Source organism: Passer domesticus, chromosome 17 (assembly GCF_036417665.1).
Source record: "Passer domesticus isolate bPasDom1 chromosome 17, bPasDom1.hap1, whole genome shotgun sequence".
Taxonomy (NCBI): Eukaryota; Metazoa; Chordata; class Aves; order Passeriformes; family Passeridae; genus Passer; species Passer domesticus.
Window position 1 is genome coordinate 5,378,169 of NC_087490.1, and position 60,948 is coordinate 5,439,116.

General features: G+C 52.7%; 4 protein-coding genes, 1 long non-coding RNA gene and 1 gene segment (V, D, J or C); 5 read left to right on the top strand and 1 right to left on the bottom strand.

Moving 5' to 3' along the window:
- Positions 1 to 11,761: 11,761 nt before the first annotated feature.
- LOC135282587 (uncharacterized) lies at positions 11,762 to 17,222 on the top strand. 3 transcript variants are annotated; one of them, XR_010348672.1, is made up of 3 exons: positions 11,762 to 12,333; positions 12,731 to 13,584; positions 14,503 to 17,222. It is a non-coding gene; the product is annotated as an uncharacterized LOC135282587 (long non-coding RNA). The 3 variants fall into 3 exon arrangements; XR_010348671.1 differs by having other exon boundaries at positions 12,731 to 17,222; XR_010348673.1 differs by having other exon boundaries at positions 13,337 to 17,222.
- Positions 17,223 to 26,374: 9,152 nt separating this feature from the next.
- LOC135282863 (immunoglobulin kappa light chain-like) lies at positions 26,375 to 29,336 on the top strand. Its single transcript, XM_064393052.1, has 5 exons — positions 26,375 to 26,399; positions 27,042 to 27,186; positions 28,065 to 28,178; positions 28,373 to 28,684; positions 28,990 to 29,336. The coding sequence occupies exons 1-5, from the start codon at positions 26,375 to 26,377 to the stop codon at positions 29,321 to 29,323; spliced, it is 930 nt and encodes a 309-aa protein (XP_064249122.1). The 3' UTR covers positions 29,324 to 29,336.
- Positions 29,337 to 29,696: 360 nt separating this feature from the next.
- Positions 29,697 to 31,870, top strand: LOC135282730 (Ig lambda chain V-1 region-like). The segment is given in 2 exon segments: positions 29,697 to 30,021; positions 31,607 to 31,870. Coding segments are annotated over 2 exon segments (348 nt in total).
- Positions 31,871 to 32,846: 976 nt separating this feature from the next.
- LOC135282729 (immunoglobulin lambda-1 light chain-like) lies at positions 32,847 to 43,656 on the top strand. Of its 3 annotated transcripts, XM_064392764.1 has the most exons (6): positions 32,847 to 32,922; positions 33,133 to 33,185; positions 33,879 to 34,176; positions 34,766 to 35,063; positions 41,634 to 41,671; positions 43,169 to 43,656. In XM_064392764.1, the coding sequence occupies exons 1-6, from the start codon at positions 32,862 to 32,864 to the stop codon at positions 43,489 to 43,491; spliced, it is 1,071 nt and encodes a 356-aa protein (XP_064248834.1). In that variant the 5' UTR covers positions 32,847 to 32,861; the 3' UTR covers positions 43,492 to 43,656. The 3 variants fall into 3 exon arrangements, with proteins under 3 accessions (XP_064248834.1, XP_064248835.1, XP_064248837.1); XM_064392765.1 differs by lacking the exons at positions 32,847 to 32,922; positions 33,133 to 33,185; positions 33,879 to 34,176; positions 34,766 to 35,063 and adding exons at positions 38,635 to 38,728; positions 38,863 to 39,154; XM_064392767.1 differs by lacking the exons at positions 32,847 to 32,922; positions 33,133 to 33,185; positions 33,879 to 34,176; positions 34,766 to 35,063 and adding exons at positions 38,635 to 38,728; positions 38,863 to 39,151.
- On the top strand, positions 35,092 to 37,385 carry LOC135282853 (uncharacterized). Its single transcript, XM_064393043.1, has 3 exons — positions 35,092 to 36,269; positions 36,348 to 36,375; positions 37,059 to 37,385. The coding sequence occupies exons 1-3, from the start codon at positions 35,998 to 36,000 to the stop codon at positions 37,383 to 37,385; spliced, it is 627 nt and encodes a 208-aa protein (XP_064249113.1). The 5' UTR covers positions 35,092 to 35,997.
- Positions 43,657 to 52,269: 8,613 nt separating the features above from the next.
- Positions 52,270 to 59,175, bottom strand: LOC135282699 (carbonic anhydrase 15-like). Its single transcript, XM_064392711.1, has 8 exons — positions 58,973 to 59,175; positions 57,318 to 57,353; positions 55,193 to 55,363; positions 54,829 to 54,989; positions 54,069 to 54,161; positions 53,721 to 53,787; positions 53,344 to 53,510; positions 52,270 to 52,694 (listed from the first exon to the last, which is right to left on the bottom strand). Exons 1-8 carry the CDS (start codon positions 59,037 to 59,039, stop codon positions 52,476 to 52,478), a joined length of 981 nt encoding a protein of 326 aa, XP_064248781.1. The 5' UTR covers positions 59,040 to 59,175; the 3' UTR covers positions 52,270 to 52,475.
- Between the last annotated feature and the right edge of the window lie 1,773 nt (positions 59,176 to 60,948).

Sequence of the window (60,948 nt, forward strand, 5' to 3'; positions counted from 1 at the left end):
TATTCATTAAATCTCATTCTACATTTGAGATTGGTGGTAGCTTAAAGAGTAGGGTTGTATATATCATAAGGTCAGAGTGAATCATAAAACAACGCACTAAGGCTGGCTGTGGTCATCTTCAATCACGTGTCACAGCGGGAAAGTGTCTCCCAGAAGGGGAGAGCAAACCAAGGGCAGGGATGGCAGAGCTGGAAAGACCACTGCAAAACAAGCATATTCCATTTTCCCTTCAGAGGCCTCCCATCTGGAACAGCACGGGAAGAGGAGCAGTTCCTATTGTCTGTGGCCCGTGGCTGGCAGCACTGCCATCTGCTGATCCACACAGCTGTGTTGGAGCCCTGACGGTGAGGCAGCCATCCATCTCTGCCCACAGCCTGCTCTGATTTCAGCAGTGCTGCAGGAGAGTCTGAAATGCAGGGTCTGCTCAGCTCTGCTACAGTCCAGCTGGAGCCAAAGCCAAAACCACGGGATATCAAAGCACAGCTGACCATTGCATTGGTTTCTTGGATCTCTGTCAAAAAGCTGTTCCCCAGAATTACAGCTTGAACCGTGGCAAGGAAAAAGAGACTGTCTGCCCTAAAGTAGCTTCGTGCAACCAACAGCAAGTGGTTCTTAATACAGGCCAGCAAACTGCTGCCTGAGGGCTGCCCAAGGAGCTCCCAGTCCAGCCCAGTTAACCCCTTCCTCCCGAGCAGGCAGCCCCCACGTTTGTGCTGGGCAATTGCTCACCTCCCTGTGACAGAGCCACCATTCTTCCAGGAATTCTGCCTGTGCCTGGGTACTGGGAGACCATGTGGCAGCTCCATTCACTGCGTGTGGCCAGCTGTACAATTCCATTATGCAAATGACAATACCGATAATTAAAAGTGTTTATCAAGTAACCACAGAGGAATGGGGCTCTCCTCCATGACCAAGCTGCACTCCTCATCGTGGTGGGGCTATTTAATGTGCCTATCTGTTATCTTTGCTACAATGCCTCAGGAGTTATCCAAGACACCAGCATACAGTCACTATTGGTCTAGGATATGACTGACCTTCATAGGATATTAACAAAATAAGGTGTCTGGCATTCGCAATTTGGCATTTAACACCTGAAAATTAGCTCTGCAAATTTAACCTGTTTCTCCCCCCTTTTCTAAAAAAAAAAAAAAAAAAAAAAAAAAAAAAAAAATTTAAAATATGAGAGTTTCACCTAGAAAAACAGAAGAGGTCTGGCTAGGTCATATGCAGAAGAGAAGCTTCTATGGGGCCTGCTGTAATGTTGGTGGTTTTTTCAGATCCATTTCAAGAGAAAAAAACCCCCAAAACCTCACAAATATTAGAGAGTATCCACCAGCAATGTAAAGTTTAAAAAGGTGGAAGAATTGCATGAAGTGTTAAGGACAACTATGAAATGGGTTGATTTTCACACGGGAATATATCACATCACAGATTTTTCACTCACAACCACTGCTATAAATGGACTCCAAGGGCAAAATGATGTGGAATTCATTTGAAAGTAACAACTAAAGGAAAAAGAAGTGGAAGTGAGTTGAGAAATTTTAGAGCAAAGAAACCAAAGCTGGTCACCAAGCAGAGAAGGCCTGAGAGAGAGGGACCAGCTGGGGTCACCCTGGACAACTTGCATCCTAATGAGTGTCACCATTCATTCCACCCACAGAGTGACTTAACCCTACACTGGAGTAACCCAGGCACCTTTGGAAGGAGGTGATGTTTTACTTCACATAAGTCTGAGGAACAAATTCGTTTCTCTGATTAGCCTTGAGGTTCCAGCTGGGATTCAAACAGCTGTTTCCTGAGGAGTAAAAGTGTAACCTTTGAAGTGACTGTCAAAAACACCAAAAAGCTTTAAGAGTGTACAACTTGTTTGTGACTTGGACTGCCAAAATTATTTCCACAAAAATGTTAAAACCAATTAACAATTTGACAAAACCAAAACAAATGTAATATTTTTATGACCTTGATAGGACTTTTCAAGCAATTTTCCAGATATCCTGTCTCCCAGTTGCTAGCTCTGAAAAACAACAGTATTCTATAAATTATTTTTATTGTAATTAAATAATTTTATTCCTTTCTTGCTACAAATATGATCCACTATTTCCTACATTCATTCTGAATTTTTAGGGGGTAAGAACAATGACATCAGCATAACAACAAAGTTCTGCAGTTCTGAAGACAAAATGGCACAACTGTTTGTTAAAAGTAAGTACATTTACTGAGGACACTGTATGACCTTTGTACCTGGTGTCTAAACTTGACAACACGGAATCATTTGGCTAGATAAAAACACCTGATGATTATTCTTAACAGACACACCATAAGTCTGAAATTTGAACCCAGCCAACTCTGAACTTTTGTATGGTTCCATGGAGATCTTGGAGAGATCATTAGATTATACTACATTAGATTATACTACAAGTGCTGGGATTCCTCAAGTGTAAACAACATGGGAGAAAATCCAATTTTCATACCCGTATAAAGATACTTCACTAGGGCTGACAGTTGTTAATTGCCACCTCTGTTATTTTTTCTCTCCCATTGGAAAACATGGTCATCAACAGGATTAAGTCAGAATGTATTGTATGAAATTTTGAAGAGAGAAAGAGAAAAGGTGACAGAAAATATTGCAGTCACTTGCAACTGTTAAAATGTGTCTTGTTGGCAGCTTCATTTGAAGAAAAAATACAATCTCCAGTAAAAGGTGATTTATCACAATGGCATCTCAACACCAGTCTCAGCAAGATCCACTTAATACACACACAAAAATAATAATGAGAGGCAGAACACAGAAGAGAATAAAACCCTTGCATTTCTGATACCTTCAGAAATGAGAGTCCTCTTCTCCTTTGCTCCCCACATAAAAGAAGCTTTCTCACCAGGCTCCCAGTCCAACACTCTGGCACATTATCCACTAATCTGAGTTGCTTTCATTGAAAGGGACCTATTTTTATGCTTGTTTTTTTATTAAGTTAAAAAAACTTGTATCACACATTAATTTTAAAAAGAATATATGTATTTTCAAGGTTTAGGTTTTTCATTGAAACCAGTTGAATTGGTGACCCTGAGATTAGCTCTGTTGGTTACAGCAAGGTTCTAATGACACCAGGGACAGGGGTTTGGTGCCTGTATGGGCCATTCACTTAAGAGTTGGGCTTGGTGATCCTTGTGGGTCTCTTCCAACTCAGAATATTCTGTGACTCTGTCAAACATCTGGCTACCATTTTTCTCCCCTAAGTACTCTTAAATCAAATGTTACTTTTTCATTTTATCAAAAAGCAAATTTTCTGGGGGAAAAGGATAGAAGTCCTTTGGCAAGATATTTTTATATAAACCAAATGAATTAGTAAGTCCTTACAAACTTAGGGGCTGGTTAATACTGCATTTGTCACGAGAGCAGTAACAGAATTTTGGTCTGTTTTGAGAACACAAGCTTTGCTCTCCTGCACAATAGCCAATTTTCCTATTTTCCTGAGGCGTGAGCAGAGGAAGAGCAGACCCAGCTGAAGGGGTCTGACAGGGCACAGGGCTCTGCTCTCCCTGGCCACTGTCTGCAGCTCTCACTGTCCCAGTCCAAAGGCAGTGAGTAACAACGTACAGGAATTACTGACTTTGTCCCTCCTCAGCACCTCGCACACAGACAGAGAGTACAGCCCTTCCTTATGACACTGCCTGAGCTCACAATGCTCACAAAAGGTGACATTCCTGGTTTAGAGGGCAGCACAGTGATTCTGTGACCTGCTCAGTCACAGACAGCGTTCATTAGAGTGCTAAAATGAGCTACAAGTGTGAAATGAAAACACAGTCACAGCTCCTTTCCCCTCTCTGAAAGAATTCATTGCAATATTTTTCAATGCAAGATGAAAACTAGCCAGGTGACAACTCTGATTTCAGTCATCAGGTAGTGTCAAGGCTTCTTAAGAAGGAAAAAAAGAGGAGCAAAACCATAGGTGTAGCACTTACAAGCTCAGCATCTTGCCAGCTACAGGATTCCTGAGCACCCAAATATCTGCTAAAGAACGGCTCCATTCACTCACCTGCAGCACAGAACTTACAACAAGGCCACTTATTCAGTCTTGTGTCCTCAGCAAAATCCCACAGAGGAAGGCAGTTCTATTTGGCATGGGCTGCTGTGGATATCAGTGTATCTTGCTTTTAAAGTAGTTCAGGTGTGGTTTAAACAGTAGAAATAAGGGACATTGAGGAATTTCAGAAAGACTGAAGATGCAGTTCCCTTCAGTGATCATATTTAAAGATCTTATATTCAAAAGCATTTTCTAAAAAATAATTCCTCAATAAGCACAAACTCTATTACAAGTTGCATTGGGATAAAATTACAGTAATATCAGTACTTTAAAAGTATTCTCAATTTAAATCACCAAAAAGATAAATACTTAAGCAGCTTGGTTCCAGATTTTCACTTCTGTCAAAAAAAGCTGGGGAAAAAATAAAAATAACAGCAAAGCCATGCAGTGAACACTGTCTTTGTCTACTACTGTAGTATAAAACAACAGAACCAGCAATAAGCGATCAGAGCAGTGGAGTGGGAACAAATAAAGCACTGCACCTACGAAACAAGAGAATCAGCAAAGTATTTGGAAACTATGTTTTTTTCTTTTAATACAGTAATACAAAATTGTTTCCTCAATTGAATCATAAGTGACCAATAGAAAAATAAAGATCAGTGAAGACCCTAATGGTAAGCAATTGAAAATGATTGCAGCTGTATCTTTTGCAGCCCTGTATACAAAATACCCAAAGAAATGCCCAACAGATGCAAAAATAAACAAACTAACAAATGATGAAACAGCTCCCTGGCTGGGCTTTGTCTGCCAAATCTCTGCCTGGAGAGGACTTTTATGTCCATGTAATGAACCCTCAAAATTATGGACTTACAAAGGAAACAGCTGCTTAGCCATAATGGTAATTACCGTGGTCAGACTGAGAGCACCCAGCCTGGAGGCTGCAGCTCAGGGCACCCGACTGGTGCAGCACAGGACACAGAGCTGGGACTGAGCTGATGGCACTGCCCAGAGCTCGGTGCTGACTCATCTGGGCCATTTGTCACAGGGCAGGCTGAGGACCAGGACCAGGCCAGTGCGTCTGGCTGGCTGTGACAGGTCCTCCCAGGGGGGACTAAAGGCTGGGTGTGCTTGATACAGGACATGGGGCCATGGGGCACCATCAGGAGGTGCTGGGATATCAGAAGTGACCCACTGTGACCCAACTCACACATCCTGTACAGCTTGTGGCAGCTTTTAGCTCACACTGAGAGGTAGCAGGGGGCCAAGTCCTTCTCCCACTGGCCTCTGAAGGTGACCCCAAAACCCACACTGAGACAACATCTCAGGCTCCACAAGCAGAGAGGTACTCCCCAGTGCCTGCAGTATTACAGCTGAGATTAACATTCTTGCACTTCTGTCATCCAAATGGCCTATGGACCTTAAAGCACCTCTGGGTGCGCATCTGTCCAGCTCACTGATGAGCCTCCTTGCTGTCCACAGAAGGTGGCCCTGGCCCATCTGCTTCCATAGCACCAGCTGTTTGAAGGGAGTGTGTCCTGTCCTAAGTACAGTGTGTCCTTCTCCAACAAACATTATGTTTGGAGAAAACACAGATAAAAACTAGGCAAGTGTCTTTCTCATGGTCATTTGGCAACCTGGGTATGGTCAAGCCTAGAAAGCAGGAATCTTGACTCTCAGTTTCCCATTCCAGCTGCAAGAAAAAAACCACTACTTCCCACAAGTGCTATTTCCCATATTTATTTTGATTACCTATATAAATATGAATAGTCACAAAAAAGACACTCCCTAAATTCTTCTGCCCATATTATCCAGCAGATGGAATCTGAGATTCCTATTACCATAGATGCTGCCCTGAATGGTGGAGGCACCAAACTGAAATGGACAAGTACTCTGGCTTGTACAGAACTTATAATTTTGGTACATATTTACCTGAGATAAAATCATCTAGTATTTATTCAGCAGCTGACAAAGGGGACCACTTGCTAACAACATCTGCCCTGTAATTCCATACTGGCACACCAATTTTTTGGCTCAGAATCTGCAGTGCTAAATGCACAGTACCACCTTGGAAGTGCAGAAATGTTCACACATAAACTGCTCCTTCCAGCTAAAAGAGCACTCAGGCTGTAAAAGTTACTCCAGTACTGCCATGCACGATAGGGTGCTTTTAAACATATCACCTGCCAAATACATTTTCTGACAGAAAGTGATCCCTGGGATGATACTGGATCATATCTGTATGAATGGAGTTAAGCATGGTTTGTAAGGGACCAGGACAGCAATATTTCAAGAAGCAGACAACAGATTACAGACAAGTGACAAGGCTGATCTCAGCAGCTGCAATTAACTGTCTTTCCTTCAGTCTCTCCTGCACAGTTGTAAGAAGGGCCGCGTTTTCCTCCTGCTGATGAAGGTTGATTAGCAGTCAGGTGGGGAGAGGCTCTGGGGAAGGCATGATGCATTAATTAAATCACTTCTACCAGCTAAGTGATGACACTTTGATTTATAGCAGAGCTCATTCAACCAGACACTGGCATTTCCTGGGCACCAAGATGAGGAAAAGCCAAGCTGGGAAGCAGGTGGGAGAAGAGGGGGTGTGCACATGAAGGAAAAAGACCAAATTGTGAAGTAAATACCTGCAACTGATGGACTATTTTTGAAAAAGAATGCTGCAAGAGCAGTGGGAATGACCATGAAACATGAGCTGAAAATTAGTAATTCATGTTGCTCTTTCATTTAATCTGCAAGAAAGGTGCTTTAGGATAGTCTTGTCAAATTCTCCCAAACTAAACATAGTATATCCTATTATTCCATAAGACACATTTCAACCTGACACACTCAGTTTGTGGCTCCAGACATGAGTCAGTGCTATTGTGCTCCAGGCACAACAGCAGCAAGCTCAGAAAGAGAAGGCAGAAATCTCCAGAAGGCAGAGCAGGACAGTGATCCAGGGACCAGTTTCAGATGCGGTGCCCCAGCCCACTCCTGCTGCACATCTGACAAGACCAATGTCTCCTAAACACTGTGTTACAATTTCTCTCTCTGCCAAAGGGCAATAATGTTATTTCATCAACCTTTGTAGAGGGTTACCTTTATCCAACTTAATCTATTTTGTTTAGGATTTTGACATTTGAAAAGGCTAACTTAAACAGCCTTCCTCTTAGAAAGCTTTTCTTCTGGTGACAAGTCTAGATATTCTTCCTTATAGACTTCATAGTCAGAATCATAAGCCTTCACAAGAGAGAAAATACTTCTACAGCCCAGAATCCAAAATAGGTCAAAGTGTGATTATCAGTAGAGTCATATTTCACTCCCTTTTCTGAGTCAATCATGCTTTGGTAATTCTTGAATTACTTTTTTCATTGAAAGCCTAAGGAAGCATTTTAGAACATCTAGTACTTAAAATATTACACTTACTGTACTGGCCAGTGGTATTTTCTAGTAAAATATAACTTTGTATTTTTGAACACAAAGGTTTGTTTGCTCACAATATTGTATAGAGTGAACATCCCTCTTTTATCTTATCCTAAATATATCCAAATGTTTAGCAAGAATAATATTGGACCTCTTCCACCACACAAGGCCCAGCCTAGTTTCATACATGAACAGGTAAAATTTAAGGAAAACATCAAGCAAGTAGATTGATTCTAAAGCTGCATTCCTTTCAGTCTATATTATTATTCTTCTAAGTAACCTGTGTTGCTGGAGCAGGCAGTGGCCTCAGACAGAACTAAAGCCACATCACACCAGCTGCTTGTAAGAAGATTTAATAAAACGTGAATTCTTATTCTCTAACCTTAACTAACAAGTAAACAAAGGAAAACACAAACTCTCTCTACTCATATGTCTTCCCTAGCAGTGACCGGTGGCAAAAGGACTGCTCTTATTTTAAATCCAAATTCTGATCAGTAAAAGATCTCTTGAGCCCCCTTGGTTGACACATGTAGCATGTACCTTTATCTCATCAACTTTGCCTATCTAAATTATATTTCTTCTTTAGGAACAAAGCCCTGCTGTGTTTCTATAGACAATTTCTACCTCTCAATGCTTTGTCTTGTTTAGAAGTGTGATTACTGTTACCCTTGATAATATCTTGAACTTTCCTAGCACACCCCTTAGAACCTCCAAGTACTTTATGGCTAATTTACAGTGAGAGTCAGATATGAGAAAACGCTTTCCTGAAGCAGCAGGAACAAAGAAATTTGGGACATAAAGGAACTCTGTAGCAGACCAGTACATAAATCAGTGTTCAACCAATCACATTTTTCCCTGTTAATGTTGTATAATGTATTTGGCTTCTTTGCATCATCAGCTCTTAACAACAAAAGACTTTATTTAACACTGAATTTGGTAGGTATCTAGGTGGGGGTGGGGAAAAAAGCTGGCTTGCTTTCAAATAGATCCACATGCATCTTCTTTTCATCATTAGAATAAATTTCCGGAGAGGTGAGCAGAGGTTTAGCTGCATGACTCTCATTAATGTTAACTTTATTTCAGTAATGAGGTGAAAGTACAATCACTGGAGCTAATATAATCAGAGTGATGAGACAAAAGTCTGCTGCTGTAAATACTGCTGAGGAATATGACATTGACAATGCTGATAGGCAAGGAAAAATAGGTGTCAGGAGCAAAATGATGCAGTGAGGGTAAAGACCATGCCTTTAGGTAAAATAGTACAGCTGAAAGCTGCCAGGAGCTGTTGCAGTGATGTGAATATCCTGACACTGGTCACAGGTCCGTCTGCAAGGGACTGAGCACAACAATCCTCAGCCTTACTGATTCCAAAAAAAACCTGAGGAAGTAGGGGGCAAAAAGTCCTGTACCCTTAAAAGTCATTTAGGAAGGATAAAGAGAATTAAGTAGTAGTAAAAAAAGGAAAGTTGAGATAAAATAAAAACAGCAGGTATGGGAAATCAAAAGCTATTGTGACAGCCTCGGAATACAATCACAGTAATATATTGCACCAGAAAGACCTCAGACAATGAAAAGTGAGAGCACCATCGTGCCACTGCACTCCATTACTTTAGCTAATAGAATGATCTGAACTGAACAAGGCTGGGAAGATTTTTATAGTAATTAGCAAACCTGTTAGTGCCCATTTTTCTTCTGCACAACACATGAACAAAAGAAAAGCAGATGCAGCTATTAGGGGAAAGTAACAGGAAAAAAAAGGTGGGAAGACAGGCAATGAGTTGGGTAACTCTGCAGAAATAAAAATAGCAATTACATATTTATATTACAAAACCAGTACACAAGGATTTTTAGCTTTGTAATAAAAAATACACTGTAATACTCTAATAAATATACAGCACATAATCATCCACATCCAAGTCCTACTAGTAGAGCAGGAGCAGAGGAAACATAATGTATACATTCACTCTATATAATTCTTGCAACATTCATTACCTCTCTAAGCAGCTCTGTATGACTTTATCCAGATACCATAAACACAGGCTTGTTTTTTCTTTAAATCATGTGGAACTTATGCACTGCAAGCTGTTTGTACTGAATCTATGAATTTAACTTATAGCTACAAATGAAGTGCATTTATAATGACGTGAACAAGATGTGCCCTTTTCACTTGATTTCAGTGTCTTACTGACCCTCTGGAGTGGAATTGCTCTGAACCTGCTGATGCCCAGCAGCAGATCTTGGTGGTAAGAACTCATGCTTTTTGGGGTAAGACAAAGCATATCTGGCTTGCTGCATTGTCCTAGTCATTGTTATTGCAGAAATCCAACCAGAGCCAAAAGAACCCTGATCAATATGTCTTTGTTGTGTAGCCCTGAATTAACTACATCTCACTTTCCTTTGACAGCGACACAGATCACAGGCAGCTGCTGCTTCCCCTATGAGAAACACAGATTCTGGAAAGCATATTCATTATCTGGCTGTTAAAAGCAATGGAGCATGCAAGCCTCACCCTGCCTGGGCTACCTGAGACATCAACAGCTCCCTTTGATTAAGTGACTGCCAGCTAGTCACCTTCTCACTCTAACCTTGATGTGGCAGCACTGTGACAAGTGCATACAGTGTAACATCACAAAATGCTCACAAATAGATAGCTTAATTTGTTTTAATAGCCCAGTCCCTCGCAGCATTTCAGCAACAAACTCTGGGTTTGAGGACAGAATATATCAGCTCTTTACATGGAACTTACCTCCAAGCCAGCTGGAAGGAAGCCAAGGAGAATCCTGAGAGGTCCAAAGCTCTCAGTCTTTACCCAGCTTACAGCACTTAATAAATTCCAAAGGAATTCCACCCACCCCAGTTGCACCATTTTTAAGTTGCAGGACTTGGGATCTGAAATACTGTCTTAAAAAAATTATAGCTTCTTAATACATCCCCTGTAGCTGAGTATTACTTGTGTACCAAAAACATCCTCAAACCTGAATGCATTTCCATTTCATAATCAGAAACAACTAAGACACCACAGGTTGAAGTTTGATTTTTATTTCACTCATCTTGCAGTCGCTGTCAGTCACCATCTCCCACAATGTTTTCATGAGTCTGAGAACACTTGTGGCTTTTTTTTTTCCAGCTGCTGGAGTAAAATAGTTATGTAGTTTTTACACAAGAAAGAAGAATTCAACCTCTGCAATTGTAAAGAGGAACCCAGAACTTTGAGACTTCATTGGTCCATTTTCAGATGATAAACAAGCACATTCTCAGTTATTTTTAAATTTAGCATGATTTTAGGAGTGGACACAATTGCTGAATACTTAATGTTAGAACTCTGAACATTTGACATTGCTGTTTGAGTTCACGTATCACCTGCAAACATTTCACTTCCAACTGCCAAGCTTTTAAAAGCAGGAATATACAAGATACAGGGAGAACCCAGCCTGAATTTTAAAAATAGCAGGACAGGATAAAAGCCTGTTGAGCACTGAGAACTAGTCTTCCCAGACATCATTAAGCAAAGCAGGAGAACATTGTTTATATATATATAGAATAATTACTCTTCAGCATAGGGCTGGGTTTCCATGCATCGAGATGAAGGTTCATGGGCACAACTTACCTGGGCTCATTTAGAGATAACAACAAAATTTTGAGTACCTACTAAAGACAAAAAAAAAGCTTAACTGATGCTGGTGCTATTTTGATATTATAAAAGGTTCTAAATATAAACTTATCACAGTAAAGATTCAGATCAGATAGCATGTACACCTTTCCATAAATAATTTATCTCCTGCAAGCAAACCTCATCTGCTGCTGGCAGCAGGCTGGGATATTGGAATGAGGACAAATGCTTTCTTTAGCAACATAGGGGTTTTCAGTAACTTTCAAGCAGGTTTACAACTCCTATGGCTGAAAAAGTAAATGCATGTTTATCAAAGCAAAATCCATATATTTGATATGCTTTTGCTCAGTGGGATCCAGGTCCAAGATCTGAGGCTTTAGGGACAAATGTAACATAAATGGGAAAAGACATACTCTGTTTCACAGCCCAGGGGACGGCACAGGTGTGAAAAAACAAGTTTTCTCTCCTGAAAGTTTGGGTGAGTGTGCCTTTAACACAGATTGCAACCATGACAGTATGAAATTATGCAAAAATATACAAAGTAAAGGTGGACTGAGACAATGGAAAGCCACAGGTAGCACCAGATCCATGTGGACGTGAAGAGAAATTGAGGAGGGGGAAAAAAAGGAGAGATGCCCTCTTTTATCAAAAGCAAGGAGGAGTGCTTTTCTTTAAAAAACAACATTATCTCTAGGAGGGAGAATTCCCACCATCCTGTTTCAGCCTTCAGTAACTACAGCTGAGACAGAGCTCAGGGAAAGCAGGGGAAGGGAGAACAGACAGAAGGGCCTGAGGAAAGTAGAAAAGAAAAAGAGGAACTAAAGCATTCGATGAACTGAGTGGAGAAAAATGAAAGCAGGTTTAGGGGTGGCAGGAGGTTTAAAAGCAAATTTACATCAATGAGGGCTGGGAAAAGTAAAGTCAAGCTGAGAGGCTGGGCCAGTCCCACAGGGCAGGGCAGGTTCTGAGCCTCACATGGAGGTTAGCACTTAAATACACGTTAAAATACAGTCTTTAAACCAAACATGAACCTGCAGCAAGCTTGTTGGGCTGCAGGCAGTGAGGGGAAGTGTAAGCAAAGCTACAGCTGGGACAGGGAGAAGGACAGGAGGCTGCTGCCTCCCTCAGCCTCACCTCGGCGCTCCTTGGTGGGCCATGAGCCGCTTCAGTCCCTGGCCACAGTCCGGGCATGGTCATGGAGCTCCGCGAGCCACAGGACACCTCTGTGAGGGTGACACACCGCATCCTGTCCGACAGCCTCATCCCACGACGAGTTCGTCACACCAGGTGGGTCATGGGGGCTGTGGGTGCGTGAGGGGAAAAAGTGGGAAATGGAGCCAGGGGTGAATGAGGGGGAAAAGGCAGGAAATGGAGCCAGGGGTGCGTGAGGGAAAAAGGCGGGAAATGGACCTGGGAATGTGTGAGGGGGAAAAGGCGGGAAACGGGAGCTGGGGTTGCATGAGGCACAAAAAGGTGGGAAATGGGACCAGCGGTGTGTGAGGGGAAGAAAGGCAGGAAGGGCCCCCAGTACCCTCAGAGTGCACTGCAGTGCCCCATCAGGTGTGAGGAGAGCTACCATCGCAGCCCAGACAGCAGCTGCTGGGCAAATCTATCCAATTCCTACCCCAACTGTGAGGGTCAGGGGTATTATAATAATAATTATTGCTATTATTATTGTTCACAGAATCACTGAATAATAGGTTGGGAAGAGATCACCCAATCCAACCCCCTGCCCAGGCAGGGTCACCTGGAGCAGGTGACACAAGAAGGCGTCCACATGGGTTTGGAATGTCTCCAGAGAGGCAGACTCCAGGCCCTCCCTGGGCAGCTGTTCCAGTGCTCTGCCACTTTCCATGGAAAAAACTCCTTCCTCATGTTGAGATGGAACCTCTTGTGTTTCATTTTACGGCCTCTCTTTCTTTTCCTATTATTGTGCACCACTGAAAAGAGCCTGGCACCATCCTCTGACATCCCTTGGAGACATTTATGCATCAATGAGATCGCCTCTCAGTCTTCAGTAGACTAAACAGGACCAGCTCCCTTAGTGTCTCCTCATAAGGAAGTTGCTTCAGACTTCTCTTTATCTTTGTGGCCTCCTCTGGTCCCTCCAGATACGGCCTCACTTGCGCCGAGATTATTATTATTATTATTATTATTATTATTATTATTATTACTACTCAGTTTTCAATGAGGCTAGCCCTCTGTCATGTCTCTTTTCCCACATTAGCACACAGGATCACCCAAGAGGTTTAAAACCCAGGCAGTCCTCACAGAGAAGTTTATTTTGTAGGTTATTTTAGGTAGCCAGGCCAACCGTGCAGGAGGAATTCCAGACACACACTCCCTGTTTTTTCCTGGAGCAATGCAATGACTCGTGTCCTGCAGTCATAGGTTCCCCTGCCTTTCACTGAAGGGAATCCAGCTCCAGGGGCCATGTGCCAGCCCAGTTCCATGGAGAGGGACCGGCCTTTCTCCAAAGGCTGTGGTAACCTCTGCTGGCAGCTCCTGGCTGCTACACCGGCTAAGATGTTACTAGAGGTGAGCTTGTAGTTAAACAGACAAAAAGACATCAGAAAAGGCATTTCACATTTGATTACTCATACTTTTTGGTATGCATTTGCTACTACAGAGGATTGGAACTTTTAATTTGAATGTGTATTTTTAAAGCATCGGTGATTTAGATAAATTAGGACCCTGTTCATCCAAGTATGAACATGTTTATTTCCTCAGACAGTGCAGTTTTTATTACCAAGCAGGTCTGTAACTGTAGTTTGCAGATAATCTACATTATTCTGTTTGAAGATGTGGATACACCATCGAGTGTCATCTGACATACCTGAGGGATGCATTTTATGCATAGGATAATGTCAATGATGCCACCTTTTTTTCAGTGTTTAAGCAAATATGTCACACTTGTGACTTATGAGCAACCCTGTCCCACTTCTTCAAATGGTGCTATTTCATATCTGTGTAAAACAGGTACTATTCACATCAATAGGTACATTAAAGGCTCCAGGTGAGGCCATGGTCATAAGTTTTTGGAATTACAGATGTTGTCTTTTTGCTCTGAGAAGTTTAAAATCCAAACAGATTTTGGGCAGAACAGGAACAAAATGCAGGCAACAGATATAGGATTCCAACTGACCTGGATTCCTATTAGTCTGCCTTACTCTGGAGGTGCATGCAGAGAGATGGAATACACACGGGATAAATGAGAGCTGGGTTTTACTGGAAGCTTCTATCACATTGGCAAGAAATCAGGTGCTAGCCTTCATTTCAACTATTACCAGTAGAAACAGATTGTCACCTCATCCATGGAAAACTTAACACTTGCCTCCCATTCTATTTGCAACTATAGTCTGTGGTCTTCGATCTCCTTAATTGAAATACTTAATAGAAAAGCTTCTATGAGGCAAGATTTCAGCCAGAATTAATTTCATTTTCTCTACTCTGCAGGTTTCTGGTTTTTTACCATAGCTGAAACAGCAGCCCACAGCAACAAACATGCTTCAATCTAAAGGCATCTTGAGAATTCCTGCTTAAGATATATGCATCTACTCTACCAAAACCATGATTTCTAAGAAAAATCTGTGGCCACACAACTGCCTCAAAATGGAAAACATCGTGTAGACAATGTGCATGTTGTTACAAGTCAGACCTTAATTGACCAAAAATATTAGATAGAGCTGTCTGTTTAATTAGACACGGATCAAAAATGAAGAACTAAGTACTTTCCCATCATTCTCTGCAGGTTTTGAAGTTGGCATTTCCCCTCTCTGCATATAGTTAGTTGTTTGCCTCGGGTTGTAAAGAAATGCAGAGGGCTGTTATTAAAGCACTGATAATTTGCTGAACTCCTTCTTTTGTGGAACTTGCTGAGTTAGAAAATTCCTTTTCACCTCCTCCCCCACCCCTCCTTGACTAGAATTGAACTGAAGAACAAATATCACATTATAGTGCTAGGTAAAAGGATCAACTGTGTTTGCAGTTAAGTGACTAGCACAAGACAGAACAAATCCTACAGCTCAAACCTGTCCAGCTAAATGATGAGAGAAATAAAGAAAGCATTTGCTTTTTAAAAGAATATCAGAACAAAGACTCATGTTTAGGATTTGCTGTGCTTTAGTTCTTTATATTCAGAAATTGACTCCCACTTTAGTTTGTTAGAAAGTTTTACAACCCTGAAGATAAAGAATTGCCACTGCAATGAGAGAGATTCTGAGAATGCAGAAAACACAACTGATGAGGCCAACTCATCAACTGTTCAGTGGCGGCCTCAGCTCAGAGGTCTGCATTTCAGCACTCCAGCCCCTGACAGGAAGGATTTTTATCCAGTTCTCCATGTAGCATTCTAGTGAAGCTATAGTGGGCTCTTTCAAGGCCAGTGGCTCAAGTTAAAATTCAGCCAAGCTGGCAGTTAGAACCTTCCCTTTCTGCCACAGATAGCTGTTTCCAAATTGCTACAACTAAATTCTATATCTGTTCCTCATTACATGTCAACTGCTACCATTTTTCACTAGCATTAATATTCTTGTAAACTACAGAGATCAGGCAGTACAGAACCCATCCAATTATCCCCAGCATTGACCTCAGTGCAGATAAGCAGAGCTACTTCTCCATCAGGTGCTCTCATTAAATCTGCTGCCAAACACACATCAACCAGCCCAGTCTTTCAGCTGACAAATAAAAAGGAGATGTCAGACACCCACAGAATCACCAGGCTTTTTGCAAGAGGGATGGACATCACTTAAACCACACAGAAGTATTATCAGGAAGCACAGATTTTGACATTTCTCATTATATCTTCCCAACATGAAGCAATCATTTGCATTCTTTCCCCTGCTTGATCCACTTTTTCAAAGGGTCTGATCTTTCTGTTAATCATTGATAGAAGCATGCTCTTGTCTTATATTAAAATGAAATAGATTTTCTGTTTGCCCCTACTTGCTTGCCTTTTTTATACATATTCAAGTTCTTCTCTGCTCTGTGGCATTCTTCAAACTTACATTTTGGTACAGCTGCTTTGTAGTTCAAAGAAAGACATAAGAAGAGGCAATATTTTGGAACACTAATTTTTAAGTATTTAACATGTACAGACACTGGTTGAACAGCACAACCAAGGAAGGAGGATGTAGTTTCTGTTGCATTGAATGGACAAAGATCGCAATGCACTTCTGAACACATTCTGTTTCTCTAGCAGAGAAAAGGGCCAGGAAGTCCCACAAAGTTGTCCAAATCACATTGGTTCTTATGACTTCTTTCAATTACTATTTCACACAGTGGTATCACCTGCTAAGGAATTAATACCAAGTTGGAAAAAAAAGCAAGACCAAGCCAGCAGCATCTTGACCTCATGAGCCATGGCGCAAACGCATGAAGTGCTGGAATATGTCTCAGCGGGAATGATATGATAGACCAAGCTGATGGCCTTCCCTAGGGAAAATTATTATGAAGTGCTGAAAAGGGGTGAAGAATCTGTTTAACACTGAAAAGAGAAGCAACCTCTGCTACCCTCTGAAGACAGCATTTCACACTGCATCCTCACCCTGCTGCAGCAGTCTGCTGCAGCAAGTTGCCATAAGATGGCAGCAAAGGGGAGACAGATTTTCAGTTGGATAAACTGCTAAGGCTAAAGCTCTCAAGCTTTTGGAAAAACAAGATTTCCAAGACAATCTGCTGATGCAACCACTATTTCACTTGATGACTTCTGGGAAAGAACAACTAAAACAATGCAAGTGGATTTTATCTGATGACTGGTACTACTTATTTATATCATTTCTGATAGCAATAGCATTCTACAGATCTTTTGCAGCAGAATACTCCACCATTTATTTTTTTAGTGGTTTTTATCTTCAACACCTCTGTAGACATACTTTCATCTATATTTTTATTTAATTTTTTTATTTTATGCAGTTTAGGCAAGCATACACAAAGTCAAATCTATGGGGGAGATGAATGGGACAAAACCAAGAGAAATGAGGCTCTGCATATAGACAGGAAAAACACAGTTTAGTCTGGCACTTAGACTTTGCAGGGGGAGCAGAAATTTAGTCAGCATTTTACAAGTCCTCTTCCCACCTTTTCTGTGTTATATGGTCTTTAGAGGGAGAGCGTTGAAATTGCAGCCTTAGAGAGCTAGAAGCAACTGTGGGACAACCAAGGCTGTGGTAGTCATTCTGATCAGGCCAAAACTCCAGAGTATGTCAAGTATGACCAACAGCAAATCAAAAGCATTGTGACTTTAGCTGAGCTCAATGCAACACAGCTGACCTCAAAGGAGGGCTTGGAGCATGTTCTGATATTCTAGTTACTTCACGCACAAGGATATCATTAAACATGTGTGTGGGGCTGGCCAGGCTGGGCACCTGCCCTTGTGCTCCAGGGGCTTCAGGGTGCAGAGCCCTTCTGTTCCCTGACAGGGGAGAGTCAAGGGGGAGAGTCACTGGTGCTGGGGCAGTGCCTGCATTGAGGGAGTTGTGGCACCTCAGCCCTGGTGGGGGGCCATGGGTTTGGCTGGGGCAGCTGCAGGTGCAGAGCCCTGTGCAGAAGCTCCCACATGAGAAGAGAGTGGCTGGAAGGGCTGAGCTACCCCAGGGGATGCACAGTGGGTGGGTGACACCAGGGTCACAGGCGTGGTAAAGGTGGCAGCGGAGGATGCATTGGCAAGGCACGGTAGAAAATGTTCCTGCCATCCCTTGACATGGAACTTGGCTGAGGTTGAGGGGCCTTTGCCCACACACCTCAATCCAGCTGACATAGTCCTGTGGGTCCTGAAGCACACTGGCTTCTGGTGTCCTGGCATGCAGCAGGACCTGTTTTCCCCAGCTGAGTGCCCAGGGAAGCAGGTGGCCTGAAGTTATCTTGCTGCATTGGTGGGCAAGAAAGAGAGGAAGCAGCAGGACAGAAGCTGTCAGGAGCTGTTGGGGGACACATTTCTATGGAGGGCTGCTGTTGGGTAGGCAGGCACAGAAGAGGGTGTTGGGTGCCACAGCACAACCCCATCACTGTAAGGACACGGAGCTGATGGGATCACACTGTGGCCTGGGCCCCTCCTCTCCTCGCAGTGCTCACTACAGCTCAGGTGCCATGGCCATTCGCTGTGCCTGCACTGGGCCTTTGGGCACAGGGATCCCATCCTGCTGCCCAGGCAGGTCTGTGCTCCTGGGACACTGACTGACCCCCATCTTCTCCCCTCTCTTCTCTCCCTCTCCAGGTTCCCTGGTCCAGGCAGCGCTGACTCAGCAGCATCCTCACTGTCAGCCAAGTGAGAGAGACGGGAGACACCGTCAGGATCACCTGCTCTGGGCTTAGCAGCAGCTATCCTTATGCTGGCTGGTTCCAGCAGAAAGTCCCTGGCACTGCCCCTGTCACTGTGATCTATGCTAATGACAAGAGACCCTCAGGCATCCCTTCGTGATTCTCCGGATCCTTGTCCGGCTCCACAAACACGTTAACCATCACTGGGGTCCAAGCCGAGGACGAGGCTGTCTATTACTGTGGTGGCTATGACAGCAGCAGTGGTAGCTATGGTGTGTGGTGACCATGAGTACCAGGAAGTCAGACATATTTGAAAACCAGAGGAAAAATTATGGCCCTTCTCTGTCCTGGCTGTATGTGTAGATGAGGCATATTCCTGTCCCTTCTGCGTGGCCACAGCACGGAATGTCCTCTCTTTGGTGTTACAGAGATCAGGAAGCGACTATGCAGCTGGGGCCCATTGTCCTGTTCCCTTCAAAGATCTTGGTGTAGCTGTGTTCCCCACAGCCTCTTGATACTGATGACCATCTCCTCCTGTACTGCAAAAACTTCTTCAGTGCAACCATTCTTCAATATGCTGGGGTCTTCTCCTCAAATGTGCCTGTGATCTTGTCCCTGTCTATTCTGTCCTTGACTGTTGCATTCCCTGTAAACTTGTCCAGGAAGGTCTGTGCCCCTGGGAGACTGGCTGATCGTCCTCTGCTTTCTCCCTCTCCACATTCCCTGGTCCAGGCAGCAGTAGTGAATCATCCTTGGTGTCAGCCAATATAGGAGACACTGCCAAGATCACCACCTCTGGTGGCAGCGGCAACTATGGCTGGTTCCAGCAGAAGGTCCCTGGCACTGCCCCTGTCACTGTGATCTATTGGGATAACAGAAGACCCTCGGACATCCCTTTGCGATTCTCCGGATCCAAGTCCGGCACCACGGGCACGTTAACCATCACTGGGGTCCAAGCCGAGGACGAGGCTGTCTATTTCTGTGGTGGTGTTGACAGCAGCAGTGATGCTGCCCAGTAACACTGAACAATGGGGAAGTGATACAAAAACCTCCCACCTCAGCTGTCTCTGAAGTGTCTTATAACTGTGCCCTTCTCCTGCCATTTGGGGAAGGGATGAACTCCCTGCAGCCTTGTCCCTGCATACTGCATCAGGGCCAAGGTCTCCCTGTGCTCCTCAGCTGGTGCCAAGGGCCCTGCTGGTTACCTCGCAGCCCAGCTGAGTCCCTGAACATCACCCAAGAGAGCTCAGCCTTGTGGCCCCAGCACCAAGTGCCAGGGAGCTGGCCCAAAGCTTTGCCTTCAAAGCCTAGGAAGGGATATTTCCCACGGGTGCTGGAGCTCTGGGGTCATGCATGAGGCTGCCAGGGCAGATCAGGGCTGGTCATGCTCCGTTGTGTTCAAGAGGAGCTGCTGGGCTAAGGCTGTGTGTACTCAGTGCCGGCCCACTGGGCTCATTTTCAGCCTGTGCAGGAGCCTCCAAGCACTTCTGGCCCTCACGGGAAGCCCTGACGCTGGACAACATCCCACTGTGATCCCACAACAGCAAGGAGCCTGAACCCATCCCCATCCTGTGATGTCTCGGCACCTGGCTGACCTTGTCCCCCTCCTCGCAGTGCTATTCATCCCTGGTGCAGATATCCTGGCCAGATTCAGTGTGACCAGCTGGGGACTTGGAGCACAGCAGTGATATCCCTGTCCCATTGTCTGGAGAGATCTGTGCTCCCAGGTCACTGACTCACCCCCTCTCCTCCCCTCTCTCCTCTCCCTCTCCACGTTCCCTGGTCCAGGCTGCATCACTGAGTCAGCCTCTCAAGTGTCAGCCACTGTGGGAGAGACCATCAAAATCACCTGCTCTGGGAGCAGCTACAGCAACTATGGCTGGTTCCAGCAGAAGGTCCCTGGCAGTGGCCCCATCACTGTGATCTACCGTAATGACAAGAGACCCTCAGGCATCTCTTCCTGATTCTCTGGATCCACATCCCGAACCATGGGCACGTTAACCATCACTGGAGTCCAAGCCGAGGACGAGGCTGTCTATTTCTGTGGTGGCAGGGACAGCAGTGGTGCTGGTATAGTGACACAGATTTTCAAGTGATGTACAGAGAAAGTAGAAATTGAGATTTTCTGTCATTCTTATGACCAATCAGAATTGTGGATGCGGGACTGGGGCAGGTTTTTTCTCCTCTGCACTACCATAGCTCTTCATTTTGCCCATTTTGCATCCTAAAGAGTAGAAGGTACCTTTGTGGCTGGGGATCATTGTTCTGGTTCCTACAAAACTAATGTCTTTGTCTCCAACTCTACTAAGACTCACAATAATGACCATGTCCTTCTCTTGGTGCCTGTGTCCTGGGATACCTGGGGCTGAACTCTGCTCCCCCAGTTGTGCCATTTTCCATGTCTGTTCTCCCTTGACTGTTGAATTCCCCATAACCTTATCTGGGCAAGCCTGTGCTCCTGGAACACTGACTGACCCCCATCCTTCTCCCCTCTCACCCTGTCCCTCTCCAAGTTCCCTGGTCCAGGCAGCAACAGTGACTCAGCCATCCTCAATATCAGCCAACGTGGGAGGCACCATCGGGATCACCTGCTCTGGTGGCAGCGGCAGCTATGGCTGGTTCCAGCAGAAGGTCCCTGGCACTGCCCCTGTCACTGTGATCTACTGGAATGACAGAAGACCCTCGGACATCCCTTCGCGATTCTCCGGATCCAAATCCGGCTCCACGGGCACGTTAACCATCACTGGGGTCCAAGCTGAGAACAAGGCTGTCTATTTCTGTGGTAGCAATGACGGCAGCAATGCTGGTCAGCACGTTGGAGGCACCCTCATGCCCTGTGTTCTGTGTGTGTCTCTAGGCCACTCCAAGGTATCTTTGGGGCCTTTGGGCACAGCGACCCTGTCTTTCTGCCACACAGGTTTGTGCATCTGGGACACTGACTGATCCCTGACTTCTCCCCTCTCTTCTCTCCCTCTCCAGGTTCCCTGGTCCAGGCAGCGGTGACTCAGCCATCCGAGATATCAGCCAAAGTCGGAGACACCGTCAGGATCACCTGCACTGGTAGCAGCAACAGCTACTATGGCTGGTTCCAGCAGAAGGTTCCTGGCACTGGCCCTGTCACTGTGATCTACTACAATGACAAGAGACCCTCGGACATCCCTTCGCGATTCTCCGGCTCTGGGGGCACGTTAACCATCACTGGGGTCCAAGCCGAGGACGAGGCTGTCTATTACTGTGGTGGCACTGACAGCAGCTATGTTGGTGTAATGAAAATGACATATTTTCAAATGATGTACAGAGGAAATTAAAATGGCATTTTACTGTTCTTCTCATTGCAAAGCAGAGTGATGAACCTGAGGCTGGGGCAGGTTTTTGTCTCCTCTGCATGACCATGGCCACAAATGTCCCCCATTTTGTGTCCTAGTGCACTGGAAACAAACTTGGGGCTGGGGATCATTGTCCTGTTCTGTACAATACTCATGGTGTAGCTTTTTCCCCCATCCCACTGCCTCTTGGTACTGACGACCACATTCTCCTGCTATTGCCAGTGGTGCCTCTGTGGTGGGGTGTCTTGGGGTACATTTGGCTTGGCTCTGCTCCCCAGATTCACTAATGACTGTGGTTGCAGCCATTCTCCTTTGAGTGTGGTATTCCCCATCCCCCTGCCCAGGACATGACCATGTTCCTGGAACACTGGGTAAAACCCCTCTACTCCCCTCTCTTGTCCTTCTCCACAGTCCCTGCCCAGGCAGTATCTGTGAGTCAGCCATCCTCAGTGTCAGCCAGTCTGAGAGAAACCATCAAGACCTTCTGCTCTGGGGGTAGCAGTGGCTGTGCCTGGTCCCAGCAGAAGGCCTCTGATGGTGCCCCTGTGATCTATGACAGCTTGAAGAGAGCCTCAGAGTGCTGGAGGATATTGAAATGGCATGGCTCCTGGAAGTGAAGAGCTATGGTAGGGCTACTAGTTCCTGCCTTCAAAATGTCCCGTCCTATGGTTGGTCAGAGGAGCTGGGACAATCCCTGTCATGATCTCTGGACATTCTGGTCCCTGCCAGTCCCTGCCAGTTCAGGGCTGATGCACACTCATCTCTGGTGGCAGCAACTGTGCCAAAGGACCCTGTGTCTGTGTGACAGGCTCTCCCCTGTGAGCACAGCCTGCCGTGGGCACGGTGCCATGCAGAAACCCTGATGGTTGTGCCCAGGGCTGGAGCAATCTCTGGACCTGGTGCAAGCCGCGGCAGGGGTGAGAGGCAGCAAGGGCAGAGTCTGTGCCGGGCTCTGCTCTCAGTTCCTGCAGTGCTGTCCCTGAGGCCCTTCTTGTCCCCACACGGTGTCAGTGTGGCTCCGCTGCGCAGGCAGGAGGCTCACGGGGCAGGCGGGAGGCGGAGGGGCTGTGGCCGGCCGGGGGCCAGCGGGGTTCAGAGCAGCCCCGGCGGCTCCTTTGGCGGCTGCCGGGGCCGTGCTGTGCGCAGGGGGCACAGGGGCTGCCCCCGGCCGGACAAGAGAGCAGGTGCTACGTGCTCGTGATGGGTACAAACACCAGACTAGCTCTACCCATAGTTGCTGCAAAGCTGTTGGAGACCCTCAGTTCACTTTGAATTTGGAGGAAGTGGGAGCTTGATTTTCCTTAGCGTTGTTGAGCCTGGAAGCTCCTGATCTTGGTCTGGTTCCCATTCCCATTTAAAGCCCCATTTCTCTGTTCTGCACATCTTTTGTGGCAATTCAGAGAAACCCAGGGTGGCACCCTCAGTAGAAGCAGGATGTGGTTTTCCCAGCTGTTGATCAGCACCCAGGGACCACAGTGCCCTTTGGACCAGGAGGCACCAAGCCAGCCTTGGGTGATCCAGGGCAGGTGGATGTGTCCCCATGGCCAGGTGGTGCTGTCCCCTGCTCTGTGCACAGAACTCCCAGTGCATGGAGGCCATGGTCCTGCTGGGCAGGAACAGGCTCAGGGTGGTCCCCAGCAGATCTGAGAGTGCATCAGCCATACTGGGGAAGGAGCAGGCACCCCACAGCAATCTTTGGTGGGCCAGAGGTGCCTGCAGCATGTGGGGATAGCACTGGGACAGAACTTCCAGGGAACACTGGGTGTCACATATCCATGGAGAACCTGTGCTTAGGCAAGTAGGGGCATAAAAGTGGGTCAAGGCCCACAGCACAACCCCATCACTGTAAGGACATGGAGCTGGTGGGATTGCACCATGGCTGGGGCCCTTCTCCTCCTCGCAGTGCTCGCCCACAGCACAGGTGCCATGGCCAGACTCACTGTTCCTGAGCAGGCTTCTGGACACAAGGGGACACATGATTTTCCATTGGGAGGTCTCTGATCCTGGGACACTGACTGACCCCTGTCTTCTCCCCTCTCTTCTCTCCCTCTCCAGGTTCCCTGGTCCAGGCAGCGCTGACTCAGCAGCCATCCTCACTGTAAGCCATCATCAGAGACACTGTCAGGATCACCTGCTCTGGGAGTAGCAGCTGGAGCTATGCTGGCTGGCATCAGCAGAAGGTCCCTGGCACTGCCCCTGTCACTGTGATCTACGACAGTAACAGCAGACCCTCGGGCATCCCTTCACGATTCTCCGGATCCAGGTCCGACACCACGGCCACGTTAACCATCACTGGGGTCCAAGCCGAGGACGAGGCTGTCTATTACTGTGGTGGTGGTGACAGCAGCAGTGATGCTGCACAGTGACATGGAACAATGGGGAAGTGATACAACAGCCTCCTGCCTCAGCAGTCTCTTACAGTCCCATCCCTCTGCCCATCTCCTGTCATTTGGGGAAGGGATGAACTCCCTGCAGCCCTGTCCCTGTACACTGTGCTCCTCAGCTGGTGTCCAGGGCCCTGCTAGCTGCCTCACAGCCCAGCTGTGCCAGGAGTCTCTGAACATCACCCAAGAGAGCTCAGCCTTGTGACCCCAGCACCAAGAGATGTGGACATGCCATGGGCCAGGGAGCTGGGCCAAAGCTTTGCCTTTAAAGGTGAGGAAGAGATATTTCCCATGGGTGCTGGAGCTCTGGGGTCATGCATGAGGCTGCCAGGGCAGATCAGGGCTGATCATGCTCCATTGTGTTCAAGAGGAGCTGCTGGGCTAAGGCTGTGTGTACTCAGTGCTGGCCCACTGGGCTCATTTTCAGCCTGTGCAGGAGCCTCCAAGCACTTCTGGCCTCAGGGAAGCCCCTGACCCTGGACAACATCCCACTGTGACTCCACGACAGCAAGGATCCTGAATCCATCCCCATCCTGTGATGTCTCAGCAGCTGGCACCTGGCTGACCTTGTCCCCCTCCTCGCAGTGCTATTCATCCCTGGTGCAGATATCCTGGCCAGATTCAGTGTGACCAGCTGGGGACTTGGAGCATGGGGATCCAATCATTGTCCCACTGCCTGGAGAGATCTGTGCTCCCAGGTCACTGACTCACCCCCTCTCCTCCCCTCTCTCCTCTCCCTCTCCACGTTCCCTGGTCCAGGCTGCATCACTGAGTCAGCCTCTCAAGTGTCAGCCACTGTGGGAGAGACCATCAAAATCACCTGCTCTGGGAGCAGCTACAGTGGCTATGGCTGGTTCCAGCAGAAGGTCCCTGGCACTGGCCCTGTCACTGTGATCCACTGGAATGACAAGAGACCCTCAGGCATCTCTTCCTGATTCTCTGGATCCACATCCTGGACCACGGGCACATTAACCATCACTGGAGTCCAAGCCGAGGACGAGGCTGTCTATTTCTGTGGTGGCAGGGACAGCAGTGGTGCTGGTATAGTGACACAGATTTTCAAGTGATGTACAGATAAAGAAGAAATTGAGATTTTCTGTCATTCTCATGACCAATCAGAGTTGTGGATGTGGGACCGGGGCAAGTTTTTATCTCCTCCACATTACCCTGGCCCTGAATTTTGCCCATTTTTTGTCCTAGAGACTGGGGGGTGACTTTGTGGCTGGGGATCATTGCTCTGGTCCCTACAAAACCCATAGTGTGGCTTTGTCTCCCACTATTCTCTGACCTGCTATTAATGACCATGTCCTCCTCTTGGTGCCTGTGTGCTGGGATACCTGGGGCTGAACTCTGCTCCCCCAGTTGTGCCTGTGGCCATTTTCCATGTCTGTTCTCCCTTGACTGTTGCATTCCCCATAACCTTACCTGGGCAGGTCTGTGCTCCTGGGACACTGACTGACCCCCATCCTTCTCCCCTCTCACCCTGTCCCTCTCCAGGTTCCCTGGTCCAGGCAGCAGCAGTGACTCAGACATCCTCAATGTCAGCAAACATGTAACAGAGACTGTAAGGATCACCTGCTCTGGGGTTAGCACCAACAACTATGGCTGGTACCAGCAGAAGGTCCCTGGCAGTGGCCCTGTCACTGTGATCTACCAGAATGACAAGAGACCCTCGGGCATCCCTTCACTATTCTCCGGGTCCGGATCTGGTTCCTCGAACACGTTAACCATCACTGGGGTCCAAGCCAAGGATGAGGCTGTCTATTACTGTGGTAACTATGACGGCAGCAGTGACGCTGCTACAGTTGTACAGCGGATTGTTGATGTGATACAAAATCTACAATGGCAGAGTTCTGTGAGGATTCTCTACGTTCCAGTATCAAGCATCAGGGTAGATCTCCCTGCCTTACCGAACCTCACTTTTCCCTTTCTCCTCCTCCAGCTCCCCTGGTCCAGGCAGTATTGCAATGTCAGCCATCCTTGGTGTCAGCTAACCTCAGAGAAACCACAAAGATCAGCCTCTCTGGGCTTAGTGGTATTTAGACTTATGCTGGCTGGTCCAGGAGAGGGTCCCTGGCAGTGCCCCTGTCACTAGAGCAGCAACATACCCTCGAGCTTCCCTTTGCAATTTGCCTTGTCTGCCTCCACGGTCAAAGGAGCAGCATGGAAAGGCAGAGGCAGGTCTGGGAAGGGTGGTGTGGAGAGGTCTGTGCAGGTGTGTGGGACTGGCCAGTCTCCAGGGGCTTCAGGATGCAGAGCCCTTCTGTTCCCTGTGGTGCTGCTGACAAAGGGGAGAGTCACTGGTGCTGGGGCAGTGCCTGCATTGAGGGTGTTGTGGCACCTCAGCCCTGGTGGGGGGCCATGGGTTTGGCTGGGGCAGCTGCAGGTGCAGAGCCCTGTGCAGAAGCCCCTGCATGGGAAGGGAGTAGCTGGAAGAGCTGATCATTGCTAAGACTGAGGGGCCTTTGCCCACACATTTCAATCCAGCTGACTGTAGACCTGTGGGTCCTGAGATACACCAGCTTATGAGATACACTTGTGCTTGGAGCAGGACCTGTTTCCCCAGCTGAGTGCCCAAGGAAGCAGGTGGCCTGGAGTTATCTTGCTGCATTGGTGGGCAAGAAAGAGAGGAAGCAGTGGGACAGAAGCTGTCAGGAGCTGTTGGGGGACACATTTCTATGGAGGGCTGCTGTTGGGTAGGCAGGCACAGAAGAGGGTGTTGGGTGCCACAGCACAACCCCATCACTGTAAGGACACGGAGCTGATGGGATCACACTGTGGCCTGGGCCCCTCTTCTCCTCGTAGTGCTCACCACAGCACAGGTGCCATGGCCAGACTCGCTGAGCCAGGATGGGGCCTTTGGGCACAGGGATCCCATCTGCTGCCCAGGCAGGCCTGTGCTCCTGGGACACTGACTGACCCCCATCTTCTCCCCTCTCTTCTCTCCCTCTTCCAGGTTCCCTGGTCCAGGCAGCGCTGACTCAGCCACCTGAGATGTCAGCCAAGTGAGAGACACCTTGGATAACAGTCAGGATCACCTGCTCTGGAGCTAGCAGCAGCTATGCTTATGCTGGCTGGTTCCAGCAGAAAGTCCCTGGCACTGCCCCTGTCACTGTGATCTACAACAATAACAACAGACCCTCGGGCATCCCTTCGCGATTCTCCGGATCCGGGTCTGGCTCCTCGAACACGTTAACCATCACTGGGGTCCAAGCCGAGGACGAGGCTGTCTATTACTGTGGTAGCTGGGACAGCAGCAGTACTGGTGGGGGAGATGAAGCCAGTGAGTAATGGGGAAGTGAGACACAGAAGCCAGTGTCAGGAGAGGAAGGTTTTGAGCCATTTTTTCTCATGGACAAACAAAGCCGTGATAGTGGAGTTGAGGCAGGTTCCTGTCCCCTGCCTAAGGACATGAATGTGCACGGCAAGACATAGGAGGGGACTCTTTCCCCTGTCCCCATAATAGGAATTCCACTGCCTCATCTCCAGCCCTGTTGCCTTCTGCTTCAGGCGGCTCCCTCCTGCAGATGCTGTTTCTACTGCTGAAGCTGCTTCTCCTGCATTGCCCTGGGCCAGGCTGGGCCCTGATTTCCCCAGAGGTTTCTGCAGCCACGACCAGGTCCCTTTCCCCCAGAGGGTGATGTTCTATTGCTCTGCTGCTGCCAGCTCTCCTTCCAGGTCCATGGGTCTCTAATCTTCCTCTCTGTCTTGAGCCTGTTTGTTCCACTGTCCACCAGACCCATTTGGCACAGGGGACTGTCACACTGCCTGGGTAGGGTTGTGCTCCTGAGAAGAAATAACTGACCCTTCTAGTATCACCCCTTTCCCTCTCTAGGCTCCCTCGCCTAGGCAGGAGCACTGAGTCAGCCATACTCAGTCTAATTAAACATGGGTGAAACCAGGCAGATCGCCTGCTCTGGGAGCAGCGACAACTATGGCTGGTTCCAGCAGAAGGTCCCTGGCACTGCCCCTGTCACTGTGATCTATCTTAATGACAAGAGACCCTCAGACATCCCTTCACAGTTCTCTGGTTCCATATCCGACTCCACAGGCATATTAACCATCACTGGGGTCAAGCCGAGGATGAGGCTATCTATTTCTGTGGTGCCTTGGACAACAGCAGCTCTCCAGGACAAGGACCATGGCACAGCACCATCAGTGTGAGGTGACGGAACTGGTGGGATTGCACCATAGCCTGGGCCACTCCCCCTCGCAGTGCTCACCCTCAGCTCAGGTGCCATGGCCAGAGTCATTGGGAATGGAGGGCAGAAGGGGGCATGTTCCCCTGCCCAGGCAGGCCTGTGCTCCTGGGACACTGACTGACCCCTGACTTCTCCCCTCTCTTCTCTCCCTCTCCAGGTTCCCTGGTCCAGGCAGCAATGACTCAGCCATCCTCACTGTCAGCCGAGTGAGAGACACAGTCAGGATCACCTGCACTGGGGGTAGCAGCAGCAGCGACTATGCCTGGTTCCAGCAGAAGATCCCTGGCACTGCCCCTGTCACTGTGATCTATGGGAATAGCAACAGACCCTCGGACATCCCTTCGCGATTCTCCGGATCCAGGTCCGGCACCACGGGCACGTTAACCATCACTGGGGTCCAAGCCGAGGACGAGGCTGTCTATTTCTGTGGTAGCTATGAAGGCAGCAGCAGCAGCAACTATGGTGTGAGGTAACAGTGAGTAAGAGAAAGTGACGGATACTTAAAAAACAGGGGAAAGATTTTGGTCTTCTCCCTCCTGGCAGCTCATGGTGTAGCCACGTCCCCACAGCCACTTGGTATGGATGGTCATGTCCTTCTGTGCTGCCAAAGCTGCTTGTGCAGCCATTCAGCAATTGCCTGGGCTCAGCTTTTCAAATGTCTGTGACCATGTCCATGTCTGACTGTTTGATTCCATGTGATCTTGTCCAGGCATGTCTGTGTACCTGGGATGCTGACTGAGCTCCTCTTCTCCCCTCTCTTTTCTCCCTCTCCAGGTTCCCTGGTCCAGGCTGCAGCACTGACTCAGACACCCGAGATATCAGCCAGAGAGAGACTGTTAATATCAACTGCTCTGAAGGCAACCCCAAAAAGTACTTTGCCTGGTTCCAGCAGAAGGTCCCTGGCACTGGCCCTGTCACTGTGATTTACCAGGATACCAACAGACCCTCGGACATCCCTTCGCGATTCTCCGGCTCTGCCTCCGGCTCCACGGCCACGTTAACCATCACTGGGGTCCAAGCCGAGGACGAGGCTGTCTATTACTGTGGTAGCAGGGACAGCAGCAGTGATGCTAGTGAAGTGATAAAGACAAAAGAATTAAAAACATAGATTTTCAGTCCTTCTCATGGCCAAGCAGAGTTGTAGATGTGGGGCTGGGACAGGTTATGTCTCCTCTGCATGACCATAGCTATGAATACCATTTTTTGTCCAATTGAACAGAAGGCTGGGGATCATTGTCCTCTCCTCTACAAAACTCATGGTGTAGCTGTGTTCCACACCTCACTGCCTCTTGCTACTGATAACCATGTCCACCTGCATCTGCCAGAGCTGACTCTCTGCTGAGATGCCTTGGCCTGGGCTCTACTCCTCAAATATGCTCGTGACTGTGTCTGGCTTAATTCTCCTCTGACTGTGGCATTCCCTGTAACCTTGGTCCCCAGGCAGGTCTGTTCTCCCGGGACACTGACTGACCCCCTCTCCTCCCCTCTCTTCTCTCCCTCTCCATGTTCCCTGGTCCAGGCAGCAGCAGTGACTCAGCCATCCTCGATGTCAGCCAATGTGGGAGACACCGTCAGGATCACCTGCTCTGGAGCTAGCTATGGCAACTATGGCTGGTACCAGCAGAAGGTCCCTGGCACTGCCCCTGTCACTGTGATCTACAACAGTAACCAGAGACCCTCGGGCATTCCTTCGCGATTCTCCGGATCCTATTCCAGCTCCACGGGCACGTTAACCATCACTGGGGTCCAAGCCGAGGACGAGGCTGTCTATTACTGTGGTAGCAGTGACAGCAGCAGTGGCAGTTGGTATGGTGATAAAGGGAGATGTAGAAATTAGGTACAGAGGAGTTAAAGATGGAGTTTCTCTGTCCTGTCTCTCAGGGCTGAGCAGGCCTGTGGGCTTGATGCAGCTTCATCTGCCCCCTCCATGACCATTGGCTCTGAAATGCCTCCTGCTTGCCCCATGCAGTGCACGAAGAGGCCCTGGGGCTCTGCAGTGCCTTGCATTGCCATGTCCTCAGCCCCACCACCTCATTCTGCTGCCAGCCACCTCCTCTTGCTCTGCCAGGTCTCTTCATGGGACCCTGACCTTGAGTTCAGGCCTTGGGCTTTGTCTGAAACACTGATCCCTCCATTCCCTCAGGACTTTTTGACACAGGAGCCCTGTCTTGTTTTAGAGAGAGCTGTCCTGGGGTACACACTGGTCCAGGCAGCATCTCTCAGTGAGCTGTCTGAGGTATCAGCCAGTCTGGAAGAGACTTTCAAGTAGCAGTGGCAATGTCTGGTCCCAGGAGAAGTCCCTGTCACTGTGAACTACGATAGCAGAAGGAGATCCACAGTGGTGCTGGCCCCTGCCAGTTCAGGGCTGATGCACACTCATCTCTGGTGGCAGCAACTGTGCCAAAGGACCCTGTGTCTGTGTGACAGGCTCTCCCCTGTGAGCACAGCCTGCCGTGGGCACGGTGCCATGCAGAAACCCTGATGGTTGTGCCCAGGGCTGGAGCAATCTCTGGACTTGGTGCAAGCCGCGGCAGGGCTGAGGGCAGAGTCCTGTGCTCTCAGTTCCTGCAGTGCCGTCCCTGAGGCCCTTCTTGTCCCCACACGGTGTCAGTGTGGCTCCGCTGCGCAGGCAGGAGGCTCACGGGGCAGGCGGGAGGCGGAGGGGCTGTGGCCGGCCGGGGGCCAGCGGGGTTCAGAGCAGCCCCGGCGGCTCCTTTGGCGGCTGCCGGGCCCGTGCTGTGCGCAGGGGGCACAGGGGCTGCCCCGGCCGGACATGATTTTCCCTGGCGTTGTAGAGCCTAGAACTCCTGATCTTGATGTGGCTCCCACTCCATTTCAAAGCGCACTTCTCTTCTCTGCACTTCTTTTGTGGCAATTCAGAGGCCCAGGATGGCGGCCTCGGTTGAAGCAGAATGTGTGCAGCAAGGCCATGGTCCAGCTGGGCAGGAGCAGGGTCAGGGTGGTCCCCAGCAGATCTGAGAGCTCAGCAGCCATGGTGAGGAAGGAGCAGGCACCCCAGGCCAATCTTGCTGCCTTTGGTGGGACAGAGATTCCTGCAGTGGGTGGAGGGAGCAGTGGGACAGGAGGTCTAGGAAGCATTGGGTGCCACATATCCATGGAGAGCCTGTGCCTGGGCAGGTGGGAGCTTAAAAATGGGTGAAGGCCCACAGCACAGCCCCATCACTGTGAGGACATGGAGCTGGTGGCATTGCACCATGGCCTGGGCCCTTCTCCTCACAGTGCTCACCACAGCTCAGGTGCCATGGCCAGACTCGCTGTGCCTGCAGTGGGCCTTTGGGCACAGGGACCCTGTCCTGCTGCCCAGGCAGGCCTGTGCTCCTGGGACACTGACTGACCCCTGACTTCTCCCCTCTCTTCTCTCCCTCTCCAGGTTCCCTGGTCCAGGCAGCGCTGACTCAGCAGCCATCCGAGATATCGGCCAAGGTCGGAGACACCGTCAGGATCACCTGCACTGGTAGCAGCAGCAGCTATAGCTGGCACCAGCAATGCCCCTGTCACTCTGATCTACTACAGTGACAAGAGGCCCTCGGACATCCCTTCGCGATTCTCCGGATCCAAGTCCGGCTCCACGGGCACGTTAACCATCACTGGGGTCCAAGCCGAGGACGAGGCTGTCTATTACTGTGGTAGCTATGACAGCAGCAGTGGCAGCAGCTATGGTGTGTGGTGACCATGAGTAAAAGAAAGTGACAGAGACTCAAAATGTAGAGGAAAGATTTTGGCTCTTCTCCCTCCTGGCAGTTCTTGGTGTAGCTGTGTCCTCCACAGCCTCTTGATACTAATGACCATGTGCTCCTAAGATGCCAAAGCTGCTTCTGTGCAGCCGTTTGCCATGGGCTGGGCTCTGCTCCTGGAATGTGCTTGTGACCATGTCCCTGTCTGTTCTGTCCAACACTGTTGCATTCCTTGTAATCTTGTCTAGGCAGGCCTATGCTCCTGGGACACTGACTGACCCCCTTCTTCTCCCCTCTCTTCTCTCCCTCTCCAGGTTCCCTGGTCCAGGCAGCACTAATTCAGCCACCATCCTTGCTGCCACCGGCATGGAAGAGACTGTCAGGATCTCCTGCTCTGGGGGTAGCAGCAGCTATGGCTATGGCTGGTACCAGCAGAAGGTTCCTGGCACTGGCCCTGTCACTGTGATCTACAGCAGTGACAAGAGACCCTCGGACATCCCTTCGCAATTCTCCGGCTCTGGGGGCACGTTAACCATCACTGGGGTCCAAGCCGAGGACGAGGCTGTCTATTACTGTGGTGGCTGGGACAGCAGTGCTGGTCAGGACTGAGGTCCCCTGAAAGATGGTTGTTGTTGACCATGGATGATGTGGGATGCTGCTTCTGAGGAATGACTGAGGTTTGAGAACTGCAGTTTACAGGGATGGATTGACAGTGCACAAGAAGCCCCTGGCTTTAGGGATCACTGGTGGGACCAACACCCTATTCTGCCATCTGGACCTTTGGCCATCACCATGTCAGGTGTAACTCATCATAAATCTGGCAGATTTTCCTCAACAGTTGAAATGTGGTATGGAAAGAGTCTCCTAATGAAGGAGCTGAGTGGGAGCTGGGGAAAGATGTACTGGCAGGTTCCTGCCTTGTGAATAGAGTCTTGATTTCATGGAGGAGCCATGGCCCAGACATGTGGTGGCTTAAAGGCTAGACAAGATACACAGCACAGCCCAACCAAGGGTGAGGACATGGAGCTGGTGGGACTGCACCATGGGCCTGGGGCCCTCCCCTACTCACAGTGTTCACCTACAGCTCAGGTGCCATGACCAAAGTCACTGTGCCTGGACAGGGCTTCTGTATGCAGTGCACATCCTTCTGCTCTGGGAAAGCCGTGTTCCTGGGTTGCAGATTGATCACCTGTCTTCTCCCCTCTTTTCTCTCCCTCTCCAGGTTTCCTGGTCCAGGCAGCATCACTGAGTCAGCCACCCGAGATGTCAGCCAAGGTGGGAGACACCGTCAGGATCACCTGCACTGGGGGTAGCAGCAACTATTATGGCTGGTTCCAGCAGAAGGTCCCTGGCACTGCCCCTGTCACTGTGATCTATCGGGATAGCAGCAGACCCTCGGGCATCCCTTCGCGATTCTCCGGCTCTGCCTCCGGCACCACGGCCACATTAACCATCACTGGGGTCCAAGCCGAGGACGAGGCTGTCTATTTCTGTGGTAGCAGGGAAAGCAGCAGCTATGTTGGTGAAGTGACAAAGACAGAAGAATTAAAAACATAGATTCTCAGTCCTTCTCATGGCCAAGCAGAGTTGTAGATGTGGGGCTGGGACAGATTATGTCTCCTCTGCATGACCATAACTATGAATACCATTTTTTGTCCTACTGAACAGGAGGCTGGGGACCATTGTCCTCCCCTCTACAAAACTCATGTTGTAGCTGTGTTCCACACCTCACTGCCTCTTGCTACTGATAACCATGTCCACCTGCATCTGCCAGAGCTGACTCTCTGCTGAGATGCCTTGGCCTGGGCTCTACTCCTCAAATATGCTCGTGACTGTGTCTGGGTTCATTCTCCTCTGACTGTGGCATTCCCTGTAACCTTGGTCCACAGGCAGGTCTGTTCTCCCGGGACACTGACTGACCCCCTCTCCTCCCCTCTCTTCTCTCCTTCTCCATGTTCCCTGGTCCAGGCAGCATCAGTGACTCAGCCATCCTCGATGTCAGCCAATGTGGGAGACACCGTCAGGATCACCTGCTCTGGAGCTAGCAGCAGCTGGTATGGCTGGTACCAGCAGAAGGTCCCTGGCACTGGCCCTGTCACTGTGATCTACGATAATACCAACAGACCCTCGGACATCCCTTCGCGATTCTCCGGATCCTTGTCCGGCTCCACGGGCACGTTAACCATCACTGGGGTCCAAGCCGAGGACGAGGCTGTCTATTTCTGTGGTGCCTATGACAGCAGTGTTGCTCAGATTCTTGTTGATGGTGGGGTAATTTTTTTACTCCTCTTGATTGCTGAACCTTTCCCTTGGTGGGGAAGAGTTTCAGAGCAGAGGCAGTTCCTATCCTTGCTGCCTGCAGCTATTTTGGCTCTTGTTTTACCTGGTTTTGTCTGCAGTTCTGACCTCATGCCACATCCTATCTCATGTCTGTAGTGTGTTGAAGATGTTCCCATTACCTTGTCATGCATTATAACCACACAGACCTTCTCACTGCCTAGGGAACCCCTGCCTTGCAGTCCCTGACTGCTGGCTTGGACGTGGTTCCTGTTGCTCCATGGGCAGGGGTGTCTCCAACTGCCCCAGATGCTGGGTGTCCACAGCAGTCCATGTCCCCAGGCTGTCCAGCCTCAGTCCCTGGGATGAGGAGTGCCCTGAGGGGCAGTGGTGAGGGAGAGGTTTCAGGCTCTGGCTACAGCAATCTCACAGGAGTGCCCAGGGTGGGGGTTGCACCCAGGGTGTCCCACATGTGTGCCTGAAGGTGGAGTTCTCCCATTACTGTTCCCCTGCCTGAGGAGGGCAGTGCTCCTGTGCCACTGACTGCCTCTTCTCCCCTCTCTCCTTCCCCTCTCCAGGTTCCCTGGTCCAGGCAGCAGCAGTGACTCAGCCACCCTCAATGTCAGCCAAGGTTGGACACACAGTCAGGATCACCTGCTCTGGGGGTGGCAGCTACTATGGCTGGTACCAGCAGAAGGTCCCTGGCACTGGCCCTGTCACTGTGATCTACGATAATACCAACAGACCCTCGGGCATCCCTTCGCGATTCTCCGGATCCCAGTCCGGCTCCTCGGCCACGTTAACCATCACTGGGGTCCAAGCCGAGGACGAGGCTGTCTATTACTGTGGTGGCCAGGACAGCAGCAGTGGTGGCTATGGTGTATAGTGACAATAAAAAGTAGGAAGTGAGAATTCCAAGGGTTTCCAGACTCCAAAACTGAAGAAAATATTTCAGCCATCCTCCCTTTTGGCTGGCTGTGGGGTAGGTTCCTGTCCCCTCTGTACAGCAAGGGCTACAAATGTCCTTCTTTCACTGCCCCACAGAACTGGGGGTTCTCTTGTTCTCCACCGTGTTTGAAGGTCATTGTCCTTGTCCCTACAAAGATCAGTATGGCTTTGTCCCCCAACCCATCACATCCTGCTACAGATGACCATCTGCCCCTCCTGCTGCCTCTGTGCTGGGGTGCCTTGGGCCCTGTCACTCTGATCTATGGCAGCAACAACAGACCCTCGGGAATCCCTTCCCGATTCTCCGGATCCTGGTCCAGCTACACGGGCACGTTAACCATCACTGGGGTCCAAGCCGAGGACGAGGCTGTCTATTACTGTGGTGGTGATGACAGCAGTGGTAGTGATAAGGACGAGTAATGGGGAAGTGAGACACAGAAGCCAGTGTCAGGAGAGGAAGGTTTTGAGCCATTTTTTCTCATGGACAAACAAAGCCGTGATAGTGGAGTTGAGGCGGGTTCCTGTCCCCTGCCTAAGGACATGAATGTTCATGACAAGGCATAGGAGGGGACTCTTTCCCCTGTCCCCATAATAGGAATTCCACTGCCTCATCTCCAGACCTGTTGCCTTTTGCTTCAGGCGGCTCCCTCCTGCTGCTGCAGCTGCTACTGCTGAAGCTGCTTCTCCTGCATTGCTCTGGGCCAGGCTGGGCCCTGATTCCCCCAGAGGTTTCTGTAGCCACGACCAGGTCCCTTTCCCCAAGAGGGTGATGGTCTATTGCTCTGCTGCTGCCAGCTCTCCTTCCAGGTCCATGGGTCTCTAATCTTCCTCTCTGTCTTGAGTCTGTGTGTCCCACTGTGGCATGGACCATGGGCACAGGAGGCTGTCATACTGCCTGGGTAGGGATGTGCTCCCAGGGCAATGGCTCACCCCATCTTATTGCCTTTCACCTCTCCTTCTCCAGGCTCCCTGGTACAGTCAGTCATCCTTGGTGCCAGACAACCTGGGACAAAGTGTCTGGGCTATATGCTCTGAGAGCCACAATGAGTATGGCTGGTACCAGCAGAAGGTCCCTGGCACTGCCCCTGTCACTGTGATCTACTGGGATGACGTAAGACCCTCGGACATTCCTTTGTGATTCTGGTTTTGTGTCTGGCTCCAGAGTGTCACTGGTGTTCAAGCTGAGGGCAAGGCTGTCTACTGCTGTGGTAGATTCAACAGCAGCAGTGCTGATCTCATGGTGACACTGTCCCACAGACAAGCGAGATCTTGAGTGTCAAAAAGGCTGGTTTTGGTGCCTCATTCCACTCCACCAGGCATGACCACCTCTCCAGCTTTGGGACTGTTCCATTCCCTTCCCTTTCCATTCCATTCCATTCCCATGTCTTAGGGCTGTGACTCTGAGTATGATGTGGCACTGAAGATGGTTTCCCAGAGAACTTGTGGAAGTCCATCCCTGGAAGTGTTCAAGGCAAGGCTGGATGAGGCTTAGAGCAACCTGGTCTAGTGAAAGGTGTCCCTGCCCAAGGCAGGAGTGTTGATGGTATTTAATGTCCCTTCCAACTCAAACCACTCCATGATTATATGACTATGTTCCCAGTGGCTGGGTGCTGGTGCTGCAGAAGCCCTGACCTGGGCTCATCCTCACTGCCCAGGTGAGGGGCAGAGGAGCCTGGGACAATGTTAGGACCTGCAGCCAGTGGAGCTGCAGCCAGTGGAGCTTCCCAAGAACACCTTTGCTACACACTTGTTCCACAGTCTGAGTCCTGCCCAGGGCCTGGCAGCATTGCAGCTGCCCTGACAGCTCAGGACTGGGCATGTGGGCATTTGCCAGGAGCCCTGGATGCTCTTGCTGGGCATGGAGAGCTTGTGCCACAGCCCATGGCTCTGGCTTAGCTGTCCCCAGTGTCCATGTCTCTGCAGCAAAACACCTTGATCTGCTGCAGGGGCAGCAACAATGCTTATGGCTGGTACCAGCAGAAGGTCCCTGGCACTGCCCCTGTCACTGTGATCTATGCTGGTAACAGCAGACCCTCGGACATCCCTTCGCGATTCTCCGCGTCCACATCCGGCTCCACGAACACGTTAACCATCACTGGGGTCCAAGCCGAGGACGAGGCTGTCTATTTCTGTGGTGGTGAGGACAGCAGCAGCAGTGCTTCCACCGTGATGTGCAGCAGTTGGGGAAGTGATGCAAAAACCTCCTGCTATTGCAAGTATCAGTCAGGAGTTTCTGCTGTGCCTGCTTGATGCGGGTCAGGCCCCCACCATGGCCCTGCCCTTGCTGCCCTGCACTGAATGTGGCTGTGCCTGGTGTCTCAGCCTGGCACTCCCTTAAAGCTCCACGTCCCTGCTCATTCCCTGGCACTTCGGGAGGGGATATGTAGCACTTGGAAACACACTTGCCTCCATGGCCACAATACCCATGGCTGGGTCCAAGCAGAGGAGGAGGAGAAGCAGGAGGAGGTTATCACTCTTCTGGCTGGGACACCAGTGTTGATCAGGGCCATGGTAACTCCCAGACCAGGAAAAGGGAGACACAGGCCCACTGTTGCCCCAGTGGGGCACCCTCGGGTGCTGCCTGAAGCTGCCCAGGCACAGCATGGAGCAGCATCTGTGCCTGTGTGGCAATTCCTGCTATGGGACACATGCTGTGCTCCAGCAGGTCCCCTCCATACAACTCACAGGGAGATAGCCTTGCAGCCCTGCCCTGCCCATGCCAGCCAGGCTCCTGGTGCCCTTGGCACCCTGGGGACAACATAGTCGGGGACAGGGAGGGTCCTGGGGGAGAGGGAATTTCCTGGGATGCAGCCACTCTTTGTCTGGGTTGGGACTGCCAAAGACAACCATGATCCCTGTGCCCCGAGTTGGAGCAGGACTGACCAGGACCTGCCCCAGCTCTGGCTGCTGAGCACTAGCACACTGGGCTCATGATCAGCTAATGGGGAGGCATTGCTGGACCTGGCTCAGTGCTGGCCTGCTCCCATTGTTCTGGGGTGTGAATGCCTGGGAAGAGCAAAGGTCTTGGTCTTGAGTGGTGGATTTCAGCTGTTAGAGGAAAAGCCAGGGCACAAAAGCAGGAGAGCAAGGGGGTATTTTACAGGCCTGGAATTCCCATGGGAGGCAAAAACTCCAAAAATTAGTTGGGGGATGATGGATCTTGGCATTGTTCCAGTTCTATCACTGGGAGCTGCAGGTACTCCTGTATGCCCATGCCACAGCACCCAGCTCTCCCTTCTCCTTAGACACTGCAGCCACTCAGCCTGGTGTGGGGACAGGGGTGTCAATGCTGTGGGTTTCAGGCTCAGAGCTGGGGGGTGTCTCTGCTTTGTGTCTGGGGACTAGCTCTGCTACACCTGGGGTGGTGGGGCTGGGTGTGGAGCAGGGAGGGATGTGCGGAGAGAGGCGCGGGCAGGATCCGGCCGTGACCGCAGGCTCAGATTTGCATGGAGGGGACGTGTCCTCGGCGGGCGGGGGCTTAAAAGGGAGTCAGGGTCCACAGCACAGCCCCATCATTCTGGGGACGCTGAGCCGGTGGGATTGAACCATGGCCTGGGCCCCTCTTCTCTTCGTGGTGCTCGCCCACAGCACAGGTGCCATGGCCAGACTCGCTGTGCCTGCACTGGGCCTTTGGGCACAGCGACCCTGTCCTGCTGCCCAGGCAGGCCTGTGCACCTGGGACACTGACTGACCCCTGTCTTCTCCCCTCTCTTCTCTCCCTCTCCAGGTTCCCTGGTCCAGGCAGCGCTGACTCAGCCATCCGAGATATCGGCCAAGGTCGGAGACACCGTCAGGATCACCTGCACTGGCAGCAGCTACAGCTATGGCTGGTACCAGCAGAAGGTCCCTGGCACTGCCCCTGTCACTGTGATCTACTACAATGACAAGAGACCCTCGGACATCCCTTCGCGATTCTCCGGATCCAAGTCCGGCTCCTCGGGCACGTTAACCATCACTGGGGTCCAAGCCGAGGACGAGGCTGTCTATTACTGTGGTGGCTATGACAGCAGCAGTACTGCTGCACCGTGACACAGAGCAAAGGGGAAGTGGTACAAAAACCTCCTGCCTCAGCTTACCCTTGGAGCCCCAAGACTGTGCCCATCCTCTGTCATTTGAGGAAGTTATGACCTCTCAGCAATGCTGTCATGGCCCAGGGTGTCCCATGTGTGTGCCTGCAGGCAGATTTGTCCTTCCACTGTTCCCCTGACCAGAGAGGACCATGCTCCAGGTCACTGGCTGATCCTCATCCTCTTTTCTCCCTCCTCTCCCTCTCCATGTTCCCTGATCCAGGCAGTGCTCGGTATCAGCATCGTGGGACAAGCCATCAAAGTCATCTGCTTCAGTGATGGCAGCAGCTGTGACTGGTACCAGCCTAAGTTTCCTGACTGTGCCCCTGTCATTGGGATCTACTGCAACGACTTGGGACCCCAGACATCCCTTTGGGATTCTCCAGATGCCAGCCCGGCTCCATGAGCACAGTAACCATCTCTGGGGCCCAAGCCCAGGACAAGGCTGTCTGTTAACGTGGTAGCTACCAAAATGGCAGTGATGATGTTACCACGGTGAAACGGAGCAATGGGGATGGGATACAAAGTCTTCCTGCCATGACAGGGGCCTGTTTGGAGCCTCTGCTGTCCCTGTTTGGTGAGGCAGGTCCCTGGCACAGCCCTGCCTTTTTCTGCCCTGTGTTGAATGTGGATGTTCCCACTGACACAGCTCCATCCTTACAGCCCTCTCCTTGTCATTTGTGGATGAGAGCAGATAGGATAGAACTGAACAGACCATTTCAGATGGAAGAGGCCTTCAATGATCACACAGTCCAACTGCGTGGCCTGCACATCACTTCAGGGATGACAAAAATGTAGGGCATTGTCCAAGTGCCTGTATAACACTTGCAGGCCTGGGATATCATCCAGCTCTGTGCTCCAGAGCCAAGATTCTCCTGGTCTCCCTGGCTGGTTCCCAGGGCCCTGCTGATGCCTCCCAGCCCAGCTGTGCCAGGAGCCTCTGGAACATTACCACATTACAGGCCTCTGGAAACAAAGGAGTTAAAGATGGAGTTTCTCTGTCCTGTTTCTCAGGGCTGAGCAGGCCTGTGGGCTTGATGCAGCTTCATCTGCCCCCTCCATGACCATTGGCTCTGAAATGCCTCCTGCTTGCCCCATGCTGTGCACGAGGAGGCCCTGGGGCTCTGCAGTGACTGGCATTGCCATGTCCTCAGCCCCACCACCTCATTCTGCTGCCAGCCACCTCCTCTTGCTCTGCCAGGTCTCTTCATGGGGCCCTGACCTTGAGTTCAGGCCTTGGGCTGTGTTTGGGGCAGTGACCCCTCTGTTCCATCAGGACTTTTTGGCATAGGAATCCTGTCCTGCAGGTCAGAGAGGGCTGTCCTGGGGCACAGACTGACACCCCTTATTTCCCCTCTCCCTTTCTACATTCCCTGGTGCAGGCAGCATCTCAGAGTCAGCCATCCGAGGTGTCAGCCAGCCTGGGAGAGATTTCAAGATCTCCTGCTCCAGTGTCAATGCCAAAAGCTCCTTCAGCAGCACCCTGCTACACAGCACAGCCTCTGTCCTCTTCCATGCGTCTCTCCAAAGAGCGCAGGACTGAAGAGCTGAAAACTGTCCCACTCTTATCCTCCCACAAAATGAAACCGAAACCCCATTGAAGCATGAGAAATGCTCAGAAAATTATCATCCACAATAGAAGGCAGTGGCTTCAACTAAATGCTTTGCATATACAATTTCAGTGATGTTTTTCCTTTTTTTGGATAGTTTCAGACTTTGCACAAAAGCATAGACCTTCCCAGAGGCAAAGCAAACCTCTGAAAGAGAAAGTGTTTCAAACCACAAAATCTTCGAAGTGTTACCTGTTTTACAATGAACTATTTATAGAGTTCCTGTGACTCAGGAAGCTCACTGACTCTGCCTCTTTCTAGAACCACTTGCACAAACCACATCATTTGAAAATCTGTGGGTTCAATTTACGTTGGTGCTGCTGGCATTCAGTGGTCCAAGCTGAGCACTTCATCTGTCAATCTGTGGGATTGGCACCACACTGTGAAAACATTTTTCAAAGAAGCAGCCAAGACTTCACAGGGAAATTTGAAGTTAATTGGTTTTAGCTGAAACCCATTCTGGCTCACCCCTTCCTTGGCTATCTCAGCTCTGTGTAGGCATCTCCACCTCTTGCCTTTCCATACATTTAGGGTAAATATTAATACAAATAAGTTGCCTGCAGAGACCTTCAGCTATTAGTTCCATTGCTGGTGGTGGGAGCTGCACTGAAGAGTTCAGCCACGACCAAAACTCCACAGGTACAGCTGTGCCCACACCTTCATCCTGCTGCGTCCATCGTGGCATCTCCATCCCATCACCTTCATTCCACTGCACCCACTGGGATATTTCCAGACCATCCTCTCCATCCTCCCACATCCATGGGCTCCAGGACTGCTCTGCCACGAGGCAGGAGGTTTTAGTATGGCCCTGTGTCACTGGGTGGTGTATTCGGGGCCGGGACGATGTTGACCGTGACAGGTGAGTCGCCGACTTCCCCTCGGTCTTTCCTTTCCCACCGCGGAATTTTGACATTTTGTCGATTTTTGGTGATTTGGGGTTTTTTCTCGGACTTGGCGCCGGGCTGGGGTCTGCCACCCGTTTGGGGCCAGGCACTAAGCCTGGCCCTGGGGGCTCTGTCTCATCCCTGCGGACTCCGACGACTCTGTGCGCGCCGCGGAGAATCGGGGCGTATTTTCTGAATCGAAAAGTCTTAAAATTTGTCCAGGAAATGTGTCTGAGGTCTCAGGGGGAAGGAAACTCAAGTTTAGGTCCCTAAAATATGTGATTTTTATCTTTGTCAAAAAAAATTGTCAGTCTAAAGTCTAAGTCCTCAACTCTCAGTCCTGAGGACTAAGTCTGTCACCCTGGTGAGGGGCAGGGGCTCTTCTGAGGGGTCCCATGGCCAGGGGTGCAGGTGCTGTGAAAGGACAGCCTGTCCTCGGCTCTGAGCAGCCCACAGTCATCCTGACTTCATGTTAAAATGTCCCTGGAATCTTAGACAAAAGATTCCAGGAGTATCTTAAAGAGCCCATTGTCCAGGTAAGACATGTCAAAAATGGAGATTATTGGGCTGAAAATGCTGCCAGAAATGTCGTTTGTCTGTCTTTGTCTGTAATTTTTAAAATAATTTGGTGAAGAATACCAATTTGAACCAAATTACTGGGGGCTAAGATCAAGAAAAATGTTCTTTGACCATTCCTTCATCAAAAAGTATTTAATGATGGAGTCATCTTGGTTTTCAAATGGAGATAGAGATAGAAATAGAGGTGAAGATAGAAATAGAAACACTGCACGTTGGAGGAGGCAGCAGAACCACACCAGAAACATCTTTTTTCCATCTTCCTTTGGGTGATTTTTAGTAGTAGTTTTTCAGAGACAAAAAATGTCTGAAAGCAGAACTGGGCAGAAAACAGGATGGTTTGTCTGTGAAATTTTGGGTTTTTTAGGAAAAATGCCTTGCAAAAGGAAAGAAATGGCTTTATGGCAAAAAAAAATTAAGATTCAATTTATATATATATAGTGTATATATAAATATATAAATATATTAAAAATTAGATATATATGAGATACAGAAATGTATAAATATTCATGTGTAAATGCATCTTATAGAATTATATATTTATTCATATGATATGGACTACTTATGTATGTATATTGTACACTTTATATATATTATGCATATTAGCTGTATATATCTATCATATGTAATACATATATGCACATATATGTGCATAAAGTGTATATAAAACATATATACAAGCATATGTGAGATATATGTGTATTGACACACATATATGCATATATATATATATATATATATATATATATATATATCCCAAATTTAAATATATAACAGTTATGAGTGACAAGCTCTGGCTGTGGGGAAAGTGGGGACTTTCTGGGTAGTGCCAGCAGGGCAGGCAGGGCTGGGGGACAGGGCCCTCTCTCACCCTGTACCATTCTCATCCCTCACAGGCCAGCCCCAGGTCGCTCCCACCGTCCACCTCTTCCCGCCATCGTCTGAGCAGATAGACTCACAGGGCAAAGCCACCCTGGTGTGCCTGATGGAGAACTTCTACCCACGCAGTGTGACGGTGGAGTGGGTGGGTGATGGCAACACCATCAGCACTGGCGTGGAGACCAGCCAGCCCCAGCGGCAGAGCAACAACCAGTACATGGCCAGCAGCTACCTGTCGCTGGAGGCCACCAAGTGGCAGAGTTACAATTCTGTCTCGTGCAAGGTCAGGCACGTGGCTGGAAACGTGGAGAAGACCGTGAACAGATCCGAGTGCTACTAACCTGCCCCGCCGGCCTCTGCTGGCTCCCTCCCTCCTCCCCACTTCTGGGAACAGCGGCTCCCCCGCCGCAGATGTCTCTGCCCATGTCCGCCCGTCCCCTGCTCCTGTCCCCCACTGTGAGTGTCACACAATAAACACCGACACTGAACTAGCGCTGGCTCAGCATCCCTGTCTCTGTGTCCTTCCAATGCGCCGCTCCCCACTCGCGGCCTGGCACCAGCAGGGAGGGTGGGGTGGGAACACTGACATGTGTACACACACACACTCATATTGCAGGGGCTCTGCGAAGATTTTGGGGACCCTGGGGACCGCAATGAAACCCCCTGGCACTGCCAAGACAGGGAATGAGCAGCCTGGAGCACAGCCTGCACTAAGCCCCCATGCACTCATTGAACACATGGCCCGGGCTGTGCCATCCTCGGCCCTTGTTCGTGTTCCTCTGGGTGCCAGCTGCCTTGCAGGCACATGTGGCCAGTGGTGGAGGCACAGCAGCCATGTCCCTTTGCCGCCAGGCCTGGCTCTGTCCCCTTTCATTGTCACCCCCCTGATTCCTGGAATTGGGGTCCCAGTGTAGCCAGTTAAGCACAAGCACCAGCCTGTCCATCACACCCCATGCCACGACAACTGGGACTCCAGCATGTCACATGCCCTGTCCCCATCCCCAGCAGAGCCCTGGAGAAGTTTCCCTGCAGCTCATGGAAGGGCTGACAGCCAATGCTGTGCTGAAAGCACCAGTGCTCTGCTGTTGTCACCCCCTGGCAGCCAGGAGCCACTCCAGGACAGGGGGTGGGAGCACCCAGCCATGCTGTGTGCAGGTCTGGGGGAGGTGTCCCTCACCAGCCTCTTGGGAAAGGGGCATGGCCCCAGCACATCCCCCTGCCCAGGCTGTGCTGGTGGAATGCCTTGCTCCAGGCTTTGGGTTGCCACATGTCCCTGCAAGTGTCTTCTGGGGACACAGAATCATAGAACCCTAGAATGAGGTTGGGTTGGAAGGGACCTTTAAAAGTCATCCAGTCCAAGCTCCCTGGAATGAACAGGGACATTAACCAGATCAGGTTGCTCAGAGTCCCTTTCAGCTTGATCTTGAATCTTTCCAGGGAGGGGACATCCACAGCTTCCCTCAGAGTTACCTGTTTCAACACCTCACCACTCTCACAATAAAAAATTTCTTAATTTTACCTAGCCTAAATTGACCTTTCTTTAGCTAAGAAACATTCTCTCTTGTCCAGTTGCATCAGGGCCTACTAAAAGGCTGATGCATCCTGTAAGCCCCCTTCAAGTACTGAAAGGCTGCTATAAGGTCTTGCCAGAGCCTTCTCCTCTCCAGGCTGAGCAGCCCCAACTCTCCTATCTTTTCCTCATAGCAGAGGTGCTCCAGTGCTCTGAGATCTTTGTGGCCTCCTCTAGACTAACCCAAATGGGTCCATGTCCTTTTTATGTTGTGGGATCCAGAGCTGGACACAGCACTGCAGGTGGGAGCAGAGTACAGGGGGAGAATCCCCTCCCTCAAACCCCTGCCCTCACTGCTTTGGTGCAGCCCAGGATATGTCTGGCTTTTTGGCTGCAGGTGCACATTGCCAGGTCCTTATCCACTGATTGCCCCAAGTCCTTTGTAGCAGGACTGTTGTCAATTCCCTCATGCCCCAGCCTCTATTGATATGAGAGCACAGTGCCCCTTCTCTCTTGTTTTTGTCAGGGAGATGGCAGCAGGCCCTGAGCCCACCTGAGCTGCCAAAAGGAACCTCATGCTCCAAAACAGCTTCATTTGCTTTAATCCTGCTCTATCCTCCTCAGCTGGGCAGAGGAGGCCTTGCCATGGAACAGCCCCATGCACAGGGCAAACCCCCCTTCCTATCACCCTGCTCAGGGGGGCAGTCACAATCTCCCTTCCCATGTGCAGGGTGACAAGCTCATGGTTTTCACAGGAAATCCCAAATCCCATCGCTACAGAGCAAACCCATTGCAGGCCAGACCCCTGGGCTGCTGCTGGCCTCAAGGAAGGAGCCAGCAGCAGGATGCTCAGCCTGCATCAGGCCAGGGAAAAGAAGCAAGGGCAGGTGATGGAGAGATCTGTCCCACTGTGTTTCAAGATAAGCTCCTTTAACAGAGTTTCCTGAGCAGAGAGGGCCCACCGTGGCAGAGGTGCAGGGCCAGCTCCTGGGGGTACTGGGCTGTGGCAGGTGGTGCTGAAGATGAGGCTCCCTGCAGCACAGCCCCATCCATGCATGCGTCCATCCATTCCAGCTCACTGCTGGGAATGTGAGCCCTGAGATGGCAGCAGCTCCTCCTCACTGCCACTGGGCCCCTTCCTTGCTCAAGCAAGGTTAGTCCCTGGCAAACCCCTGCCTTTGGCATCTCCTCCCCAGCCTTGTGGTGCTGCCAGGAGAGCTGCTGCCTGAGACTGCCAGCCAGAAATGCCCCAAAGACCAAGACCTGCTGCCAGGGAGGATGCTCACTTCTTTTCTGCTGCAAAGATCAAGTCTCAATCACTACCAATTCCAGCCGTTGTTAATCACCTTAGCAGTGGTTGAGGCTGCAGTGAATGACAGTAACACAGGGCCCCCATCCCAGCTGTGCTGCCAGGTTTTACCCTGAGAAATGCCACATTTCTGGAGAGGGGCACTGGGGGAGGGAGGCAGGGCAATGCTTTCCCCATGTCCTGAGATTCATCTTGACATTTCCGGAGTAAAGCCCATTCCTTGGCCACAGGACACCAGCCCCAAATGGGCTCAATTTGGGGCATGAGTTGGGGTCTTGCTTCAGCTCAGGTCTGTGTGGGCAGGGCACAGGCACGTCTCTGGCTCAGGGGGCATGAAGCTTCACTAATTATTGATTAAAAGATTTTTCTAAATCTTTTCCATGAGCAACAACTGTCAAGAAAAAAACCTGATTAATTATAGATCAGTGGCCCTGGCCGCTGCAGGGCTCCCATCCTCCCCCGCTGCCTGCAACTTGGCAAATTCCCAGCCACAGTTTTACCCTTAACAAACCTTCAACAGGGCCAGAGAGCCTGGGCTGGGAACCACAGAGGGATGCAGGGCCTGATCCATCCCCTGGCAGGGAGGGAAGCAGTGCCTGGGAAGAGCAGTCTGGATCCACTCCCGCACCACCCTCGCTGGGGGTGTCTGGTGAGCAAATGTGCTGAGCAGAACCGAAACCTCCCCCCCAGCTGCAGCTCCTGCTCTCACTCTGCCTGCTCCTGCACTGCAATTTTAACAGTCATTTATTTTCTCATTTTCCCAGCTTGCCAGTAATTTTAAAATGAGGGGGATCTAATTTAGTAAATGAGATGCTTCGGGAAGGCTTTAATTAGCTGCAAAGAGAAGCAGTGGATCCCATGAAGGGTTTGGGCTTGGTGAGAGCTGCTCTCTCAGGCTGAGACTCCCAGGTGAGGGCTTAGCAATGCTTTCAGGGGCCTTTTGATAAACCCGGGGGGTTTGGACATCTTGGGCTTGGAGGGGTCCCACAGCTGAGAACAGAGTGAAGGATGCAGGAATGTTGGCAAAGGAATGCGGGACCATAGGAGCTCTTGCAACTCTCCCCTCTAAACCACTGCCAAAACCTCGAGCACAAAGCTGTGCCCTGGTCCCCAAACCCTCCCTGACTCCCCTCCATGATGACCACCTCTGTCCATATTTGTGCCCCAAAAAACAGCCCTGACCTGCTTTTTTTTATTGTACATCACTGGGTGATTTCCCCAGGCCAGGCAAGCCCCAACGTCTGGTACCATTTGGAGGTGGGGTCTCCTTTTTGTGAGGACGTGGCAGGAGTGGAGAGAGTGCACCTGGAGCTGATGAAACACTCGTGGGGAGAGGCACGGGCGGCGTGGCACAGCCGGAGAGGAGGGGAGGGTCCCGCCTGCCCCAGCGCAGCTGCAGCCACGCAAACAGCCGCGTTCCTGGAGGCAGCAGGGCTGAAACTCGAAAGCAAGAGCAGGGTCCCAGAATAGCCCCAGCCCAGGCTGGGGGGAGTGGGGCAGAGCCAGACCCACAGGGACAGCAGTAGGAGGATGGCACAAGTGTGCTTGCTTTGGTGCTACAGCTGTGCCAAGCCCGGGTGACACCCATGGCCCCTGCCCTGAGTCGGGGGGCTGCAGCCCCCGAGCACCAGGAGAGTGCTGCTGGCTCCTGCACCCCATCCTGACACTGCACTCACACCACTCTCTTCTCTGAAGGACTGCGGAAGGGCTGTGCAGAGCCCACATTGTGCCACGACAGCACTGGCTCTTGTTTCCCCCCCGCCAGCCCCGCCGTGCAGCTGTGCAGCAGTGGGGCATCCCCTGGCTAAATTTACTCCTCACCCACTACAGCCCCCAATCAGAAATTCAAAAGGGCCCCCCAAAAAAGGAAGTGAAACTGTCTCCAGTGGGTGCTGACGTGTGAAGGCAAGCGAGCGCCACGCGGCCCAAGTCGGCTCAGCCCTGAGATGGTGGCCAGCTCTGTGTCCCTGCCTCACCGGGCTCTCACCCTGGGGGTCATCACCTTCTGGGGGACATCAGCCCTGAGATGGGGGAAAGGCATTGGGGTGGCATGATGCTGCCCAAAATTGCAGGGTGGGTAGTGCCGATCAGGGACCCACTGGGGCTGGTGCCAAGGCTGTGCCAAGGCTGTGCCAAGACTCTGTACTGTAGCATGGTACGTGTCCCCAGGCCAGGGTCACCCCTCCTGTCCCCTGGGGGTCCCTGACAGGGCAGCCAGTGTGGTCTTGCCTGGTGTGGGATGTCCCAGCTGCTGTACGCATGCACACACACGAGTGTGCACACACATTGCACATGTATGTGCAGATATGTGCACACACACACACACACTCCCCCAGTGACCCCAGTGCATCCAGCCCCGGGCTGGGCACCACTGACCCCACTCCTGTGGGCCTTGGGGCTAGGAGAGACCCTGACACTGCTCACACTGTGGCCTTGCCTCCCTGTGCCACCACCACAGGGGGACCAGCCTGAGCAGCTTGCTGCTGCTACCCTGCTGTCAGGTCACCCTGAATTTACTCACTCATTTACTGAATTAAACTAAACTCTCTGCCTGCTGCCAAGGCAGCCCCTTCTCCGGGGTCATCCCTCAGTCTGACCTGTTGCAGGGTACAGGGGCAGCCTCCACGTTCACAAAATATGGGGCAGGTTTCCCCAAGTCTGGGAAATTAATTTATAAATTGATAAAATACCTGCTATAAATTAATAAAATACAAAATACAAATTATAAAATACAAGTCATGAATGACAAAATACGATCAAACACCTCTGGGCAGCCCTGGGTCAAAGCCCCAGCTGGAGACAGCCAGAGAGCGCAAGACCAGGTTTTATTGCCCTGCAATTGGAAGAGAATTAAATGAAATAAATAAATGTTTCAGGCTGGTGTGGTCGAAAACACAACCTGAGCATTCAAGCCCATTTGTGAAGACGAGAGCAATCATTTGCATAACTGTGTCAAAACAGCAACTGCCAGGGCACGCAGCTGGCAGGAAGGTACCCCCTAGCTGGGGGTTATTTAGACGTGTATGAAACCACACCAGAGCCTGGGGGAGAGCCCAGTAAACAGCCCCAAAGATAAGTGCCCGGGCTTGTAAGCAGATTGTAAACAAGCTGAACAGACTCAAAAATAAACACCTTTCAGCTGCTTCAAAATATTTATTATTTCAATTTTATTGTGGTAGGAAAATGCAATTCCCAGGAGAGCCTCAGCCTGGTCTGGGGACTCAGCAAACCCTTGTTTTCTCTCATATTTGAGGTAAACAGGTGCTGATCCCCAGTCAGGTGTGCTGATAAAGATTTGATTGCAGGGCTGGTGCTCCCTGTCTGGAGAAACATGGTCATTGCACTGCAGACCTTGTTATGACTCCCTGGGTGGGACTTTTTAGTTTCATGTTAAGCAATTTCTAGGTAGGGAACATTGGTGGCATGGTGACAACAAGGTGGTGGCAGTGGTGACAACAAGGTGGTGGCAGTGGTGGCTGAGGGGTGTGATGGGGGTGGCTGCCAGGGTCCACACCAGGCCCTGGGGTTAGGCTCACCCAGTTAGGGAGGACTTTAGCCAAATTTGCCTTTTTCCCTCTCCACAGCGAGGGTGGGCAGAGCAGACAGTGTGGTGGGGAGTGGAGGACAACATTGGGTGCACCCTGGGGCTGGACCCTGCATCCTGTAGATGTGGTGTTCAGGGACATGGCTGGAGCTGGCAGTGTCACTATGATCTCAGACAATATGATCTCTTTTCCATCCCTAAGGGTTCTGGGTTCCTGCTCCAGCCAGTGACACCCTCACCAACAGCTCCCCACCCTGTGCTCATGCTGCTGCCCACACCAGAGCCACAGCCCTTTGCTCTTCCTCTACAGCCACTGCAGGGAAAAACCACCAGGTTTAAACATTTCTGCCATGTTTTGGGCACTTTTGGCCGGACCCCCCGGGCTGGCTGTGGGCAGGGGTGCTGATGCACACCACAGCCCCCCAGCTGAGCCAGGCACCCTCAGGCAGCTGTTTTGACCGCAGCCCCGCAGCCTGGAAACAGCCCTTGCTAAAATTACAGCCCGCCAAAACCAAGAGCCCGCCAAAACCAAGAGCCCGCTTCGGCCAAACATCAGCTGGGAGCCAGGAATAGCCCTGGCCCCGCCACGCTCCGCTGCCTTGGCACAAACCTCCCTGCACGTGGCACCCCAGCAGCACTGCCAAAGCGGGAAAAGCTGGGGTTTAACCCCAGTTCAGCAATGGCTCATGGGAGGGGGGCACTGCCCTGTTCCTTCCCAGGCAGCCTGGCATTCCCAGCAGAGACACAGTACTCCCCCAGATTTCGGGTCCCAGCAGGGCTGCCCTGAGCCTTTGGGGTGGTTTTGGTGTCCAGCTGTACAGAGGGTCTCTGCTGCCAGACCCTGCCTGGTGTCACTACTGTCCTCTGCTGGGGACACCACAGCCAGCCAGGATGGGTGCCCCAGGTGATGGGGACCCTGTGGAGTGCCTGCTCCCAGAGCTACTGCCAGCATTTTGGTCCCCGATGCCTTTGGGAGCCACAGCCTGTGCCCTCCATGGTCCCTGGGCAGTACCTGGTCCCACTGCCTGGGTGCCCCTCACAGCCTGGCCTGACACCGGAGTGGGCTGGGGGCTGCAGCCACTTGGGGCTCACCACGGCCAACTGGGCCCCCCGTTCTCACCAGCTGGGACTGGGGGCACCCTGGGCTGGACCTGGCCATATCCATGGGGCAGCTGCCCTGTGGCCTTTGGGAACAAGGGGCTGGAGCTGGGCAGTGCAGCTGGGAATGGTGGGACATGGGTGGACATGACAGAACAGGCAGAATAGAGGACATGGGAACATAGAGGGACAGGGAACACAGGGGGGCATGATGGGACATGGGAGGAAGAGAGGGCACAGCAGAGAGGGTGGTAGGGCAGAGGGAGCAGAGGAACACTGAGGCCAGGGACATGAAGACACAGAACACAATGGCATCTGGACATGGCAGACAGTGGCAAGAGGCCATGCGAGCCAGTGGCACAGGGACACAGGGGCCAGGGGCATGGAGACACAAGGAATGGTTGTATGAACACACAAGGGACAACAGCAGGAGAATATGGGGTACAGGGGCATGAGGACACAGGGGACAAGAACATATGGAACAGGGGCAGAGGGGAAAAGTGAATGAGGAGACTAAGGGCTAGGGGCCCAAGAGTCAGGGACAGGGGCCAAAGGGCACAAAGGAAACGGCCCCAAGGACATGGGGAACAGGGACAGGAGGACACAGACAGTGATGGCAGGACAGGGACACGAGAACATGGACACATGACACAGGTGGCAGAGATGGGGATACAAGAACAAAGGACACAGGGACACGAGGCACAGGCACACGGGATGGGGATGGGGACAGGGGCACGGGGGGCGGTGTGGGGATGGGCACAGGGGCACAGGGGGCGGTGTGGGGATGGGCACAGGGGCACAGGGGCACACGGGGCGGTGTCGGGATGGGGACGGGGGCACAGGGGGCACACGGGGCGGTGTCGGGGCCGTGCGGGTGCCCGCGGCCGGGCGGAGGGCGCCCCCTGGCGGCAGCCCAGCCGCTGCGGGTGCCCCTCCGTGCGCGTGCCCGCGGCGCCCCCGCGTGTCCGGCGTGTCCCCGTGTCCCCGAGCTCCGCGGGGATCACAGAGCCGCATCCCCCCGGCGTGGGCATCGGGGATCTGCGACGGGGCCCCTCCGCCCACCGACAGCCTCTTGCGGCGAGGGCTTCCCCCAGGAGCTTCACGCGGGGGATGCTCAGGGGGTGCTCAGGACCCACGGGTGGGGCGGTCACCGCTGGGGCTGGAGCCCGGCACTGGCAGTGGTTCCCTCCAGAAATTATGAAAATCCTCAGCCTGCCCCCTCTTCTCCCGGATAACGGCCTGTGCCCTTCACCCATAATTCAGGAGGAGATGGGAACATGCCTGGAGCTCCAGCGCATTAATTATGAACCACCCCACTCACACAGCCCTGCCCGGCAGCTGCAGCTATTCCTGCCAGCACAAAATGGGCTCCGTGGAAGGATCCCTGTGTCCTGCACAAGGGCACTGCCGGTGCTGTGTTCCCATCCCTCCAACAGCCAGCCCCAACCCTGGGGAGAGCAACAGCGCAGCGCAGGGACTGCAGGCATCCCGAGCCAGGGCCGGGATTTGCCTCTTTCTGTGCCATCCTGCAGGGGATATCCCTGAATGCCACCCAGACACCAGCCCCAGTCCCTCCCCACTGACCCCACAGTGCCACGCCAAGCGCCTGCCCCAGATGGTGAAGGGACCCAGAGCAGCAAAAGAAGCAGCAACCCACTGACGGGACCTTGGCTTTATTGCAGTCACACAACATCCCCCTCGCAGCAGCTCCCACTGCCCAGCCACAGGGACACCCCAGGGCAGCTCCAGGCTTGCAGAGATTCACCTCTGCAGAGATGCAGGTTCACAAAACCTTCACCCAGCCAAGGTTTCAACGTGCTTTTTTTTGTTGTTTCCCATTTCCCATGAACAAGACGCAGCCCCCTACGGGGCTGGTGAGAAGAGGCTGAGCAGGGCCAGGAGGAGCAGGGCTGAGAGGAGCTGGTGGGGGTCCCCGTGCAGGGAGCCACCGCTGGCTGTGGCCCCCCGGGAGGCAAAGATCCTCCGGCTGCGGAGGGGCTGCGGCGGGCGGAAGTTGTTGATCATCTTTAGGAGCGTGGATCCCTCGAGTGGGAAGTGCAGGGTGCTGACAAATGCCTTCAGCTGTGCAGGGAGAGAGGGAGGGAGGGTGGGCAGCTGCACTGCCAGGCACCCCAGGCCCCTGCCCACTGCCAGCCCACCTCAGACTGCCCCAGTGCCAATGGCACAGGAGCCATGGCATGGCCCCACACCAGGGGTGTGCTCCCACACGCCCCACTGCTCTGCTGAAGCCAGACCCATGGGTGAGCACAGAGGCAGGTCCTTACAAGGACCAGGTCTTGAGTTTTAAAGGAGCTAATTGTGTTTTGGTTCCCCCAGTTAGCACTCAGAGAGTGGCTGGCCCATGACTCTCTCAAGAAAATACATCTACTGAGGTGCTTGAGCAGCAGAGGAGAACCCCTTCCTTCCTTCCATGCATCCATCCATCTCCTTGGAGCCTCTACTGAGCTTCAATGGATTCACTCCCATTCCTGTTTCTGAATGCCAAGGCTGGGCAGGACTGCAGTATGGATGGGATTTCTCCCCACTGGCAGGTGGCCACATCTCCATTACTTAACCTTCATAAAATTAATTAATTGCCGAGTTGCCAGGAGCATTATTATAGAGATGCCTTTCCCTGTGCTCTTGCCCGAGGGTCAGGAAGGACAAGGAGGGAGGTCACCCGGGGATCCCGCCTTGCGGGTGCTGGCCCTGGGGCTGTGCATTCCCGTACCTGCTCCCGGCCGAGCTGCACGGGCTCCTCGAACACGGTCCAGAGGACGGCCTCGCTGCAGTCGGGGGTGGTCAGGGAGCCCTGGTAGCGGTAGTAGCCCGAGAGCCGGGCGGCGCGCGGCAGCAGCGTGCTCAGGCGGAACGTGGAGGCCAAATCCACAGAGTCCCCTGCGGGAAAGACAGGGCCACTCAGCCTGTCCCCTGCCAGGGATGTGCTGGGGACAGCAGAGCCATCCCCATCAGTTTCCCCTCAGGCGATGAGACCAGATGAGCTCAGAGACTGGCGGGTTCCCCCATCCAGCCCACTGGGGTGCACCCCTGCCCTCCCACAGCAAGGTCTCCCCTTTCCTGCCCTGCCCTGATGAGGAGGTGACTCACCAGCATGGGAGACATTCCTCAGCCCTGCCACGATGGTGTTGTAGTTGGTGTTAGTGGTTTCAGAGACCTGTGTATGGGGAGAATAAGTGGTTGAGGTCAGACAGAGCCTGAGCAGGGCAGAGCTGGGTCACCCTGTCCCGCCAAGCAACCACAGGCAGAGCCAGCCTCCTCTGCTGCAGAGGAGTGGGGAGGGTTCCCAGCCAGGTTCTTTTGCAGTCAGTGGGTTCCCCAGCCTCTCCTGGCCTTGACCCAGCCTTCCTGTCCCTTCCCACTCCTTCAGGACACCCGTACAACCCTCACCCAGCTGCACCACCAGCACCCAGTTTCTAGGGGCCCCTGCAGACCCACCTGGAAGAAGAAGCCGAGGACAGCCAGCCCATTGGGATGCCCCTTGGCCTCTGCCAGTGTCTGGTACTTGGCATTCATGTGGACGATGTGCATCTGAGGAAAGCACAGAGGAGGCAGGTGTGCACAACTGCCCCCAGCCAACACCCTGGCAGCAGGACATTCTGCTATGGATCCTTCCAGCCAGCTTGGGATGACCCTGAGCCAACCCCTCCCAGTAAAGCCCTTCTGGTCCTACTGACACTTCTGTGGGGTGGGTGCTTGGAGGATCAAAGCACCCCAATGCATCAAGCATCCTTTGAAGGGTGTGCAAAAGAGGGCCAGCAGTCCCGAGGTGCTTGCCAGACACAGAACATAAATTCTGCTTTCCTCTGGCAGATAATGAATATTTTAGAAGCGCAGAGCCTCTTTCATCCAGAAGGATCCCAATGTGCTTAGCACAGCACGCTCCTGCTTGCTCTCACTTGCATTCACCACAGTGTGTGGTCCCAGCAGGACACAGAGCCCCCCAAACCCCACTGAGTGCCTTGGACGAAGCAGCCTGGCCCAGGCATGGTAAAGAAACACCTTGAGTCTCACGTCAGCTGCTTTTCCACCACCCAGGTGCCTGTGCAGGAGCACTGCTGAGCAGCACCACCAGTGCAGAGTCGCAGAGCCCAGTCACCTGCTTCACGACAGCCTTGGGGTGCCCCGAAATCCCCCCTTTCCACCTCACCAAGAGCTTGGGCAACCCAGAACGTGCTGGGGGCGTTTCCTCACGTACCTCCATGGGGAGCTGGCGCCCATCGAGGGTGTGCTCGGAGCCATTCCCAGCCGGGCTGCCCCAGTGGAAGTGGAGCTGCAGCGCGCGGTACCGGCCCGGGAGGCCCCCGCCGCTGATGCTGATGTGCTCAGAGGCCGATTCACCCGCCAGGCTCAGCATCACTGCAAGGGCAGCAGGACAGGGTGAGGGGAGGCTCCGGGGGGGAGCAGCCCTGGCACAGCTCCTTCTCCCCCGGCTTCACCCCAGCACTGACATCCATCTGCGTGGGATCCTGCAGCACCCAGGAGTGGCGCCACAGCCAGGCCCCAGTCAGGTGGTGACTGGGAAACTGGGACAGGGGAAGGTGCCCGGCTTCAGCACGCACCTGTGTGCCCGTTGTTTGTCAGCCTCCACTTGCCAGGGGGAGCCTGGTCGTAACCCTCGAAGAGGATGTCCCCGAGGCCGCCATCCCGCTGCAGCCGGCGCCTGTCGATGTTCACAGGGGACTGCTTGTCACCACCACACGTGGCTTTCAGCTCCTTCCAGTGGCTGGGCCCTGCAGAGGGGGAGCAGGGGCACCATGGGCAGCCACCAAAGCACCCCTGCCCCCAGAGGGGGACACAAGGCCACGGGTGGCTGTGTCCCCAACCAGCCCTGCTGTCCCTGCCAGCCCGGCGTGCTCTCTTGCATCCCATGGGAGCTGCTCTCCTGCCCAGCTAAGTTTCCTTCCTATTGATGAGCAGGGGCCTATTGCAGCCTCATCCATAATTCAGCAGGATTTCCTCGAGGGGCCAGGGGCTATATTTAGCCTGGCAGCAGCGTCCACATTGACGCTGGTGAAGGGCAGGCTTTTCTCCCTGCCCCTTCTGCCCGTTGCCAGGTTTTAGCAAGTTCAACCTACTCACACTGGTTCTGTCCAGCTGTGACAGGTGACAATGCAACCTGGCCACACAACTCATCCTGGGCCAGATCCTACACAGGTTCCAGAGTGACCACACGATCAGCTGCTCCTGGGGTGGGGGGTCACCATGGCAGGAGCTGGTTGAGGACACAGCAGGGCTGGCAGCCAGCTGCACCCACTGCAAAGCAACAGTGCTGCTGGGGGCTGTGAGCAGGGTCCCCATGGCTGCCACCACAGCCAGACCACACAACCAACCCATGTATGTGGCTTGTCCCCATTGCCCCAGCATCATCTCTTCTTGCAACCCTTGTGGCCGCCCACAGCTGTAGGATGTAGCCAGCCAGCCACCCTGCTGTTCACTGCCCCAGTGTGGCTGCCACGGCACCCCACTGCTCCTGGTGCAGCCCAGAGGTGTCAGCCCTGGGCACTGCCAGTCTCTGGACTCAGTCCCAGCTGGGGAACAGGAGCTCTCTCAGTGTCTCCAGCCCTGTCCTCCCAGGGCATCTCCATTCCCAGGGGAGCCCAGCACATCCCAGCAGGCACTGTTGGCTCTTCTCACACACACATCATGGCTTTGCCTACAGCCAGCGTTTGGGGAACAGTTCCCCCAGCAGTGCCCCATGCTCAGCTCTGACGTTTACCTTCCTCTTGGGCAGACAAAGCCACAGACCCTTGTGGGCTGTATCCCACCTCCTGCCCCCTGGCTCAGCCCTTACCCTTTATGTTCTCCTCTCATTACTTCAGGTAACTTTCTGCCTGGAAGCCCTGGGAGCTGCATGGCCATGCCACCATCCCAGCAGGTTCCTGGCCGCTGTCACTGGGTGGCCCCACAGATTACCAGGTGCCTTCAATAAGAAGGGGTGCATTCCACATGGCTCTGCTGCAGGCACACAGCCGGCTCCACGTTGCTCCAGCCGCTTCCCACCGGCCCCTGTGCCCTGCCAAGCCCAGCCTGGCCACGTTAAACCGGGTGAGACCAAGCCTGGCTCCGACAGGGATGAGCGGAGCGCAGCAATCCCGGCTCACGAGCCACAGGGCATGTAAACCCAAGAGCTATAAAACAGTTGGGCCGTAACAGCTGATTAAATGCTTGATGGTCTTTAATTAACCTTTTACAAGCTATTTGTAATTTGTATTTGTGTGTTTTGAGACAAAGTGCCCCCAGCCATGCTTCCCTCCCCACCCAGGCAGGGCTGCTGCCTGCTCAGAGGGAGCTGTCCCTACTCAGCCGGGCTCCTGGACCCCCAGGCCCCCTTGCTGCCTACCCTGCACGGGGTTTCTAATAGAGTATTTTAAAACCTGGACTTAATCTGCTTCAGGTGGAAGGGGGAAAGCTGGTGCTGCCCCAGGAGCACCTGGAGCTGGCTGAAGTGAGGGGTGGGGCTGAGTTGCTCCAAGGGGCTCAGGTGTTTGTGAAGTCTCTACAGCAACACCCCCAAAAGTGGAGCTTCTCTAACCATTCCCATGGGGGGATTTACCATTTTCCATGCCACTCTCCCCACTGGGCCTTGCTGATGCTGCCCAGGGTGCTCTCAGCTGGGCACTGTGGGGAGACACGGGGGTCTGAGCCCTGCACAGCCCCAACACACCCACGCTTGGCACCACTCACCGCATCGAGGGTCCTGTGAGTCGTAACACCACTGCCCTGCGGGAGAAAGAGAGCTCAGGGCAGGTGATGGAGACAGGCACCCTTTCCCAAACCCACCTGCGGCCATGCCCAGCCCCCTGACAATGAGGACATCCCCCAGTGCAGCCCGGGGTCCCGCCAACACTTGTGTTCATCACGGTTATTTTTGGTGCTAGTGTTTTCACACCCTCCCTGCCTCCCCCACACGTTTCACAGGGAAACCTCCCTCAGTATCGCTGCTCCAAGGCAGCCAAACCTCTCTGCTCACTGCGCTCCTTCCCCAGCTCTCATGGGGCCATGCCTCCTTTTCCATCCTGGGGAGCCGAGGCTCACCCCACAGCAGCAGTCGCGGGCGAGCGGGAGCCGGGGAGAGCAGCCACAGCCGTGCCCGGTGTCCCCCTGTGCCCGGTGTCCCCCTGTGCCCGGTGTCCCCCTGTGCCTGGTGTCCCCCTGTGCCCGGTGTCACCCTGTGCCTGGTGTCACCCTGTGCCTGGTGTCCCCCTGTGCCCGGTGTCCCCCTGTGCCCGGTGTCCCCCCATTCCCGGTGTCCCCGCGGGCTGGCAGTGGCAGCAGGCGGGCAGTGGCAGGCCCGAGCCCACTCTGTGGGGATGCTGGTGGGCCCCGTCACTCAGGGCCACCTCAGCCAGGGCTGCCGAGCCCCCGGCAGCGCTCAGGTGGCGCTGGGCACCACGGGCTCCATGGCAAGAGCTGGCACAAGCAGGTGCAGGGACACCGAGGGGATGCCAAGCAAGCTGGCACCCCGCTCCTGCTCTGCTTGGCTGCACACCCACCCGGGGCACTGGGCTGTGCAGAGGGAGCGGGGCAGGGCACCCCTGCCCTCCTCAGCTCCCGTTCTGCTCCGGCAGGAGGCACGAACAGCCCACGGGAGGGTCCCTGCTGACAGCCAAGGGCCGTGCCAGCGGGCCGGCTGCCGGCGAGCCGGGCCACGCTCTCGTGCCAGCCCTCGGAGCAGCAGGACAAAGGCAGCCCTGCCCGCCTCCACCTGCGCTGCTCGAGGCCCCAGCCTGCGGCACCGCATCCACAGCCTGGCCACAGTGGTGCGGGACACCAGCCCCAGAGCAGGACTGCGAGTGGGACAGAGCAGGCAGGAGCCTGACGGTTCCCAGAGCAGGGATCTTGGGGTCCAGGGGCGAGCAGAACTCCCGGGAAACCCTCAGACCTGCACGCAGCAGCCCTCGAGCATCCTCCGGCAGGAGCCAAGGTCCCGCCGGCGCCCCGGCCTGGCCCGGATGCAGGTGAGACCCGGGCCCGGCCCGGGACAGCACCGCCCGTTCGCTCCCAGGTTTCGTCCTCATCGGTTTTTCCCGGCGTGCAGGTCTGTGGGGTGGATGGGCTGAAGCCGAAAACCCCACTGTCCCCAGGGGGCCCTGGCCCCACCACCTCGAGACCCCCGAGGCCGGCAGCGCTCAGGGCCGTGCAGCAGCGGGGAGGGGCTGGGGAGGGCAGGAGAGGGCTCCTGGGGCAGACCAGGTCCCCCCGTCCCTGCTGCCAACCCCCCAGCCCGCATCACCCCTCCACACGTGGGACGGGAATGGAAAAAGCGGCGCCCCCCAAGCCCCCCAGCCCCGCTGCCCACCCTCTCCCCCGCGGGACCCCCGGCCCCGGGCGCAGCTCACCTCCCGCGGCCGCTCGCACGACGAGGGGCAGCGTCAGGAAAGTTATGCCGAGCCCGGTGGGGCCCATGGCGACGCGGGGCAGCGGGGGGACCCCCGCACCTCCCCGTCCCGTCCCGTCCCTCCGCAGTGCGCCCGGCGCTGGGCTGGGGCGGGCGGCAGCGCTGGCAGCGCCCGCAGCCCGGGAGATGCTCGGCTCCAGCCTGGGCTCTGCTCTTACATATTCATCACCCGGGCTGAGTTTTTAACTCCTCGGCTGCTAGGAGGGAGCGGGGAGAGCCCGGCCCCCGGCCAGCCCGCGGTGACAGGGACAGGCGGGGAGCGGGGGTGGCGGAGCCCACGGGCGCGGCGCTCCCCGCCCGGTACCGGCCCGCACCCCGGCCCCAAAGCTGGAGGTCGGCAGCATCCCCGCTGCGCCCCAGCCCGCCCCCGCACAGCGTGTGGGACTACAGATGGACATCAGGGGCCTGCCAGGAGGCAGAACGGGCTGGGGACAGGCGCTTTGTCCCGTCCCCTCCCATCCCTTGCAGACACAGGCTGTGGACAGACCCTGCCCCCGGCTTTGGGAACTCCCCAGCCAGCAGCGGGACCTGCATCTCCCTTATCTGAGCGTGGTGCTTCCCACCTGATGAGGGGCAGGCGGTGCCATGGAGACCCGCAGACCAAACCCAACTCTTGCCTGCAAGCACGGGCCCCTCTCTGGACAAATCCCAGCGAGCAGCTCCTGGAAGCCCCATCCTCGGGGCCCAGGCGGCCTGGACAGCCGCACCATAGGAACTCTAGTCCCTGCAGTCACCAAGGAGCTGCTGGGGCAGGATTCAGCCCTTTCCTTTCCAGCAGGCACAAGGCTGCAGGGACTCACGCTCCCACAGCCATGGGGCACTGGCTGGCAGTGCAGGGGCCGTGCTGGGGCACAAGGCTTGCACACCCATCCGAGCAGCACCGGAGCGCAGCACAGCGCAGGCACCCCGTGCTGCTGGAGGCAGCTGCTCAGCTCTCAGTGCTGAGTGAGCATATGCCATCCACTGCACCTGGCCAGGCAGGTCCCACAGGAGCCAGGATCTCAGCAGGCAGGTAGGTAGGTAGGTGGGAAGGGGGTGACAACACAGGAGCGTGGTGTTATCACATGCTCCGTAAATATCCGTGCCATGCTCACGCAGCAGAGGAAAGGAGGCCAGGGGGCCCGGCCCGCAGCTCCCCTCGCCGGCGCTTGGCCCGGCCGGGAGCACGGGCGAGTCACTGCCAGGATGAACAAACCCGGCAGCAGCGCCCGGGCAGCGGGAAGCAGCCCCTGCTGCCGGCTTGGCCGGGGCTGGCTCTGCCTCAGCAGAGCTGCTTGGCTGCCAACGCCACAACGGGCTCATCCTCAGCAGGGATTCTTTGGGACCTTCTTCCCCCCAGGCAGCACCAGCCCTGAGCCACGTTTGGGCCGCGGTGCAGGGCGCAGAGGAGGGCGGCAGCACAGGTGTCCCCTGGGCTGGGCTGGATCTGTGCCGTGGCTGACGCTTGGCCCCTGCTCCGGGGATGAGGTAGTCTGCAGAGGGCTGCGCTCATCCCTCCGGAGAGCCGCAAGGGGCGGGCAGGTGCGGCTGAGGGTCGCACCAGCTCTGCGGCCGATCGCTGCCGGGAAGGAGGGGAGCTGCTCCGGCACCCATGGTATCAGGATCTCCCGTGGAAACATGAGCCCACCCAGTGATCCCTCTTCCTACACGCCCACAGCAGAACAGCCCATATCGCCAGGGGGAGAAGCCCAAGATTCCTGGGGTCAGAAGATGAGACTCATTGCCCCACGGACACTCTTTTAGGTTTTCAGGCATCTCTAGTGGTGATTTTTAGCAAGAGGGGCAAGAGCAGGGTGTGGGGCCCAGCACAGCGCCCACAAGAAGCAGGAGCAGAGTGAGGAAGCAGAGGGATCTACAAGGCGTGTGGAAAGGCAGTGGTGGCACTGCAGAACTCTGCCATCCCTGCTCCCAGCCATC

What these genes read in the sequence shown, in the direction of transcription:
- LOC135282729 (XM_064392764.1), top strand. Translation starts at nt 32,862, where the DNA reads ATGGCCCAGACATGTGGTGGCTTAAAGGCTAGACAAGATACACAGCAC. An exon ending in GACAGCAGCAGTGGTGGCTA is followed by an intron (nt 35,064 to 41,633) that starts TGGTGTATAGTG and finishes TGTGTCACTGGG; the next exon opens with TGGTGTATTCGGGGCCGGGA. An exon ending in GACGATGTTGACCGTGACAG is followed by an intron (nt 41,672 to 43,168) that starts GTGAGTCGCCGA and finishes CATCCCTCACAG; the next exon opens with GCCAGCCCCAGGTCGCTCCC.
- LOC135282863 (XM_064393052.1), top strand. Translation starts at nt 26,375, where the DNA reads ATGGGTTTGGCTGGGGCAGCTGCAG. An exon ending in TTTGGCTGGGGCAGCTGCAG is followed by an intron (nt 26,400 to 27,041) that starts GTGCAGAGCCCT and finishes CTTGGATAACAG; the next exon opens with TCAGGATCACCTGCTCTGGA. An exon ending in TCGCGATTCTCCGGATCCGG is followed by an intron (nt 27,187 to 28,064) that starts GTCTGGCTCCTC and finishes CCGACTCCACAG; the next exon opens with GCATATTAACCATCACTGGG.
- LOC135282699 (XM_064392711.1), bottom strand. Translation starts at nt 59,039, where the DNA reads ATGGGCCCCACCGGGCTCGGCATAACTTTCCTGACGCTGCCCCTCGTC. An exon ending in GGCGCCAGCTCCCCATGGAG is followed by an intron (nt 54,162 to 54,828) that starts GTACGTGAGGAA and finishes TGCTTTCCTCAG; the next exon opens with ATGCACATCGTCCACATGAA. An exon ending in TCCTCGGCTTCTTCTTCCAG is followed by an intron (nt 53,788 to 54,068) that starts GTGGGTCTGCAG and finishes CCCCATACACAG; the next exon opens with GTCTCTGAAACCACTAACAC.
- LOC135282853 (XM_064393043.1), top strand. Translation starts at nt 35,998, where the DNA reads ATGGACCATGGGCACAGGAGGCTGTCATACTGCCTGGGTAGGGATGTG. An exon ending in AGACCCTCGGACATTCCTTT is followed by an intron (nt 36,270 to 36,347) that starts GTGATTCTGGTT and finishes CTGCTGTGGTAG; the next exon opens with ATTCAACAGCAGCAGTGCTG. An exon ending in GCAGCAGTGCTGATCTCATG is followed by an intron (nt 36,376 to 37,058) that starts GTGACACTGTCC and finishes ATGTCTCTGCAG; the next exon opens with CAAAACACCTTGATCTGCTG.